Source organism: Gordionus sp. m RMFG-2023, chromosome 1 (genome assembly GCF_954871325.1).
Source record: "Gordionus sp. m RMFG-2023 chromosome 1, tfGorSpeb1-WG-v2, whole genome shotgun sequence".
Taxonomy (NCBI): Eukaryota; Metazoa; Nematomorpha; class Gordioida; order Chordodea; family Parachordodidae; genus Gordionus; species Gordionus sp. m RMFG-2023.
Window position 1 is genome coordinate 53,720,102 of NC_088775.1, and position 64,314 is coordinate 53,784,415.

At 27.3% G+C, this 64,314-nt stretch overlaps 1 protein-coding gene across 4 annotated transcripts; it reads left to right on the plus strand.

Moving 5' to 3' along the window:
- The first annotated feature begins 8,326 nt into the window (after positions 1 to 8,326).
- Positions 8,327 to 60,081, plus strand: LOC135931297 (derlin-2-like). 4 transcript variants are annotated; one of them, XM_065468301.1, is made up of 6 exons: positions 8,327 to 8,505; positions 8,548 to 8,613; positions 8,658 to 8,825; positions 8,884 to 9,079; positions 9,238 to 9,328; positions 41,160 to 41,396. In XM_065468301.1, the coding sequence occupies exons 1-6, from the start codon at positions 8,413 to 8,415 to the stop codon at positions 41,161 to 41,163; spliced, it is 618 nt and encodes a 205-aa protein (XP_065324373.1). In that variant the 5' UTR covers positions 8,327 to 8,412; the 3' UTR covers positions 41,164 to 41,396. The 4 variants fall into 4 exon arrangements, with proteins under 4 accessions (XP_065324373.1, XP_065324372.1, XP_065324369.1 ...); XM_065468300.1 differs by lacking the exon at positions 41,160 to 41,396 and adding an exon at positions 30,540 to 30,718; XM_065468297.1 differs by lacking the exon at positions 41,160 to 41,396 and adding an exon at positions 59,753 to 60,081 and having other exon boundaries at positions 8,336 to 8,505.
- The last annotated feature ends 4,233 nt before the right edge of the window (positions 60,082 to 64,314 follow it).

Genomic DNA, 64,314 nt, shown 5'->3' on the forward strand with positions numbered 1-64,314 from the left:
ACATTCAAGTTTGAACACGCAAAACGATATTTCTGTCAATGTCAGCATTGGTATCCCCTTCTAAAATAGAATCATGAACGACAATGTTAACTCAACCATAAAACGGTCGTAAGTATTGTTATAAAGGCCACGACAGAAATACTGCATATTTTTCCATTAATAAAGTTGATGAAATTGACCGTACTGTACATTCAAGTTTGAACATTCCTCTAAATATTCATGAATGTTTCTCAGAGAATCGGATAAAGTAATATTTCAATTAACTCTTAGTGAAGTGAATGATAGTACAGAATAAATGTTTATATTTGTTAAGAAATAGGTGGAGGCATAGGGATTGTGGTAGTGGTGATAGAAATATCATTAAGAGAACTGGGTGAAAATAAAATAAACATAGATATAAAACATAAGATAAAAAAAATAATAAACCTCCAGATGAGTTCATTTCAAGCGTAGTTCTTTATTATTTTGTCTACCAGTAACTCTAGAACGGGTAAGGCGTTTGTTTAATCGTCATTATTTTATTTGCTTATCTTTATTAATAGATTCATCATGTTTTGTAGTAATGTGAGGGATTAGGGTTAGCCTAGACAAATAAAGAAATCAGGCAAAAATATAAATAAACTATTGTTGAAATCAAACAAACATTAAAATAATGTAAAACCGGTAGATGGGTCAATATTAGATGCATATTTCTAGTAGTTGGAGGGCTATCATCAAAAAAAATTCTTGGGGGACTTATCAAGCCTATTATGATATTCATCATGTTAAAAAATAACATATGTTATTAAAATTAAGGTTAATTAATTGTAAGGTAATTAAAAAATAAGATTAATAAAGGGTGGAGAAAAGAAGGTATAAATTATTATATTATAAAAATAATAAAAATTAAATTAAAGGAATTGATTAGGTTTTGAGAAATAGTGGTTAATAGATAATAGATAGAAAGAAAAGAATGAGATAATAAAATTTAATGATAAATAAATTCATTAAGGGAGGGGAAAAAAATAAAGAAAGAGTTATTTATAAGTATTGGAGATTATAAATAGGTTAGGATAAGAATATTTAAATATTTGAATATTCTTGGTTATCTTCTTAATTATTGGTTATGAAAGAAAAATATGAGTATAAAAAATTGTAATGTAAGTACTGACAAAAATTGTATGTTCAAAATAAATATACAAGTTGAGTATCTTGTAGAGATTTCTTTAATGCTTAATTGATAATATGAGATGAAAATTGATAAGGTAATCTAAAAAATAAAGAAAGGATTAAGTGAAATAAAAAGTTTCATTCATATTTAGAAAGTTGAGGGAATATTGTTTACATCAATTCAAAGACGATCAAATCTCTCAATCCATGTTAGGTATGTGTACACCATCAATTCTCGAAATTCCATTCATCTGTTTGTATAAAATAAATAAATAAAATCAACAAATAAGAAAAATAAAGATAAATACGTACCGAATACATGACGTAGCGATGACATGACGTCACGATGACGTAGTGAGGACATCGGAAAATTATAATATAGATTAACAGCATGTAGTAGATTTCCTACATGTGAAATCATTCCTAAATATACCTCTGCCATTCATTATTGAAAAAAATTTTAAAAATGTTAGGACAGCTTTTATAATTTTTAAAGAAATATTTTTTTAAAGGTTTATAAAATTTTAAAATTTTATCGATGGCGGGTATTAGGAACATATCGCAACCAACATTGTGCTGACTCAATTCTGCAAATACACTCTGTTTTTACAAAATTCACTGAGGCATTATCAGATCAGAAAGCTGCAGAGTTGTTAAAAGATACTTTTTAAATGGATCTAGATACATATACAGATGCATAGAAAAGTTATCTAGATACAGATACAGCGTCTAAAAAGTTATCAAGATACAGATACATTTTTTATTATGCTCTTATAGGTTTGCATAAACTTAAATTAATATTATATTGTGAAAATTCATGAAATAAGCTAAAAAATTTATTGACGCGATATAACATTTATCAGAATATAACTAAAATAATGATTTTAATATAATATATGAAAATATATGATTAAATAATTATAAATAATTATTGATTTCAGTAATAAAATATTTTCAAAATTTTGATCATTTAGGCATCCTCGTTTATCTGTAAAGACATTTTTAGCAACACTAAATAGTCTTTCCACAGGGGCGCTTGAAGGAATTGTAGTGTTATATTTAATAAATAACAATTTTATATCAGGGTATTCTTTAAAAATGCTAAAATCTCTACATTCATTTTTGAAAAAATTATTTAAAATTTGTTGATTATCAAAATTTAAATCATTATTAGAAATTATATCTGCTGTAGGGTACTGAAAAAAATCTGAAATTAAATTATTTGTTTTTTTAGCGGGTTATTTGCTTGCAGTCAGTTGATGACTTTGATAATTCACCAGCTAATCTTTGTATCAATTGTTTTCTTTATTAAGATTTTCTTCCATTTGCAACCATGTCCAATCAAGTTTAAAAAAAGGGTGGAGCATGGTTGCTATAATATTATCATCTTCAAATAAGGTCACAATAAACCTAGAATTATTAAAGATTTTTAATTTATTATATTTATTTACCTATCCTCAATTCCTTTAAGTAAGGCATCTAAGAGTGGTAAACAGAATCTCAGGTTCATTTCCTTAAAATTCTTTAATTTGATAATAAGTTGTGAAATAGTTGCACAGTAATAAGCTGTGTACATATACTTATCTCCCTGCAAAATTTCAAGGGAATTAGCTATTGGCTTCATTAGCCAATTTAAAATAATGCTATATATATAAATATTATTTATAACTTACTAAACAATATTCATGAATAAAATCACATTCATTAGGTAAAAACCTAGGTAGTTTTATTCCATCACATATCTTGTCCACTTTGTCAGATTTAGCTTTTATAATTTCTGACATTAATTGTAAGGCATTATAGGTGGAGTTCCATCTAGTTATATTAGGACATATAAAATAACGACCAATATATTCCTTAATAATCTCAGATGATATAGGAGACTTATTTTGCCTATTCCATATATTTTTGCATTTATGTAGTGTTGTGCTATATATCTAATGAAGAAAATATTACTTATTTAATTAAAATTAGTTTTACCCTCTGATATTGTTTACACTGCATGGCTCTATTGGCATCCACAGTGGCTATAAGATTCAATGTGTGACTGGCAGAACATTGGTGATGAGGTAAATTAAATGATTCTGATAATTCAGAATCAGTATTATAAAGATTTGATATAGAAATTGGCACAACTGATTCATTTTCCAGATCATCAATTGATTCACTTGTATTAATTTCAATTGGCTTAAAACTCTTTAATAAATTAAGTAATCAATCATATATTATGTTTATATTTATTTATAATAAAATAAACCTAAAACATTTTATAAAATTTTTGGCATTATCTGTAATGGTCTTTGAAATTTTATTTTGAATGCAATAATCCTTAGCTATATCTTGTCAATTTTTTCCTATTTTATCATATGTATGACTACCAGTCATTCTTTTACAAGCCAACGCTATATTATTTCTTTCCAAACTTATTGGATTTATATAGTGAGCGGTTACTCCTATGAACTAAAAATTAAAATTTCTTAAAATTTGAAATAATTTATTCTTAATTAATTATTATACAAATTTAAATGTTAGCTATAGGCACTCCAACAATCTGCTGTTGTGCATATTAATGATGGTTCTATAAAACTTTTAATTATTTCTTTCTTTTCATTTTCCCATCTTTGGGAAATTCTACCAACAACTGTCTGTCGGCAAATTATATTTTTGTGTGGAGCCAAAGTGTTGATCATTTTTTTAAAAGAAGGATTTTCAACAATTGAAAATGGCTGCATGCCATCTATAATAAAAGCAATAATTAAATCATCTAAAGTGCCTTGAGTTAAAGTCAAAGGTCTTTTAGCAAAAATATTATTGGAGGATGAGTCTTGTCCAATATTTTATTTGGTAGTTTTATTTTCCTTCCCCTTTTTTATTTTTGTTAACAAGGTTGGATGTTTTCTCTTAAAATTTAAATTAGAATTTTAAATATATAATATCTATACACTTATGTGTTTCACGATATTGCACGTTGAAGTCATACTGACGGATATTTTTGTATTTTTAGGTAGACATGGCAAACATTTTACCATCAGAGAATTGTTTTCTTTGTTTTGAGATATTATTTTAAAATATGCTCTATAAATTGGCCATGGTAAAGAACTTGTTGTTGCTTCCTCTTCTTCATCGATATAGATCTAAATAAATATATAAACTTAAAAATTTAGTTATAAAATAAAATTTACCATTTCCATATTGTAATATTAAAATTTGTATGGTTTATTGATAAACTCGGACATAATATTTAAATTAATGAATATTTATATATATTTTTTATATATAAGTTTTAATATTTTATGTATATATAAGTTTTAATATTTTATGTATATATAAGTTTTAATATTTTATGTATATATAAGTTTTAATATTTTATGTATATATAATTCTTTATTATAGTATTAATAAATATTAATATATAATATATATTTATTTATTTCATAAGCTCATATGAAATAAAATAAATTTTACAGTCAAATATTTTTATTTATAAAAAAAAGGGGTATATAAAATGTATCTTAAAAAGTATTTAAAAACAGATACAGATACCTCTAAAAAATATCTAGATACAGATACCTTTCTAAAAAATCTAGATACAGATACTACATTTTTATATCTAGATACTTTAACAACTCTGGAATGCTGACATGCAATTTATTGATAATCTCGAATCTGCTATATTTACCATTATATGGTTAGCTATATCTTTGTATTTTTGGCGAAACAACCTTAATTTTGTTGAAATAGCGTAGGACTTATTAGATGCATCTGTTAGAATTGCATATGTATGCTCACCTTTCAAATCGTCAAGAATTGAACTCCTGGATTTAGGTCCTAAAACATTGATGATAGCCTTGCTCATTTTTGTTCTACAAGTATAGTTTTCATTTATATTAGAGTAGTTAAATATTATGGGAAAAAGATTCTACCAACATTGTGATGATAATTTCTGTGAATGTTGTACTACAAGATAAGTGATTAAAATTGCCGCAACTGTAGTTGCATCTGTATTATTTCTTATTTTTGGAGTACCTAATGATAAGTGATAATTAAGCGCCTATCCCTATAATGTTATACACACACACGGTAGATTTACAAGCGGTCGTTTTGCGTGACATTCACATAAAAAATATTTAATTGTAAAAATAAAATCGTTTTTTTTAAAAATAAAATTATGTCTATTTTAAAAAGATCGTTAGCTTTTTTTTATAAATTAATATACAGTGTTGTGATGATTTAATAAAACAATAGCATCGCTAGGGGGGGGGGCGCAGGGGCTTGAGCCCCCTGAAAAATTTGAATAGCCCCCTGAATCAAAAAATATTTTTTAATGGCTCCTTAATATCCCCTTGAACTAAAAATAAATTTTTTTGACTGTCCACTGAATGATTTCTTCTATAATTCCATAAAGTAATATATAAATATAATTTTATTATTTAGAAATTAATAAGACTTAAATTTTTATTAAATGAATATTATTTTAATTATTAGATTAAATTACTACATATAAATTATCTTTTCACTATGTCAGCTTACAATCAAATTCTGTATTAAAAATATAATATCAATAACTAACTAAATATTAATTTAGCAGTTTAATTGACTTTTATTATTTAAATTATTATTTAACCCTAATTAAATAAATATAATCATATATTATTTGAAAATTAACAAATTTAATATTGTAATTAGCCGAGTTCAAAATGACTAATCAACTGTATATTTATTTTGAAATTTTATTATCACACCTTAAAAATATTTTCAAGGTCCAAATAAGTATAAGAGATTTCTTTATAAAAAGTAAGTAGACATATAGTTTATAATCCTCTACTATATACACTTGTTTATAAAATATCAGATATAATGCTACTTTTATAGACGTATTTGTCAGTTATATAATATATTACAGTTAATATTATAATAAATTTTACTAATAAATGGTTTTGATAACAAATATAATAACAAATTGCATTCAAGTATTTAACGCCATCTATTTAGTTATATTTAAAATTAAACATTTTATTATTCATCCTGCAATAGATGTAATAAATTTGATATCTTTTCTTCTCTTTTTTTACGTGTTTTTAGGAAAGCTATTTTTTTCATTTTCGAAAAACAGTCATGAGTTAAATTTTTAATACAAGAATATTTTTGATATTATTACAAACTACTATTATTTTAAATTATAATATACCAAGGTTGTGCGACAATATATAAAATCTTAATTGTTTTATCATATCATTCTGGTCCTTATTTTATAGTTACAAAATGTTTCATTTCTAATATGGCATTGCCGTGTAAATAACTCCAAGCTTCAATATATTTGCATAATTATTTCTTCCAAAGATTTTTAGTGTTTTTATTTTATCAATTTATCCAACATAATAAATTCTGAGATTAGTTTACATCGTGAGTGTCATGGCTATTACTGCAAATTAACCAGCATCTATTATTTGTGTTGCTATGTAATTTAAGATTATTACTATAACGGCTGAGAGCATATAATAGCATATTTTAGATAAACAATAATGGTCAACTGTGTAGTCGTTTATATATCATTTAAAATGGAAGATAATCTTTTAGAAATTTAATATCTCACAATAATTTTCTCGATTACTTATCTAGCTTCCATAATGTCATCTAAGAGGAAGCTCTAACCACCATATAGTTTTATGATTTGGATTGGTCGTTTATATTCTCTCCTACAAAAATTGTTGATTTGGTTTAGGCCTATACATTTTTCCTTATTAGTCCATTCTATAAAACATTGTCTAAAATAGTTACAGAGATTTATACTAGTTTGATAACCTTTTGTCAATATAAGTTGCTAAGAATTATATTATTGCATTATGTGATTTTTTATATACCAGTTTATTTTGTATGCATCATATAATAAGTGACAAAATTTGAAAATCAGAAGAATTTTCAGAGTTAACAAATTTTAAAAAAGTATAATATATATATATAAAACCTGGCCGAAGGCCGGTTAAAAGCGGCGCGAAGACCCGCAAATTGTGGGGTATGGGGACGAAGCCCCCATATATATTTTTTAGTTGAGCCCCCTGAGAGTGTGAAGGCTATTGACACCCCTGTAATGAAACATATTGACGATTTAATTTAAAGACATGCATATATAATTATAATCTTTACAAATGTACAACAAAAAAAATAATAAAAGAAATTTCAATAATGCTTTGTCTATATTTTAATTATTTTTGCAAATATTATCATTTTATATGAATGGGTTTAAATTTAATCGTCAATATGTTTCATTAAATCATCACAACACTGTATTTTAATAAATCAAGATGTTATTTTATTTTGAAAAATAGTTACCGACTTTGTATTTATATAAACTAATTATAAAAAATAATAGGCGGATAATTAAGTCAATTCAAAATTCCGGAAGGCCGGCACTTTTATTTTTAGCACTTTTTATATTTCTACCGCAATTTTCATATTTCTTCCGCATAATACCAAATTTCTCCCGTATAATACCAAATTTTTCCCGCAATTTGAAAATTTTGACCAGGCAACCCTGGTCTTGAATAATTTAACTTTATTAAATAATTTATTTTATTTTTATTTTTCAAACAAGAACACACGGAAAAAATTTTTTTTAATTTTACAAAATTTTTTCCCAAAATATATATATAAAAACTGACTCAATATGAGTCACAATCCAAAAAACAAATCAATACACTAAGGTTAACAAATCGGATTATTGCGTGTGATAAAAATACACATAATTAATTTACAAAAAAAATTAAAAAAAAAACTTACTAATTGAATATTTCAATTTAAAACCTACATAATAAAAAACGTTAATTAGAATGATATATATATATTATATGACAAATGGCATAAAATATTTATTAAATATAACTAAATAATATTTTATATTATTAAATAAATTAATGTATCGGACATTTTAACAGTGTTATAACTATATATTGATTATTTTACAAATATTAATTATTAATTTCTTTTAATATTGTATCAAATTTTTTATATATTAATTTTAATATAGTGAAACGAAATTAAAATATTATATTAAATTATTTTAAGATATAATACAAAAATTCAATATAAAATCTATAAGTATTATTTTATTTTTATAATTTTCGATAAAATTACATTTGATCAAATTGAAAAATATGGTTAATTAATAAAAATCGCAGTTTTTATCGTGAGATTTTATGTGAATTTTAACCCAACCATCAACTTTAACCACGTTATAATAAAAATGCTAAGCTGTACAATATTGCAATGATTCCTCAGGCTCTATATAGAGAATATTTCGAAGTTCCTATTATATCTAGAACTTATACAACTGCTTGTTTTCTTACAACTTTAGCTGTGGTAAATATTTATATAATTTTTTTCATCTATTCAAATTCTTAGCATTTAGATCTCATTACACCTTTTCAGTTGTATTTTAACCCTGCACTTATTTTTAAAGAATTTGAGGTAGATGCTATTTTGGCAGCTTGATACAATTATATTATTTTTAGATATGGCGGTTAATTACAAATTTTTTATTTTTTGGGATATTTGGGTTTAATTTCTTATTCAACATCATATTCACATACCGATATTGTCGTATGTTGGAGGAAGGATCTTTTAGGGGGAGAACTGGTGATTTTGTTATTATGTTTTTATTTGGAGGAGCCCTTATGACAGTAAATAGCTCAATATAGTTTATTCTATAATTAATATATTTTTTATATTTAAAAAAAGACTATAGCTTTGTTTATTAATATATTGTTTTTGGGGCAAGCTTTTACCATAATGCTAGTTTATATATGGAGTCGTAGAAATCCTTATATAAGAATGAATTTTTTTGGACTGCTAACATTTCAAGCTCCTTACTTACCTTGGGTTATTTTAGCCTTTTCACTTCTACTTGGAAATTCTATTTTGATAGATCTTGTTGGTAAAGACAAAATTTTTATCAAGATGATACATAAACATTTTAAAATGATAATTAACACTAAAAATTATAAATACATATTTTTAAAAATTAGAAAAAAATAAAAAAAATATATATTGATAGAGTGATTATTTATTTTGAGAATTAATTTACATATATAGGTATATCAGTGGGCCATATATATTATTTCCTAGAAGACATATTTCCTAACCAAACTAATGGTTTCAAAATACTCAAAACACCTAAATTTATGTAAGTATTTTCTTAAATTACAGAGAAATTATAATAGGATAAAATAATCTAAGATAATATTTTGGAGCAATGATATTATATATATATTTTTTACTAAAAATTATTTATCATAACACTAGGCTTGCCAAGTTCAAGATTATTAATCAAAATCTAAATCAATGCAATTTTTCTTTAAAATTTTTTTCTGAAACTAATTTCCTAGACAAAATTATGGTTGGGTTAATTAAATAGTTTGAGATATTTGCTAGGATTTTTTTATATTTAAAAATTACTTTACAATTAGGATTATTGCTACAAGTACATATAGATTAAGGATATTTGTAACAATATATTTACAGCACTGGCATATATAATGAAATACATTTACACACCACACAATAAATAAATGCCCTCTAAGCAGGGTTACCAGGTCAAAATTTTCAAATTGTAAGTAAAATTGTCAAAAAGATTGAAAATTATGGAAATTTTTTTGTAATTATTACTTTATCATATTTAACAAAGGCAGTATCCTTTTATTATATAAATAATAGTTTAAATATATTCCTCCTTGTAGTGGATTTGCTTTATTTATTATAAAAAAGTAAATCCTTTCATCTTCTTAATAGTGCACACAAATTGAGCATTACCAAGGATCCAAACCGAACCATTAAACTTCTTAAAACCAGTATTTTTTATCGAATCTAAACTGCTAAAAAAATTTCTAGCCAAACCTGAGCCGAACCACTAAAATGCTTGAACTGGTTCGAGCCTCATAATTTTATGCTTATAAATTAATGTAAGTTATTACTAGTATATTGCAAAAATTTCATATTTATTCGAATTGTTTTAAAATGTATTATTAATTACATTTGATTGATAAGTGTCAGTCATGATTTTTTTACAACATTTTTTAAATATTTTAACCTTATAAATTATAATAGAGAAAAATTAAATCCAATATATAAATTATTTGCATATAATATTATAAATGACACATCAAATCTGATCATACTGGCAATGCCAACTACCCAAGTTAGTGTAAAGATTCAACAATTAAATTTATATTATCTCCTTATAGATGTAATTTGAGTGAGACAAATTTTGAAAATATATTAATGCAACTAATAAAAAAAATTTAAGTAATTGTTCATATTAAAATTAATCATTGATATTTATTTTTTATATTTATAAATTAAATATTATTTTACAATGTGCAATTAATAAAAATGAAGGTTTATGTATGTGTTTTTATCTTAATTATGAAATTAAAAAAAAATTTTTTTTATACATAATTCTAGTAGGTTGGAATACAAAATTGTTCACCGGGTTTTAGAGGTTTGAACCAAACCAAGATTTTTTTTTTGCAAACCGAGCCTTAACCTTGAACCGTTATTTTTATTCGAATCTGAGTCGAACCGATATTCGTTTCGGGTTGGATTCGTGAGTTACTAATTCTGCATTACAAATGCATTGGCGTTAGAATGCAAGTAGGGTTGCCTTTTTCAATATTATTTTATTTATCATTTTGTAGTAGTATATAAAATGTTAAAAAAATTAACTTATTTATATCTCAATATAAAAAGTTAGACGATAATGTAATTTTCAAAGACAAATACCTTTTTAAGGCTTAGTTAAAATTTTAAATAGACTATATTAATTAAAAGGCAGCGTCATTTTAAACAAGGGATGCGTAGTTGCTGCTAAGCACAAACATTCAAATTGTGCACATTATAATGGGACCAAATTTTATAAAGTAAGATTATTAGGGTTGGCAAATAAAAATCAATTTAATTTAAATCAAGATTTAAATATAATTTTTTAAAAAAAATTAGTGATTTAAAATTAATATTTTTAATAAAATGCAATTTACTAAATTTCATAATACTTAATATAAGGAAAGACAAAGATTTAGTTTATTTTAAAATTAATAATTTTTTTATTAAAAATACTAAATTGTTGTTAGTAATCATTACTTATTAGATAAAAAAAATACTTGATTTATTTTGTATTTTATTGGTTTAATTTTTCACATTATTAATTATATAATACTAATCTCAATGTAGTGAGGAATTATTTAATAAAAAATAATGTAAATTCAGGGCAGACAAGGGCTGATTTAGTGAAATATCTCTGAACCCAGTTTGGGTTCAGGGTTTGCAATCCAGAAAAATAGACTTATTAATTTAGTAAAGATATATATTCATTTTACTATATTTAGCATTTCCCATAAAAATAATTTTATCATTATAATTGGAATAATGTAATAAATTGTTATTTATTATATGTTTATAAAAAAGAATGGAACATTCTAATTTAATTAAATGTGCTGTGATAATTTTAAAATCATGGTAATTTTCTAAATTTTTCTCAATAGGAATCCAGTTTTCGGATAAAAAACGTAAGCCCTACTTGAATGTCAATATAAAGATATATTTTTAACATTTTTTTGGCAATGAGAATATTGAGTTGATGGCATTCTTGTTATCCTGATTCGATTGAAACTTTATCTTTTAAGGAAATTAAGTCAATATGTTTTAAAATTATTTAAACCGACACATATTTTGCTTCTAGATTTGATTTCGCTAGACTAGGGAACAACTGAAATCATAACTGAATTTGCATATAAAATTAGAACAATTGGCAAGCGTTGTCAATATCTTAATGATATTGACGAGAGCTTACGTGATCAGTTTATGGTTGGCATAGAAATGTCGGGATTGGAAAGAGATCTTAGGGCTCTATTTCCCGACGGTCTTGATATAGATAATAATGTGTTGACTTTCCAATTTATTCTTGATCTGGCAATAGCTTCTGAGCGAGCAAACAAAGAAATGGCAAAATATGCCGATTGTCAATAAGATGAATGATAATAATTATTATAAACATACATTTAAAACGAATACGTTTGACAAAGGCTATAATAAAGCCAAGTATAATAATACATTTGATAAAGTAAGTAATAAAGACAAATATAATAATACCTTTGATAAATATTATAATAAACTTAAATGTTATAAATGTGAGTTTATTCATAACCGAGAAGTGAGAAGTCAATGCAGCATGTAACATATGTAAAAGAATTGGTCATTTTGCAGTTTGTTGTAAATCAAAGAATTTAAATTATATAAGATGGTCATCAAGTGATTCTATTCATAATATATGGAAGATTCAACACAATCGAGAGAATCGAGCAATACTAACTTCAAAGATAAATAGACTAGATGTTGAATTTGATTTTGACACTGGTGCACAGCGTATTGATTGGAATTGATATATGGACAAGTATTGGACGACCAAAAATTAGGTCAACCAATCCATTCACTGCACATGGTGATCATCCTTTAGACGTTAAGGGGTCATTCCATGTCAAATCAATCAATTTTCGGCCGACCCCTTTCGATTTCGATAAAAAACTGTAGACTGGTTATATATGTTCACATTAGATGACAAACAAAATTTTAGCGCATTAGCAACTATGTTATTGAGATAATCGGGGTTAAAGGTCTAAAAAACGTCTTTTTTTGCTTTTTACTGATGTTAAATAACTAGTTTTTAATTTAAAACTAAATATGATCAAATATTGAATCTAATATCAATAGCTAAGTTAATAATTGATAATTATGGCGAAAACATTAAAATTAATTTTTTTTTAAAATATAGGTCATCTCATGATCAGTTGAAAATTTGAAATTAATATTTCGAAATGATTAAATTTTTTTAAGAAATATTCGTTTATAATTTTTAAATAATATCTTCAACAATTAGCGTGGCTGGATATTTATTTTTAAAATTATTGCAAATTTATACTTTTAAGAAAATAGATGGCGCTATATATAATAGTTTTAATATGTAATTTATTTTTTTTATTGATTAAAAATATTTTAATGTATATATATCATACTAAATCGATTACAATGTGCATTATATATATTTATTTGTAATTCATATCATGAAATTTTTAAAATCTTCACAAATTTTGCCTAATTAAGATAGTTTATAAATTAATTATATCTTACTTCATCTAAAGGAATACAAAGCCTGGCTAGATTGTGAGATTTCTTTAGGAGATAATATATATGTTCGACCGATGGAAGTAGAAGGATTGATCAGCGAGAGAATATGAGATTTGGGCAACACGAAAATATCATCTTTCAGAGGAAATTTAAATAAGGCTGAAGGTCCACAAGGGTATAAAAATCGGATTTTTTTACTTCTTCATTTGTATTATTTTTATTGATTATAAATCCTAATTACCATTTATCATCATATACACATGTTAAATATCCATTAATATTTTTAAATATATCTCATTTAAAAACGAAACTTATTTTATATTATATTTTTTGGAATTTGAATATATTTTGGTTTTTAGTCTATTTTGATCAATGGGAATAACCCCGTGAATTTTTTGGGTCCCATGTATGGGCAGTGCAGAATTAAATCTTTTACGATGGGCTAATTCCCCTTCGATATATTTTTGATTGGATACATATTCAAATTGAATTCCATTAATATTTTCTTTAGCATAATTATATAATTCTAATGGGGTTAGGATTTGATTTTTATTTGACCTTTGAAGACTAGCTCTGGCAACTAATCTTTTGACAGTTCCACCGATACCGTCACATGCATTTTTGCCGTGAGCAGTGGCAAAGAAATGCCATTCGGCAGGAATATTAAAATCGTATTTATGGAGGCATATGTTCAGAAAATTTTTGCGATTCTTGTATTGAGACACGGAACCATCTGAAAAATATATTATTTTTTCTGGTTTAGAATTAAATTTGGCTGTTAAGAAATTAATAAAATTTTTTTGTTATAGGTGGACTGTACTAGTATTATGGTTTAATGATTCGGATATAATAACAAAATTTATATTTTTTAAATCTTCTTCAGATTTATAATAAGCTACAAATGGATGTATAGTAGTGGCCTGCACGTTGTTCCAATGAAATCCCTTTGTAAAATTAAGGAATAATTTTCAGAATAATCTAGAATTGTTAAAAATTCTCCATCTTTTAAATTTTCTTTGGAATTCTTCAAAAATAAAGTTTGTTGTTTAGCTATAAACGAGTGACGCAGTAAAATTTGAACTTTTTCTAATAGATAATCGATGAAATCATCAACGGACTTTATAATTGTTTCAAGATTTGTTATATCCACCGTGATCCATTGTTTAAACGTGACATATTCTATGCGATTTCTCTGAAACAATTGGTATAATTGGCCCTTAAGAGATTCTATACCAGGGCATCACAATTTAATTAACATTTTGTCTGAGATGGATTACAAATAATTTGCCCAAAAGATAGTTATAAGAATTTATACAGTAATCTTCTGCTGTAATTTCAGCTATTACATCATTAATTTCACATTCTGATGGCTCCAACTAAAATACAGTTTTTTGGCCTAAGTTCGGTAAATTTAAAGCCAATTGATATATTTGGGTATTCTTCCTTAAACATCTTGAATATTTCTTTAAGGTTATTTAATATTAATCTTTTTTGGACTGGTTCTTTCTCGCCTCTAACAGATACACTATCTTTTATTCTAGGCATGAGTCGGCTTATTTCATCAGAACTATAAAAATCCTTAACGAGTTTAATTTTTTTTTCGTTTATTGTCTTTTCTGCATTATGTTTTGGGAATGAAAGAATTTCACTTTTTTTTACCACCATTTTGGATTTTGCCATGTATGATGTTACGTTGAATTTTATTTACACTCCATCTTTGAAGCAAAATTGTAAAAATTTGATATTGTTGATTTTTTGATAAGTTATCAAAGTTATCCTTTAATATAATAAGAATTTCCTCTTTCATTGGACTATCATTCTAGGAATCAGATATTTCTAAAACCTTACTCTTTATTGCCTTTTCAATCTTTTGAATTTTATTTTCAGGATATTTTTTCTCCATTAAACGTTTTCTTTTAATTGGTGATTCTCCAATATTGTGTAATGTTTCATTAATCGATTCAAAGGCATCCTGATTATGGGTTATTCTCAAAATTCAAAGACTTTAAAAAAGATTTTATAGAGAATGCTCAAATTCATTTGATACCCAAAATTTTATAAAGTTAATTTTTTGTTATTTTTATTGCTTAAAAAATTTTTCAAAATCTTAGAAAATTTTCTTTATCTCTGGTTATTTCAATAATTTAAGATAATGACAATTCCATAAAAGAATCTTAGGCCTGGTAATTAATGTGATTTTCGCTTTTTCCCTTAATAAATTTCTCGCACTCCTTTAATCCTGCTTTTTTATTCGTGCTAGTCGGATTTTTTAAATATTTTTAATTTACATTGAAATATTAAAAATATTATTAAAATTTTTTATCCTGCGAATATCTCAGGGGAATGACGTTTACAAAATTATATAACCGAATTTTATGATATATTATACTTCTTGAGAATATTTTTAAGCAATAAAAATTTTTTTTTTAAAGTATAAAATCGTAATAATTTTTAAAATAAATATCCAGCCATGCTAATTGTTGAAGATATTATTAAAAAAATAGTAAACGAATAATATTTTTTAAAAAAAATTAAAATTGGAGATCATATTCATTTCGAAATATTAATTTCAAATTTTCAACTGACCATAAGATGATCCATATTTAAAAATTTTTTTTTTTAATGTTTTCGCCATAATTATCAATTATTAACTTAGCTATTGATATTAGATTCAATATTTGATCATATTTAGTTATAAAATTAAAAACTAATAATTTAACATCAGTAAAAAGCAAAAAAAGACGTTTTTCAGCTTAAATAGTTGCTATGCGCTAAAATTTTGTTTATGATCTAATGTGAACATATATTACCAGTCTACAATTTTTTATCGAAATTGAAAGGAGTTGGCCGAAATTCTTAATTTTTTTGTTCATTTGACATGGAATGACCCTAAGGGGGAGACCCTAGTCAATATTATGATTGAATCACGGACAAGGACCCTACCAGTGGTAATAATGAACACAACTAACGTGCTTCTTTTCGGATTACCATGGATAATATCATTCAATTTAGGAATGTCTCGTCATGTTATGATTAAACAAGTGCGCAGTTCGGCTAAAAAAATGTTTAAACATCAAGAAATTTTTGATGATAAGATGGCCGGGCGAATATATTTAAAGGATACTGCTGTACCAAGATCGTTTCCAGTCCGTAGGGTACCATTTCCACTTCGCAAAGCAATTGAAATGGAATTAGATGGATTAGTGATTGCGGGAATTATCGAAAAGATTGATTCGACTATAACTAGGGTACAATTGTCAACGCCAACCGTAAATGTACGCAAAAGTAATGGCGATATTCGAATTTGCGTGGTTTCAAAGTTACGATTATATTCCTACTTTAGACGATTTGTTAGAGAAAATCCAACGTGATGATAAATTTATCGTGATAGATCTGAAAGATGCATATTTACAGATGGAAGTAGACTTGGAATCAGCAATTCTTAATCCGTTACCGACGATTGCCTTTTGGATTGGCAAAGAGATATATGGATGAGAAAAATTGTTAAATGACTGGTGTGTGGTGTCTACTTAGATGACGTAATTATTTCTGGTCGAAACGATGAGGAGCACATAAAAAATTTGCGAATCGTGTTAGACAGATTACAGACAGTTGGTCTTGAGGCAAAATTGACGAAAGTTAGATTTTCAAAAATCGGTATCATTTTTAGGGGTGATTATTGATAATTCGGTATACATCCTAATCCAGAAAAGGTAAGGCTATCTGATATGCAGTAAAACCTAAGAATATACAACAACTTAGATCTTTTCTAGGACTCGTGAATTATCATGAACGTTTTATTCGTAATCTACATACAAAAATGGCGCTATTAGATTAATGAACGTGAAAGTACCATGGCGATGGACAAAAGATGAACAAAATTTCTTCGATGAGGTTAAAAAAATTATTGTTTTCCGAGGAAACGTTAATTCCTTATAAGGAGCAGTTGCCTATAATTTTGGAATTTAGCGTATCTGATTCAGGATAAGGAGCTGTGTTGTTATATCAATTAGTAGACGGAAGGACAAAGCCTATTTCGCTCGCGTCACGTACTTTATTAGAATCAAAGAAACGATACGTTCCGATTGATAAAGAAGCTCGAGCTGGTATTGAAAAATTTCATTCATTTATTTATGGTAGAAAATTTTTACTTTGAACTTATCACAAATTATTAGAGCAATTATTTGTGAAGAAACATAATATACCTAAAATTTCTAATAATCGTTTGACACGCTGGACATGGAAGATGGCTTCTTATTTTTTTACAATAGAATATAGACCTGGTAGTAAAAATGTAATCGCCGACACATTATCAAGACTTCCGATATTATACATGGAAAAGATTTAAGATTCTAAACATGCTTTGGAGAGTCTAAGTAAATTTGGATGAGTCGAAGCAAGATTTAATATTTTTAAAAAAATAGCAATGTACATTCAGCAAAGTTGGCGAAACTTTGATAGTCATAAATAGAGAGGTTAAGGTAGGTAAATTTCCCGAATTTTCTCTTAATATAAATATAATATTTTATTTCAAAAATAATTTATATTTTACTCGTGACTTTTTAAACTATTTTTTTTATTAGTGCAACCATTGAGTGTAACTCTTCAAATCTATCATTTTAAAAGTATAAAAACAAAGGTAAAATGTTAAACATTATATTCTCATACATAATATTAATATGATATATTATAGAATTATTAATAATTAATGATATATTTAGATTTGAGACAGGCGCATACACAGGAATTTGCTGTGGGGAGGGGGAGGGGGTAATTCAAAAATTGTTATTTAAAAATATCAAGCATAAATTAGGACTAATAACTATTTCTAATACACAATTTTAAATTAATGTAAATTATAAAAAATTAAATATATGAACCGACATATAAAAACTATAAAATAAATGTGAAAGAAAAGCAAATATCGAAAGGATATAGATCTTCCTTAAAAATTCCAAGTCTGACAAGATGGGGAGGTTTTGTTATAATGTTGCAAAGTGTTGTGAAAAATAAGTGAGCTTTGCAAGAAAGTGCAATTTCAATATTTATAGTCAAACAAAGAAGGCGTATTATATTGGGAAAAGAAGGCGTATTATATTGGGAAAAGAAGGCGTATTATATTGGACAAAGAAGGCTACTAGGATAAATTAGAGTCTGTATTGGCTATTTTGGAATTTATTTATAATTATAATTGTAGGATCGGATACAGCAGTATTATCTGACGTACCAGAAATATTTTGGGATATAAAAGATAAACTCAATTCATCAACTTTTATTTTTAATGAAAATGATTTGAAAAGTGATAAGATGCATATTAATAAACGAAAGAAATTTTGTTGCCGAGAATATCATTATGCAACAAATCTTCTGGAATCCTAGATATCGTGGTGTGAAATTAACAGACCGTGAATTAACAGTAGCCTTAAATTTAATAAATATTATTTCAGGCCAAATTTGGAAAAATTATGGATAATTTAGCAGAATATCATTCAAAACAAGGTTTCTATAAATGAGCTGTCTTATGGGAGAGTTCAATCCATACCAAACCACTCATATGGTGGAAAGGGTTGTGTACAAATCAACTCCTTTGTCAAGTGACAGTAAAATGTCTTTCGATACCAACATCAAGTACCTCGTCAGAAAGAGTCTGGTCAGCAAAAACAAGAAATAGAATAAAGAATGAAAGAGTCGAAAAATTAATATCAATCAGGCATAACATACATTTAGAGAATCATACAAAATGCATCATGTTCGGGATATCATCAAAAGAGTTCAGATTCCGATTTATCAATATCAAGTGATAATGTTATGATATTTCAATTACATCCCTTGAAGATGTTGATGCTATTTCATTAGCATCTCATGAATTTTAAATGTAATTTATAATACATGCTTCTTGTAACTAATAAAATTATTCAAAAAAAAATGAAATGTTTATTGTATTTTTGTCTTTATTGTTTAATTATTTTATTTTCCCTTAGTTCCTCAAATTTAATAGTTATTCAATAAAAAAAATTGAAAGGTTTAAAGGGTATTTTGTGGTTATTTTTTAATTTTCCCTTTTTTCCCGGGGAATATTCCCCTGAACCAATTTTCTCGGGAAATTTGCATCTAGTCATAAAGATAAAGAAATTGTTAATTTCTATAATCGACGGAAATAGCTTTCTGTCGATCGCGATGTTATAGAATGGAATGGTAGAATGGTTATTCCTAATAAATTAAGAAATACAGTGTTAGGAATGATTCACCGTGGACATCCTGGGGAAAATATAATGAAATCTATTTTTAGATTGTATTGTTGGTGGTTTAGATGTGATATTGATATAGAAATTTTATCAAAAATACTCTGGATGCTAGAAAAATAGACCTGGAATTCAAGAAGTACCTCTGTTCTTGGACTGTAGGTAAGGAATTTTGGTAGCGAATCCAAATTGATTTTGCTGGACCAGTGGATTCGCGATATTGGCTAATTGGTGTCGTTTCCTACTCCAAATGGCTAGAGATCTAATGCAGAATACCTCTGCTGAGGCTATTATTAACGATTAAAAAAATGGTTTGCTAGGTTTGGAATACCCAAGTACATTGTCAGACAATGGATCACAATTCATATCTGGGGAATTTCCTCGATACTGTGAACTAAATAACATAAGTCATATATGTTGAACACCCTATCATCCGAAAACTAATGTATTAGCTGAGCATACAATACGAACTTTGAAAGGTCGATATTACATAATGAGAAAGTCAATTTCTGATCCAGAAGAAGTAAAGGTTTTAACAACCTATTAATTGGGGGAGCATAGTTTTACAGGGAGATCTCCTTCCAAGATTAATATTGGAAGACAATTGTAAACTAGTTTGGACTGAATAAGACCAAATGTAGGACATGAAATTGAAAAGGCAAATGAAAGTCAAAATCAAAGGGAGAGAATTCGATTCACAACTTGATTGGTTAAACCACGAGAACACCAAAGGTTGGAGAAAGGGAATGATTAAAGAAAGGACAGGGTTATATTCTTATATAGTTTAAACTTCAGAAAGAACATTGCGGAAACATGCAGATCATCTAAGAGATCTTTCAATTATTCCGACTCATGAAATTTCTTGTGCCAATAAATGAAGCAAGTACAAATATTGCATTATTTTGTTCTTCAAGAAACCTTAAACTCATAAAGAGATTTATTGAGGAGATCTAACTAAAAATGTTTGGAGGAAATGTAATAAATTTGTATTATTATTTAAATGTAATAAATTGTTATTTATTATATATTTATAAAAAAGAATGGAACATTCTAATTTAAATAAATGTGATGTGATAATTTTAAAATATAATAAAACGATATAATTTAATTCATGGTAATTTTCTAAATAGCTAATTATTATTCGTTTATTAAATAGATGTCAAAATTAAAAGGTAGATTTTTTATGCCTAACTTTGACAGTGCATTGCAACTTTTCATGTACTCTAAATAGATAAATTTAATTGTTAAAAGAAAATTAATTTTCCTAAACTATTCCTAAGTTTGGAATACAATGAAAATACTCTCTACTGAAGCCGTAGATTATTTTACTATGAATTAAATAGGTCACATATAGCTTGGAATTTTACCATGATTGAAAGTATTATAATAATTTTAATTTTCAAAATGATGGGTTATATAAACAACTATATAGTTGTAATTAAATAATAAACTAATCTAATTTATTATAATTAATCTTTATATAAATTTTGTTAGAAAATCAAACATTTTAAAAATAATTAGATTGCATATTTGATTGGTTTAATATTTTGTTATAAAAAATTGATTTATCCTCAAAAAAAGTTAAATTAAACCTTATTCATCATAATATAATTTAAAAACTAGCCACTGTCAAAAAAGGGGAGGAGAGGGAAAGTTTTAAAAATGTTAATTTTTTGGACATACTAAATAAATTGTCACAAAATTAATAATCAAGATTATTTTAAATTAAGAGTATAATATTTCTATTTTATTTGCATCAGGGCACCCAATTAGGATATAATAATAGCTCAAATTAAAAATAAAACAGTTATATTTGAGGATATTCATATTTGTATTCGTTTTAGAATATGAATATTTTCCTTCTGACTAACTGATATCGATAAGTTAAATTTTTTTAAAACAGTTTGCATATTTTGATTTTTATTTATAGTCAACTTTTCATTTCAATATTTTTTAAATAATTTCCTGACTGGATCTTCTGAAGCATTAACTAGTAAAAAAAATTATGATGTATATTTTCAATTTAATTTCTCTAATGAAATATTAATTTGGTTTAAATCGCCATTTAAATAAAAAATGGAATAATTTTTTTTATAAAAATCACAAATTTTAAACAATTGATATTTATTATCCAATATAAAAAATTAATGTAAAAATAGATAATTTTATATGAGTAATAAATAACGTTTAATATAATATTATAAATATTAAAGAAAAATATAGAAAATTCTAGTAATTAATAGTTTGTATTAATAATTAATATTTCATTTTTTAAATTTTTGAGTACCATTGTTGTTGAGAAATTTAAAAATTGGTGGCAAGACATATTATAATTTTCTTTAATTATTAATTCGTCTTTTAATATTGTCTGAGTAAACATATTTCTCTCCTTTCTCTAAACAGTCCTCATCAGGCTAAATCCATAAATTAAGATTAAATATGCACAATTTGAAATCACATTTTTAGTAATATAGACTAGAGGTCTGCAATGGGCAAATTTTTAGCCCACAAGCCCGCCCGCCCAATATTTTAGAAAAAATTAAACCTGCCCATAGTTTTTTAAAAAAATAACCCGCCCGCCCATGAGTCTAAATTTTTTTACCCACTCCCGCCCGCCTATTAGTCTAAAATTTTTTACCCGTCCACTCATATAAAAAAATTTAATCCATGCCGCCCATAAAATTCATTCAATTTTTTTTATATCTATTTTAAAAAAATGATTCAGTTTCAGCGCTACACCCCTACAAAATAGTTTTATAATTTAGGTAATTGCTATATTAAGCAAAAAAATATTATATTTAAATTACGGATAAGGAATTTATTTGATTTGATGAAATATTTATGTAAAAAATATAAAATTAATATTTATTGATATTATTTCTAATTATAATGCTAATAATGAATCCACACTTTCTGGATTCACGCACGTTCCTTTTTGTTCTATAAACCTTCCAACAATGTTTATTGCTCGTTCAGAAGAAGCAATGGTTAATTTTGATAGCTTCGATAAATCTTTTTCTTGTCGTTTCCACCAAAGTAGGATTTGCGTTTGTATATCCTCTTCGTAAGTGAGATATTTAAGTGAAACCATTATTAATAAATAACAAAATGGACGAAAAGAGTTTTACCATTATTTTGTTTATATTTATTAATAACGAATCTTCAGATGGCAACTACATATTGACAGCATATAATAATTTCCTACATAACCAATTCATTTTCGAAATTTTTTTAAAAAATAATAAGTCAATTTTTATAATTTATTTAAAAAATATTTTTTAGAGGATGATTTAATTTTTAAATTTTATCAATCATTGGTATTAGTATTAGCCATCTAATAGGAACATGGCATATAAACTCACACCATTTCAGATCATACCACTCGACCAACTCTTTTAATTCAATCACTTGTTTAGTAGATGAATTGGATTCATTTAAACATTCATAACCAATATTTCAACATAAAAGAATGGCCTTTTTTACAAGAATTTTATAAAATATGACATAATCAATTGTTATTAAACCAACAAACATTGATTTTTGCATTTTCAGCACATTAAGCTGATATGTTTCTTTATTGTTTAGTAGCCTTTTTTTTAGGTTTACCCGGGCAGGCTATTTTCCCTTCTAATCGCCTTTCTTCATTTTAAGCGGTCCTGATCAAACCTAACTTTTTCATGTCATTATTTAACACTTTCACCCATCATGTCTTTGGTCGTCATCTAGAACTTGTTCCCTCCACTTGCAACTAATGGCATCTTTTTAACCTATCATCCTTTGCCTTCCATTTAACATATCCGCATCTCAATCTATTCTCAAGACATCGCCTATTGTTTCTATCCCAATTCTTCTCAATTCCTCCCTTGTTTTTCTTTCTCGTAGAAATACTCCACATATCCATCTCATCATTCTCATTTCTATTCTTTCTAATTTGGCTTCGTGAGTCGCCTTAACTACCCATATGCAACTTCATACACAGCTTGCGTAAACTTTTCCCTTCAAAGCTAAAGAGACATTTTGTCAGTTAAAATTGAACACATTTCTCTAAATTTCTTCCAAACATATCTTATCATTGCCACTGTCAGGTCAACACCTTCTACGCTAAGAATATCTCCTAGGTAATAGAGACTTTTCCAATATAAATCAGTCATATTACAATCACCTTTCACACTCTTTCTATATACAAACGACTTGCTTGCCTTCTGCAGGCTTCCCTTTACACCACTACACTTATTGTGAACCCATTCACGACATCAGGTACAATTGATGGAATTTTTAGCAACACCACATGGGTACATGCTTGCCTCCTTGATCTTTTTTAAACCTTCACTCCCAAACATTTTTTTGTTATTGATAATCTCGAACCTGATATATTCTCAATATATTCAATTTTAAGCTTAAAAATTAGATATTTTTTCGCTTTACCCCAAAATACAAATTATCGCGCTTATTTTATATTATTAGATAAAACATCAAATATTAAACCTCAAAGGAAGTGGGAAAGCTCTGAAATCACTTTATTTGACTGCAGGTAGTGTTTTAAATTGGTTGGTTATGTTAAATTTAGACCCAGGGTTTGGGTTTAAAAATCGACCAAAATAACTGAGCACACCTTAAGCACAGACCCGGGGTCATCTTTTCTCTTGTTTCTAAAGTTATATTTAAAATCAATTTACACTTTTTATAATTTACTGTAGTCAACTCAGCTTAGGGTTAAAAATTTTTTAATCAAGACCTCCTAGGGCTTAGAATTACTAAAAGAATAGGATTAAGATGAGTTATTAAGTTGGTTAGCCGAGCGATTATTTTTGGCTACCATCCTAGTTCAGAATTAGATACGAACTTTCAGGCCTGATTTGTTTAATTTCAGCACTATTTTTTAAACACGTTATGTTTTTTTTCTAATTTTAGAAATGTATCTTAGACAAGTTCCTAAATTCGGCAAGATTGAGTTTAAATGGGATATTTAGAATACTTTTGGATCGTTGGGGGGAAGGTTGTTATAAACAAGCGACTTTTTGTCCTGCCTATTCTGAAGTAAAATATATAAAATCTTCAATTCAAACGTTTGTATAAGTGGGTAATGGCTAAATATAAGTTAACTCGGCTCAATCTTCATGCGCTTGCCTAAGAAAATTCTTTAACATTGAGACGTTTTAATTATATCAATTTCTTTAAAATTTGAGCCATTATTTATTATTTCAAAGATTATGTTTTTTATAATATGTTAAGGATCAAGTTGCTAATTAATAAATCCGAACAGAGTGATAGTTTTAGGCTAAACCATTTTTTAGACTAAAAATATATTTGGTTTGAAAAAATTTAATATTGAAATTATTGTAAAAATAAAATTTTTAAAAAAATTAATGATTTTATTTTCTTTAATGTTTTTAAAAATAATGGTATTTTAATTATTTTTGTAGACAAAATATTTTTATCTGAATGGATTTTATTCATTCACAATCACAACACTGAAAAATAATAATTGATAAACTTAACTTCAAAAGTATTAAAAAAACGGAAAATTATTTTTTAAAAAATTTCTATATAAATAATAATTAATAAACAACTTCAAAATATAAAAAAACCTATGTTACGCCATAATTATTTGATTGTTGACGATAGTTATGGCAGTAACATACGTTTTTTTTATATTTTTGAAGTTGTTTATTAATTATTATTTTTTAAGTTATTATTCAGTGAAACGAGTGTTAATAATCAACTTACAATAAAAGGGGGTAAACATAATATTATTTTATTTAATACATATTGAAATTAAATATGGACAAGCAATTAATTAACAATATTAATCGTTAAAAAGAAATGTGAAAGTAATTTAATTAAAAATAAAAAAATATTTGTAGTAAAATATTTATTTTTTTTTTATAATTTTTCTTAAATAAAAAAAAATGAATGATGAATCTATTATCCAATACTAATACTAATTTTTCCAATTTAAATGAAAACCCTCAATCTTCGTTGAGAATCAAAGACCAAAAATACACAAATATTGGAATAAAGAAAAAATAGATATAATTATTAAAATACTATCAATGCCTGAAAAACAACATAAAAATTAAATACATCAAAATATGTCGAAATGTCTACAGCACCGGTCCATAAATTTAGATGGGATACATTCCAAGATATAAATGGAGATACTTTAATAGAATACTATATTCAAAAAAGAGGAAGTAAGAAAAAAGATACTTCCGTAATTGAAAGACGTATCATAAGTTTATTAATGGAAAACAATACTCTTACTATCCAGGAGATAATAGAATTACCCCGTGGTAGTCTAAAAACAAAAACAACAATTAGTAAATATATCAAAAATAAAGGTTGGTCGAAAAAAAGAGCTGGTAAGGAGCCTGATAGAAGAAATACTAGGGCAATTAATATTCGTCAAATCTATTGTGTAAACATCTTAAATACCCCAAGAGAAATAAGATATTTCTTAGATGAAACTGGAATAAACTTGCATGTTGTACCAATCTACGCCTGGGCACCATATGATGTCCATCCAATAATAAAAATCGTATCCTCTAAGGGTAAAAATGTAAGCATACTTTATGGCTTAAATTTGAAAGAAATTAATATAAATTAAAACTCCTCAATGTTAACGGATTTTCTTAGGCATGCCCCTGAAGATTGAGCCGAGTTAGCTTGTATTTAGCCATTACACATTTATAGTAATTATACACACTTTATAAAAAGTATAAATTGAAGATTTAATTTATTTTGACTTCAAAATAGGCAAGATAAAAAAACGCATGCTTATACCCCCCCCCCCCCCCCAAATAAAATCTATCCAAAAGTATTCTACCATTCAAGCACAATCTCACCGAATTTAGGAACTAATGTTATCAAAATGTACTTTTTTAAAAATAGAGAAAAATTAAATACGTTTTTAAAAAATGGCCATGAAATTAAACAAATCCGGCCAAAAAGTTCCATCTAATTCTGAACTAAGATGGTATAGCCGAAAATAATCTTCGGGTAACCATAATAACTCATTTTAATCCTATTTTTATGGTATTTCTAAGCCCTATGTGGCTCCGATTAAAATTTTTATAACCCTAAGCTGAGTTGCCTGCAGGGCTTTACTATCTAACCTCAGAAAATGCCATTGAATTTTTATTTGAACTATTTGGAATAACATTATTCACCCGAAGCCCGAGTCTAAATTCCGGGTCTGGACCTTGGGTTCGTGCTCAGGCTTGCTCTGAGCACAAAATTAGGTCGTAAATTTTACGACCAAGCAAATTAACAACACTAATTGCAGAAAATGATATGCTTTTTTTTATTAAAATAAACTTGACATGTTTATTGAAAAATTTTTTAAAATTGATTTATAAAATAAAAAACCAAACATACATTTTCTAAAAATAATTATTCATAAATTCAAAACGTTAATAGAAATTTTAATGCAAAAGAACTTTAAATTTTTAGAAGGAAATTTGTGCATGTTGAGGAAAAAATTGTGAGAAACCCTTGCCACGATGTAAATATGTTTCATTATATATGCACAACTAATCCATATCTGTCAATATATATATCCCAACTAGTTTGCCTAAGATATAAGTGCGGAATAAAATAAAAAAAATTTTGGCTGGAAAAATTGATAAATAATATTAAACTGAGTTAAATCTGACTTAATACTAGACTAACAAGCAGGATTGAAAAAATTTGATGTAAATTTATATATTTTTAAATTCCTTATCAAATCAACTGAAAATCCAATCCGACCTCCTATTTTTTAAAATTTATATGATGTCATTTAGTGTTGTTAAACGGCTCGATTTGAACCGATTTTTAAAAACGGCTAACTCAATATTTTATCCAAAATAATATTACGCAAGTCTGAAGATTTTGCATAGATGGCACAAAGGTCTAGACATCAATTAGCGAAATTTCGAGGTTTAGGTAATATTTTTCTAGCTAAAATATGGATTTAGCCGTTTTTAAAAATCGGCTCAAAATGAGCCGTTAACAACACTACGATATAATAACCAATAAAATTTTAGTTTACAACTCAACTTACTTAAGATACCACCTATAATAACGCAAAAAATCCAAAAGTACTTATTTAATTTTAAATATCTCAAAAAGAATGTAGCTTAAACAGTAATTTCTATTAAATAGCTCTATAATAGCTATTTAATAAGACAGAATTTTATATACCAAAAGTCGGCTTTTAACCTGAAAATGGCCATCGAAAGAAAATGAATATTTTTTTTCTTTTAATTTTTTTTCATAGGTAGATAACTATCACTGATTCAAGAGTTGTGGCTAAAATCATCATAAATATAATTTACATTTAAAATAATAATAATTTTTCTCTTTATGTCTAAATCAATAGTAAGCTAAAATTAAAACATTTTGCCCGGGCCTGGTAATTAAAAAAAAATTAGAACAGGTTGACCAGGGAAATTAAAAAACTACTAGCTGATAGCCCATCAAGAATGACGGGGACTCAGAATTTTCTTATTTATTTAATGATGGATGAATAATAAATTTTCCTATTTTTACACAAAACTCATCTAGCAAGAATATATTTTTTATATTATAAATTACAAATACAAATGAATAAAAATTTAGTTTAAAAGATTTTTTATTGTGCACATAAATTAAAATACTAACCATATACTTCATAAACATAATTTATAAAAAAATAATGGAAAATTTTAGAATAACTCCTCATCTAAATAAATATAAATTTCTAAATCACATTTCATAAGATAGGAAAATATCTGAATCATTCATTAACAAATAAAGGAAAATGTATTGTTAATCTATCATTGAATAAAGAAGAAAATCTGATTCCCCATCATTTTTGATAGGCAATCAGCTAGTAACTTATATTTTTGATAACGGGTTCTTAGAAAATCCATAAAATATATGTAAAAGGAAAGGTCACAATAGGCATTAGTTTTTTTTTTGTTATTTGTGTTAAAATAAAAAAGGATTAATATTTCTTCCATATACACACATGGCTTTCTTTATTTCCTTGTGTACAACAATTTTTTGAATCCAGCAATTATCATAAATTTCTTGCAAATGATTTAAATTCCTTTAAGTTCAAATAAAATCAGATGGAAAATGAAATAATTCAGTTTTTGAAATTAGAGACCTTCACGGGACGGGACTTGATTTTCATCAGCCTCCAGCCCAGGTTAGCAGTAACAATAATTTGCAGGCCCAGTCCATATTAAATAAAATATTCAAACCCAAGCTCATCATAAGTTTCAAAAATTTTGCCCAAGCTTATATTCAAAAATTTAATTTGTTGTTTTAAATGAATAAATAAACAATATTTAAGTGTATTTAGGTAATCACTTTGTTTGCAATCTGACATTTATTATTGTGAAAATTTATCTTTACCATCAAATATTTTGTTACAATTATGGATTTATAATCATTCAAAAATTCACTAATCTATTGAAACAAATACTGAGCACGCTATTTATTAATTATATATTTTCTTATTTTTCTATTCTTACCAATGTCGGACCCTGACAGTAGGGTAAATTACTGTCAATTAGTGGATCAGATATGATCAACCTTCTTTGATTAAATGGGCCCTGATAGTAGGGTAAATTTAACTGCTAAACAGTGGATGCAAATTCACTGCATTGATGATTAGATGCAATGATATACCTAATTAAATTTTTTCATTAATGTTATTTCTAAATTTACCATCAAATATTTTGTTACAATTATGGATTCATATAATCATTCAAAAATTTACTAATCTATTGAAACAAATACTCTAAAAAGATAAGCACTATTTATTAATTATATATTTTCTTATTTTTCAATTTTTACCAATGTAAATTACTGTTGGGTCCTGACAGTAGGGTAAATTACTGTCAATTAGTGTATCAGTTACCCTCATCCTTCCTTAATTAAATGGGCCCTCACAGTAGGGTAAATTTTACTGCCAAACAGTGGATGAAAACTCACTTCACTGGATATGCCCCCTTTTGGGTGATGGAAGGAAGCCACTTAATTGAGTTTATTAAATGCAATGACATACCTTAAATTTTTATATTAAATATTAACAGTTGAGTCTTTAAATCACCATCTTTAAATCTTCCATCAGTATCATAATAATATTTTCAGAGTTTCCATATGATTTATAAATAGTACTGACTAAATGAATGTTTAGTTTGTAAGGTGATATATATTTGATCGATTATGCTATAATCATTTTTATTGGACAAATATATTTTAAAAGAACACTGTTGGCTTAATTTGATTGACGGTTTATGAGGATTATTATAATAGATGCCCGGCCTTGCTAAATACCGACCAATATTTATTAAAATTTAATAAGACCCCTGTATTATTTATCTAACAGAGTCTTCTTTAAATTTAATCTGACATCGATCATTTAAAAATAAATAACCATTATATGGTTAATAAATGATAATAATAAATTCATGAAGGAACCAAAATTTGTTTTTTTTCTTATATCTACCAAGAAATGGGTTTTAAAATAAGACACATTAAGCAAATGTTGTTAAACGGCGTATTTTAATCTATTTTTAAAACGGCTAACTCAAAATTTTAGTCAAACTTAAGTTATCCAAGATCGGAGATTTGCCCACAGTTGGCAAAAAGTTGTCGAAATTTCGAGGCTTGCATAAAAATATTTTGGCTAAAATCTTGATAGCTGTTTTTAAAAATTCGTCGAAATCGAATCATTTAACAACACTACAATTTGCAATAATTGTTGCCTATATTTTAATGAGATAATTAAATTTTTGAGAATTATAAAAAAACAAAACACTTAATAATTCTTGAAAGTTTGTTTGCTTTTTTGAATAGAAAATATAATTTTTTTTATGACATTGAATCTAAGATGTAAGATAGGTGGTAAATAAAATCCGTATCAGGTCAATTCAGCGAAGCAATACACTTTTTCGCGAAACTTTTTTCGCGAATGTCGTTTATCACAAAAATTTTTTATAGCGAAGGTAATATCGCGAAACTAATTCCGCGAACATTTATAGCGAAGACAATTTCGGAAAGCCATTATCGAGAATTTATTTCCGCAAAACCATAATCGCGAATTCATTAGAGCGAGCGCATTACCGCGAAACAATAAATATATTTTGAATTCATTTACTTAAAGGAAAACAACATATTGTTATTTGATGTTTTTTTAATAAAAAAAAATGTTATGCTACAATTGTATTATTATTTTTGTTACAATTTATTAATAATTTTCACGCCCAAAATTTTAAGCAAAAAATATTTTTTAACATATTTTGATTTATAAAATATTTAAATCTTTGTAAATAAATTTTTTTTGAGGAATTCTTTTGTGAACTTTATTATAAATAAACAATCTTTTAGGTGAATCTTTAAATTTTTTAAAATCATTTTTGTAAAATTATTTATTTTTTAAGCATATTAAAAGAGGTGGTTTTTCTAAAAAAAAATTTTTTAAATATTTATATTAAACTTTTTTATGTTATTTTATATAATCTTTTTAAGGATAATATTTTAATGTGACAATTGTCATTCGTTATTTTTTAAGATTTTTGAAATTTTTTGACACATGGGTAAAAATATCATTTATATTGTAAAGTAGTTAAATTATAAATTCAATGAAGATGTACACCATATAAAATTAGCAATTGTCATAATCGTTATTTTTAAAGTTTTTTGACGCAAATGGGCAAAAATAAGTATTGCTATCATGTTCTTAGATAAGGACCATTATCATATTTTTAAAGTGTTTTTAATTTTTTTGACGTAAATGGCCTAAAATAAGTATTGCTAACTGTCGTAATTATATAATATTTTATTTTAATAAATTTTATTTCAATAATGTCTTTATCTGTTTTTTATTTTATACATTAATTTAATACAATATATATCATTTTATCTTTTTATTATGCCTTGAAGGTATTCTATTACATCTATCCTATCCTTTTTTTTTGGCTCTCGATTTGGAACGGTATTAATTGTTTTCTTATTCGTATTGGATAACGGCTACTTGTACTTTCGTTCTCTAACACGGTTTGATCAGGCGTGTCGATGTCACTCATATCATTTATGATGGCATCTTTGGTTATTGAGTCTGGTATCGTATCAATATCTTTTGTCATCAAGTCTTGTATCGGCTCAATGTCTTTTTCTATAGAGTTTTGTATAGGATCACTTTCATTCATTCTAGGTGTTATTTGTATCGGTTCTCTTTCTCTTCTTTCCTCTCTATTTTTAATATCGGAATCATTGAACCTATGTTTTAACTGATTAATATGTCTTCTCCATAATCCTAATCTAGTCTCAGCTAAAAACGTCATTGGACCTGTTCTTTTAACGATGATACTTGGTATCCAAATATCTTTCTTAAAATCTTTTGCATATATTTTCTGATTTATATTAAAAAAAACCTGGTAGCTGAGGTATGTATGGATTTGGATAAATTGGTTTTATTAATTGTAAAAGTCCTATGGGTTGAAATTTTAGCATTATTGAACTTGGTGATTGCTAAGTGGTTATTTGTGGCGTATTTCGATAATTAAATAAAAAATCTTGTATATCATAATCATGTTTTTTTAAAAGTTTGTACTAGCCGCTCTGCTTCTCCGTTGGTTATAGGGTGGTACGGCGCATTATATACATTTCTAATTGATAATTGTTTGCAAAATAAACTGAATTCTCTACTTTGAAAGGGGGGCCCATTATCCGTAACAATCGTATTGGGGTAACCAAAAATAGCAAAAAGTCTTAACAATAATTTTCTTACTTCAGTAAAATTATTAGTCGATAGTTTTTGTATTTTAGGCCATTTACTAAAACTATCTATTATTACTAGATATATATCCGTTAATGGGTCCGGCAAAATCTAAATGAATTCTTACCCATGGTTTATTTGCGGAAAGCCATTTCCCTATGATCCAGGATTATTTGTCTGACATAATTCACAATACCTACCGTGTAATTCGATATCTTCGTTAATATTTGGCCACCAAACATTCTCTTGTGCCATTAATTTTGTTTTAGTATACCCCTGATGCCCCATATGTAAAAAAGACAAAGTATTTACTTGTATTTTTTTTGTAATTATGTTTCTTAAACCCCATAATATACATCTTGCTTCCATCGTGAGTTCATTTCGGCGCTGGAAAAACGGTTTTAGATTTTCCTCTATTATCTTCGGCCACCCAGTTGCAATGTAACGTGACACCTTTGATAATACCGGGTCATTTCTTGTGTGTGCTTTTATATCTAACGCTGAAATAAATTGTGGAGAATCCGATACTATTAAATTAATATCTAACTCTTCCCAAGTAGATGGTTCACCGTCAATTGGGAACCGGGATAACATATCCGCATTACTATTTTTTTTGTCCCTTTCAGTTGCAATTCATAATCATAATTGGCTAGTAATAATGACCATCGTACTAATCTTGAGGACATATCTGTTATTCTTTTATGTGGATTGAGTAACGATATCAGTGGTTTATGATCTGTAATAATAATAAAATGTTTGCCAATTAAATATTGTTTAAATTTAATTAGTCCAAATATAATTGCTAAAGCTTCACGCTCTATCTGACTATAATTTCGTTCGGCTGCATTTATTGTTCGAGACACGAATTCAATTGGTTTTTCCTCGTTGTTAATTATATGAGATATAACGGATCCTATTCCTTGTTGCGACGCATCCGCAGATAGAATTATCGGTTTTCACGGATTATATTGAGTTAAAATTGGTGCTTCTGATATTATATTTTTAAAATTATTAATTACTATTGTTTCATTATTATTCCATATCCATGGCACGTTTTTTCGTAACAGTCGATATAATGGCGCGGCCATCGTTGAACAGTTCTTTATAAATTTTTGATAATAGTTAATTATAACGATAAAAGCTTGTAATTCTTTAACGTTTTTCCGTAACGGTGCATCTAAAATTGCATTGACGTTTTTATTTGTTGTTGCGATTTCCTCTTCGCTAATGGTATGACCTTAGAATTCAATCTTTTCTATAAAAAAATTACATTTTTTTAAATTTAATTTCATACCGTTTGTTTCTAACGTCTTTAGCACATTTATCAAATTTTTTTTATGATTCTCAATTGATTCCCCAGTAATTATTATATCGTCCAAATATACCGCTACCCCGGGTAGTCCTTTTAATAAAGAATCCATTGCTTGTTGGAAAATGGCTGGCGCTGAGGCTACCCCGAACGGAAGTCGTGTGAAGCGATACATCCACTTGGCATGTTGATCACTAACAGCTTTTTTGCCTCGTCATCTAGCTCTATTTGAAAATATTAGGATAAATTTAATACTGTATATTTGGATCCATTACCTAGTGTGGCTAATAATTTAATTCTGGATAAAGGATACTTATCAATCAAAATATTAGCATTAACCGTTTGTCGGAAATCACCACAGATTCGTAAGGATCCATCTTTTTTCAGTATCGGCACAATCGGAGAAACGATATTCGAATATTTTAGTCTTTCTATAACTCCCATAGATTCCAGTCGTTGCAATTCCGTTTCTAGTTTTTCCTTCCACGCAAATGGAATCGGTCTGCTTTTAAGACATTGATAGTTGGGGTTGGGTTTTACCGATAGCTTTGCTTTAAACTCTTTCAGTAAACCTAACTTCTTAGTAAATAATGATGAAAATTTATGTTCAATTTAATCCTCCCAAACCTCATTAACTGTATTACATTTATTTATTTTTATTAAATTTCTACCTATCAAATTAATACCATTGTTTACAATTATAAATTCATGCTATATAATTTTATTCGTATAATTAACGGGTAATATACATTTACCTTGAATCTCGATTAATACATTATTATAAGATATTAAAATGGTATCCGTTTTTGTTACTGGTCTTTTTAAACGGTCAACGTTTTATATTTAAAATGGAGACTGCTGATCCTGTGTCAATTAAAAAGTTAATATAAATTTTATCTATCAATAATTTCACCTTAAATCTTGCTCGTGACTCCTCTGAAGAATCCCAATCTTCAATGTTTTCTCGCTCCTTTTCTGGAATATCTATCGTTCGAATATATTCTTTCTTAACATGCTTCCTTCTGTATACTTTCTGTAAATGCCCTTTTATTTCACAATTATGACAGATGGTATTTAGAATAGGCACTGCGGTTTTATGTGATTTTCTAATCCACAACAATAACAAATAATTTTTGAAACTGGTTTATACTTATTATACTGTTCCCTCCCTTGTTAATGTTGATATTTTATTTATTTCCTTTCCTGCAGATAATTTTTCATATTAAATCATTTCTGTTGTGTTGTCTCCATTGAAGTATCGATTTGTACAGCCTTTTCTTATGTCAAGTCCAGCGTGTTGATGAATTTCATTAATATTTTTTCATTAGTAATTCCCGACACTAATTTATCCCGTAATACTGTATTATCCATCTCTTTGAATTCACACGTCTTTGCTTTTATCTTTAATTTATTTATATATTCTATAAATTTTCTCCTCTTTCTTGTTCCGTTTTATAAAAATAATATCTCTCCAGCATAAAATTCGTTTTCTTCGCATAATAAGTTTAATTATATCATCATATGATATTTCCTCTAATGTCTTTGGCAAACACAACGCAAATAATTTTGAATAAACCTCAAAGTCCAATATTTGTTAATATAAATGACTTTTTGTCTTCTATTTTGGCTTTTAAAAATGAATTCCATCTTTGATAAATAAACTTCCATCTCACACTCCTTTATATTAAATTTCTCTATTTGAAACTGCGCCATGTCGTAATTATATATTATTTTATTTCAATAATATCTTTATCTGTTTTTTATGTCCTTCTATATAAAATACATTTTTTTAAATACATTAATTTAATTGAATACAATATATCATTTTATCTTTTTATTATGCCTTGAATGGGATCTATTACACTAACATGTTTAAATATTACTTTAGTGAAGATGTACCATAGATAAGTGACAATTGTCATAATCGTTGTTTTTGAAGTTTTTTGATGCAAATGGGTAAAAAAAAATAGATTGTAAACATGTTAAATTAAAATTTCATGAAGTTGTACCATGGAAAAGTGATGTCATAATCGTTATTTTTAAAGTTTTTTGAATTTTTTGACGCAATTAGGTTAAAATACATATAGATTGTAATTCATTTTTACCATATGTTTATAAAATTTAAAATCTTAACATTAATTTTATAGGATGTTGATTGTATCATATTGATAAATAATATTCATATGGTTTTAAGTTCTTTTCATAAAAATCTTGCCCTAAATTCAGACTCAGCACGATACACAAATATTTTCTAACTGTGAATGCAGGGTTATACATTTTAACATGTAGAATTAAAATTTATTAATTAAAGGAATAAGCCATATCTTAAAAGTTTAGAATTTAACACGAGTTAGTAGAACCCGCTTTAATAATAATTTTTCATATTTTAATAAGCAGGATAAAAGGACAACGAGATTATGAGGATGGAAATTTCTATATGTTTTTTTGTTTCGACAAATGGTACCAACACATTTCTCAAAAAATATAAGAAGTTAAAGAGGAAGATTGTTATAATTGGCACTTTTTTGAATTATTTTAATAAAATTTAAAACAAAATATCTTTTTTAAAATGATTTCTCAAAAAAATATTGGAAAACTTTAAAAATAATGATTATGACAATTGTCACTTATCTAGGATACATCTTCACTGAAGTTCTATATTAACAGGTTAACAATACTTATTTTAGCCTATGTCAAAAAAACTTAAAAATAACGATTATGACAATTGTCGTTTTATATGGTATATCATTGAAATTTTAATTTTAATATGTTAAAAATACATATTTGCCAATTAGCGTCAAAAAATCTAATGTTTAAAAATACCGATTATGATAATTGCCATTTTCCCAAGGAACATTTATATTGAATTTATAATTTAATATCTTTTCTATATAAATAATATTTTTACCCTTTTGTGTCAAAATTTTTTAAAAAATAACGAATATGACAATTGTCACATTAAAATATTATCCTTATAAAGATTATATAAAATAACATAAAAAAGTTTTTAAAAAAAATTATTTAGAAAAACCACCTCTCTATACACTTAAAGAATAGATAATTTTACAAAAAAGATTTTAAAAAAACTATAAAAGATTTCACCTAAAAGATTGTTTATTTATAATAAAATTTCGCAAAAGAAATGTTTTCAAAAAATCTTTAAAATTTTAAAATTTTCGCAAATTAATAACAAAACACTTTGGACACATTTAAGTTTTAAAAAAATTAAAATATTCAATTTATTTATTAAAAGATATGTAAATATTTAATTTATTTATTATTTTATATTACCTTTCAGTTATTAAACTTTGTATGAACCTATTATTTGATAATGGTTATATCAAAACTTTATTTATATTTAATAAATACATATATGTTGTAAATATCAATATTTAATAAACAGTAGGAAACCCAACAATAACTTTTATTTTGAAAGATAATTTTTCCATAAATTTATATAGGGGAGACCGGGGTAAAGCGATTGACGGGGTAACAATGTTAACGCGAATAACTTTTTAACCATTGAGTATAAAGACCTTAAATTTGGTGTGAAGATGTATTTTTATATCTAATTTCTTACCTATGTTCATCTTTTAAAAAACTTACCTGATTTTATTTATTTAGTCAAAAAACTGTTTTTTACCCAAAAAATATAAAAATCATTCTCTAGTATATTTTGCTTTTAGTAAAATTTACATATCCTCAGGATTCAAAATTTGGCACACATGTTCCTTAATGTATTAGCTATAAAATAAAATTTATCTGACATCTTTAGCTATATTAGAAGTCACGCAATAACGATATTTATAATATATGTCACCTAGGGGTAAAGCTGTTATGGGTAAAACGGTTAAAATATAAAATTATTCACATTAATTTTTCATTAATTCATTTATTATAATTTTTATTGTATCAATCAAATAATGAGAAATTATATATAACCATATACAGAGATGTAAATATAATAAATGAAGCCATAAAATATAAAATAATAAATAATACTTCATTAAATTTGTCTGCTAAAAATTTAACATACCTTATACAACGTTGAGAAGGAGATGTAAAATTGGTATTAAAAGTTCAGATCATCATAAACAAATATTTACAAATGAAGAAGAATCTAGATTGTGTGACTATTGTTTGTATTATATTGTATTTCATAATTTTAATAACTCAATTTAAATATCAATATTAATTTGGTAACTTTAATAAAAATGCTCAATTGAAATTATATTGTATTTCATAATTTTAATAATGCTCAATCTAAAAATCATGTGGGGCAACAATTTCAGATTTATGATCTTCCAGGAGTGTTAAAAAATGAAATACCAAGGGCAGTGACATCAAATAATATATTAAATGGATTCTTAGCATGTGGCATATTTCCTTTAAACCCAAATATATTTATAGAACAAGATTATATCTGCTGCAATAATTCAAATGCTAACTAAAATATTGAATTTGAAAATAATGATGAAAATATTACAGTGACTCAAAATCTTACAGTGACTCAAAATAATGATAGTGGTTTATCTATATTATTGAACGAAAATGTTCCAGATGATATTGATGAACCTTATCATGATATGTTACCATCATGCTCAAAAAATTATAATAAAGTATTCAATCCTTCATCTATAATACCTATTTCAAAATTATTCAATATTTCATCGGATAAAATATCTAAAAAAAAGAATTCAGAAATATTAACATCTACACCTTATAAAAAAAAATTATTAATTCAGAGAAAAAAAAATATCAAAAAATAATTGTTTATGTGTTATTTGTAATAAAAACTATAAAAATAGTCGCGAGGGCGATGAATGGCTAAAATGTACAATGTGCCTTGAATGGGCACATTCTAAATGTGCTAATTATGATAATTATTTTACATGTCCTTATTGTATCGATTAGTTTTTAAATAAAAATCAATAATAAATCTTAAATTTGTAATATTTGTTAAATAAAACAATAAATATGTGTCAAATATTATTTTAACCACTTTGCTTATCCATTTTACCCTGTACCCAGGGTAAAATGGCGAAAATGAGTAGTTTTACATAACTAATCATAGCTCCTAAAATATTATAGATAGAGGGCTACACTTTTTTTTATCTTGTAGAAGAGAGATGGGGCTACACATTGATTTATAATTTGTTGTGTTTGACTCTTATTTAAAATTTTTATTATAAATATGCAAAATGCCTATCGTTTTACCCCGGTCTCCCCTATAAATTATTATATTTTAGTTATATAAATAAAAATGTAATAGAAATAATATAATATCTTTTAAAAGTAGGAATAGGAATATTTTTATTAATAACTTTAGGGTTTTCATTTTCCTTGTTGGCATTATCTTGATCTAGCTATTATTCAATAATAAATATCAAATAATAGTAATATATTGCACAAAAATTATAGTATCATCAAAAGAATCAATAGACATATTTTGCCCAATATTTATATCATTAAGTGGGTTAGGAATTTCATTAAGGTATGATGCAGCCTAATTAAATATATTTGATAATATCATCAATATTTTCTAAATTATAATATAATATAATTTTTTTTACCAGATTTTTGTTGGGTGAGAGAATATAATTTATTAAATTAAGCCTTTACAGCTAAAAATTTTTTCTTCACTTAATCATAATTCAGATTATATGTTTTTCCTCCCAAATTTTCCTATTTTCTACAGAATCTCTGAATTTTAAGTCATTTTTGCACCACAGGTTCCTGTGCACTCTTATGATAAAATTATATTCTGACACTAAAAAATATATTAATATAAAAGGCTATAATCGTTTAGCTTACTAAATTTATAAAAATTAACAGCATTAAAAATTGTATTATTTTAAATTTTTATAAATACCGAAAAATGAAATTGGACATATTTTATTTTTAGATATTTTTTTCTTCAAAATTTATTATTTTATTTTTTTATGATTTTGGACGCAGCCTTACAAAAAGAAGATGTAAATTTTTTATCTAATCAAAATATGTTCAAAAAATATTTTTTGCTTAAAATTTTGGGCGTGAAAATCACTAATAAATAAATTGTAACAAAAATAATATTACAATAATATCTCATCACTTTTTAAAATTAAAATCAAATAAAAGAAATCCATTTTCATAATTTAATAGTCAGTCATATTATTTCATGTCATAATATAATAATATAAATAAAAAATATTAACATTAAATATAAATAAATAATAATTAATACTAATAAGCCCTAATATATTTCTCGAAATAATTTTCGCTATATTGTCTTAGCAATTTAAGTTTCGCGATAATGACTTCGCTATAAAATTCTCGCGATAAGAGTTTCACTATGTATTCACTTTAAAGGTTTCGCTATATAAAATTCGCGATATTATCTTCGCGAAAAAGTATTCGCATGTGGATTCACGATAAAAGTTTCGTTATAAAATTTATTCGCTATAAACGACATTCGCGATAAAAGTTTCGCTGAATTGGCATGGAACCAATAAAATCAATTGAAATATAAGTTATCGGATCGGTGAAAATTCTGGATCGGACTGCCTTATTCCTGTTATATATATTGTGAGCATTTCTAATAGTAAAATTGGCCAAATTTTTTCCATATAAGTTAGTCTGGCTAGAATGAAGGAATCCCGAAGATAATGTTCCGGACAAAATACCCCCATTTAGTTTTTTCAAATGTTTAGTAAAGGGAATTATAATTTTTTTAGTATTAATATATTCTATACTTGTTCAAATATTTAAAATGATAATTTTATATAAATCTTAGTTTATACACCCCCCTCATAGCATACATGACCAAAATTTGAGCCATTTTTTATTGACTATCTTATATCTGACAACCGTCTAAAAAGTCGTTTTCCTTAAAAAAAATGGAAAACAATATTTTTTTGTCGACTGATCATAAATTTATGCATATGATCAATTCTTCTATCCCGTACCATCCGGCATCTTTTTCTTTCTACATTCTCTCAGATTATTTTATTTAACTGCCTACTCTAGGGAAAAATATCTAAATGCGCGTAGCCAGGGGGGTGATTTTTTAAATATTGAAAGAGTTATTTGGAATATTAAAATTTTTATTGAACTAATCATTATATAAAATCTATTAGAACTAATCATTATATAAAATTTATTAGAACCAGTCAGATTTTAAAAAATGGCATTTCTTAATATAATATTGATAAAATAACTATCTACATAAACCGGTATGTAAATCACAAAATAATATAGAATCTAACACTATGGTCATAAAAAGCTAATCAAAATATCGGTCATTAATGGAAATTTAATTTTCTTAGCTATGCAAATTTTTCAATAAGTTGTTCTGCACTAGGGATTAATCTGTATTTTAAACATAGTTTGAAAAAAATTTTAACAAATGTTTTAAACATTTTAACAAATTTTTTAAACATTTTTGATTTCACTTAGAATGATATTTTATGCATAAAAATATATTTTAAAAAAGATTTTGACATTTTTTGAAATTTGATATATAGATTTTTTCAAAATTTGATTTTAAATAAAGCTAGTCCATCCAATCGATTTTCTGATGTCCGTACTTATGAGATAGTCCATAATAAAAAATATTCAAGCGCTTACACAGCAGGATGGCAGGTGAACAACCTCCTTCCCCTCCCACACAGCCTAAAAATGCAGATGTCGGCTAAATTTTCAAAAATAATTTTATGTACTTTATATTTTAATAATTATTCATATCTCCTACAGTATGTATATTTCAATTTATATTTATTTAACACATTCACAGCAGAAATAATATGCTAATAATGAATTCTATGTTGGCGTTATATTTATCTACTAGTGTTGATTTTAGCCAAAATAATAATATGTAAGCCTGGAGATTTTGCTTATAGATGGCAATGGTTTGGGTTTCAATTTACCAAATTTTGAGTTTTAGATAATATTATTGACTAAAATCTTAATTGGGTTTAACAACACCTTATCTACTTTTTTTTCTCACCAAATTATTTGAAACATTTTCATTGGACTTTTTTACTATTATTGATGAGAATCAAAATCCTAGTTATCTTGCAAAAAAATAAAAATGTTAGGTGACTATTCTTATAATATTTTATTTTTTTACTCTAATAATTAAGATCCCTCTCGTGATTAAACATAATGTAAGAATAGTTTATATAGATCAAAGGATATAAGGCCATCAATCTATCATCTATAAATATCTCAAGAGAAAAATATATTAAACGGAATTATAAATGAAATTCCTGGTCTAACATGTTGAAAAAATTATAAAAACTTGTTAAACAAGATGAACCTTCACCATCAAGCTGGCTCTTAATGAAATAACAATGGTTTAGAAAAGAAATTTCTTCAGAAGCAGACAGATTATAGGACACAATACTATAAACAAATTTTTTCCATTAGAATTTATTAACAAATTATTTAATTACACATGTATTTTATGTGATATATTTCAAAAAAATGTCAACGATTTGATTGAGAATGAGAATAGCTTAAAGCATTTTATTGGATAAGGTAATTAGGCAAATTTATATGACGAATTTTATATCATTTTTGAGTCAAAAGCAACGCTCTATGAATTTAATATTTGTCTACCTCGACTCGCCTCAAGGCAGGCTCATAGTTTCAATATTAATATAGGGTCAGTTGAAGATTACTATAAAATTAATCTCCTTATCCCCCTCTTGGATACTTTTATAACTCAAATGAAATATTCGATTAATCAGGCAGCACTTACAAATCTGCAAATTATTGCCGCAGTTCAAATCTATTTCAACTTGATATAGAAGAAATTAAATATTTGGTAGATACATGAATGTAAACTATCGTGTAAAAATTTAAATATGGTTGATGTTTAAAAAAAATTCTATAGATGCTTCGCATAATTTCAAACACATATTAGACTATGTACTTCTAAATGAAAGAATATTTTATTCTTTAAGAATAATGAAAACCTCCCCGAGAAGTACTATCTCTGAAAATAGGATGAATGGGTTATCCCTATAAATAAGATTCCCTGTGGTCCGGGTTAGAATATTATCACCATCTCCTCGGCTGTGTAAAACTCACCAAATGAGATTGCAGAAAGGGTGCCAGATTTAAAAAATCCCTAATGATTACAACCAAGCATGGGTGGGGTGCAGCTTAAAATACTCTGTGGCATCCTCTCACCTGCGTAAAAATGAAGTGGAAACATATTCTTGAAAACTAGTCATTAATTCCAATGTGGAGTAAGCAGTCTATCACTGACAGGGTAAAAACTGCTTTTAGGAATGCATGGCAAGACGAATGAAAGTATAAATTCCAATATTACCTAGGCATATGCTCTTCAGGTTGGTAGAAATGAAGAAGAGAAAGATACATATTTGGATAGTATTGGAGGCTACATCGAAACTGGAAAATGAAGAGAGGATTGTTCTTGCTGGTTATCTGAATGGACCTGAGAGAACAAGAACAAGTGGTGAGAGTTGTGAGGGAGTAATACACGGGGAATTTATTTTCAGCATGTGAAATCTGAAGGGAAAGAATCTTGGATTTTGGTGATGCTATGGATATGATAGTTTTTAATATAATATTTAAGTAGAGAATTGTGACTTATAAATCAGGTTATGCTAAAAGTGCGGTGCAGTATTTGTTAGTGAGAAGATGTTATAGGTCCGAGGGAGGAATATATTAAGCAGCAACGTTATAGGAGATATTACTTTTAAAGGCGTCAAGATCACTAAAAGAAAGTTTATGCAAGGCTGAAGGTTTGAAAATTGAAGAAAGAGAGGACTAGACGCCAATCAGAATATTAGCGATAAGAGAGGCGGAGGTTGCATAAGTATCTGGGTTAAATCTAAATAGGAAGTCGAAGAAAGCCTGGTTGAGGACAACATAGGACGTATGTGAATGGACAAGAAGGCCGCCTAGACACAAGAAGGCATGGTGGAATTTCGGAGGTAGCGAAAGCTGTGGACGATAAACGGAACAAAAAATGTATAATAAAGAGATATAAAAGGAGGCGAAGAGAAACTCCAATAAATTTAGCGAAAATGCAAGAAGATTAAAGGCAGGGGTTTGCTAAAGACGTGGTGTGTGTGGAAGGAAGGGGAAATATTCCAGATTGCAAAGCACATGGCAAAAAAGCAACAGGATGTAGTAGGCATTGAATGTCTGAAAAATATGGAAAGAAAAATATAATTGATAGTAGCGGAATTAAGAGCATCTGAAATATCTACATGGAAAAACTTTTGAATGAAGTGAATGAGATAATGAAGCTATTTGTGCAAAGGTAGAAGGTCCTGGCTGTAGGTTTGGCAAGGAAGTAATTACGAAAGCGTCGAAGTAGATGAAAAAAGGGAAGCAGCGGGATTAACAAGAGAGGTAACATAAATATTTAGGGGCTCTGAAGATTTGGGGATGGAATGGCTAACGAATTTATTCAATCTAAATGTCATACAAATAACAATTCCTGAGAATTGGTGAAAAGGTGTAATTATTTCAGTGTACAGAGGGAAAGGTGATCCTTTAGATTGAGAAAGCACTAGGAAAATAACAATGGATAAAATATCGTTATAATAAGTATTTATGTGAATAAATATAGTGGAGGCTCGCAGTTATTTTCTTTAATGCTTTTGCCCTTACGGGCGAAACATAATAAATATAACCGGACATTTTGGCCTTTATGGCTTCAATGTCCCAAGGGCCTTTATTGTTTATCAAAAATTTACGATATAAAAGCAATAAAAAAATAACAATGGATAAAATATCGTTATAATTAGTATTTATGTGAATAAATAAAGAGGATGAATCGTTCTGAGATATGATGTTATTTTCTTGTGAATTTTTGATTGACACTGGATCCTATCAATAGCTGGTTCCATTGATACGAAGTCGTTGATTTACTATCGGCGGGTACTGATAATCCGGATATCAGTGAGGGGGTACCCGGGTTTGTTTGCTCCCAAAATAGTGAATCTTCTTCTCGCTGAAATCATGGCCGCTTCTAGAACCGGCCCTTCGAAAAGATCAAGTTGTTCCCTGGCGGCCATCCAGGTTATAGAAGTAAGTCAGCAGGGTTATCCTCCGAGGGAATCCACTGAATGTTCTGAGATATGGCGGTAAAGTTTGCTAATCCTAGCTTAGAGAGGATCTGGGTTAGTACGATTTCTAACGAAGGGGACCTCGAACCCCCTTTTCTATACGTGTAGTAAGCGACCGAGGAATCTGTGAATATCATTGGATGTTCGTTATTTCTGTGTATGGCCATGATGGCGCCTATACCGACCACTAGGATCTCTTTTGCATTGATATGGTCAATGGCGTGGGTAGGGACATTGAATAATAGGCAGGCTTCACTATAAGCTACTGAAAGGTTGTCCACTTCCCTGAAATTAATTCCTATATGCGAATTAGAAGCATCGACTTATACAGGCGAATTAGCATAATAGTGTAGCGATAAAGGAGAGGCTAAGGCATCTATTATTAAGTTTGCTTTCCTAAAGGCTAAGTATGTGTCGACGATTGGGGCCAGATGTCCTTGATTCATGGTGACGTAGTATGGGGAGAATAGCCTAGACATACCAGTGATGGTATAGGCATAATGGTTAACGACGGCCCACCAGGAGGTGTTGGTAGGAATGTCGTCTGAAGACCTCCGGACATTTCTTTAACCTACGTCTTGTGTTGGTGTCAGCCGCTACGGTCTTGTTTGCGAGGTCAATGGGGACGCCTAGGTAAGTTATGTTGGGCGTTGAATCAAGAACTGACTTCTCCGGTGCTATCTGCAATCCCCAACCTTCAAGGGTATACCGAAGGGATCTTGTAGACCACTTGACGTCGTTCTCGTTGTTGCCGTAGATGAGGATATCATCCAGGTATACGTTGTAGCTCGCTTTTTTAGCTGTTTTTGCACAGGCATCCAGAATAATGGACTGGAGACAGTAGGGGCTGAAAGAAGCTCCCATAGGAAGTACCCGGTAACGATAATTATTATTGTTAAACTTAAATCCGAAGAATCTCCTGACCTGCGAGGCCAAAGGGATGGAGAAGAAGGCCGATCGTATGTCTATTTTGCATGCGAACGAGGCTTGGTCCAGCTTTGCCGAAATTAACGGGATGGATTTGAGCCTAAATGGGTAGTGAAGAAAATTCTTCGACACCTCGGAAAAGTCACTGATGACCCGAGTGCCTTTTGGGATAATAAAGAGGTGCGAACATATCTGGTCTTTGTCCGCTAATTCGATGACATTGGCGACGATGAGTTGTTTTACTATGTCATGATACTTGTTATGCACACCCGCGCGATTTGGATGTTTAAAGTATTGGTTATTGTGTTGTTGATTTTGATATGATCCAGGCGCGGAATCCCCTTGCGGCAACACGTTTGGTGAAAGGGGACATGAGTGGGCCGATTGACAGCCTGGTGGTGCTAATGTTGAGGCTCGGCAGGTCAGCTAGCTGCTCGTCCGTTAAGGTGCTCCTGGGCCCGTTAACCACGATTCCATTGAAGATGCCGGGGATATTGGGCGTTATCGAGGACCCCACCTGGGGCATACCAGGATCGCTATCGTCGCTATAGATTGAAGTCTGCAGCGCTGATACTATGGACTGTGCTTCGCTATTGCTGGCCGAGCTACTAGACGGGAGGGAGTCGGAAAGGGGACTACGAGTCTACCATTCGTGAATCCTAGAATCCTCCGAGAGGAAGGATGGAATATCCGACTCGGAAGGGTGGCTAGCGGGGGGTATTTGGCGCGCAGGGGTATGATTGTCTGCTATTGCACTATCGGGCGCGTCGCTGTCCCCATCAGCGTCATCTGGCGAAAACATTTGATGCCTCAACCAGAGTTGTACAAAAGATCTTCTTTGAAGATTTTTGAGCGAGATCTAGCTCAAAAATTTGAGTAAGATCTTTGAAGATCGTAAAATTTGAAGACCTTTTATTTTTTAAAAAATTTGTGTAACGATCTTCAAAGATCTTCATGATATTTATTTTTTTTACCCCTTTATTAAAAGCCCAGATGTTTTTCAATTTTCATCAAGGCAGGAGGAGAGGTATAAAACATAAAAGAAATATTATATTAATAAAATTGAAAAACATCTGGGCTTTTAATAAAGGGGTAAAAAAATAAATATGAAAATCGTTAATCGCAGCGATCTTCAAAGATCTAAATCTTTGAAGATCGTTACACAAAATTTTTAAAAAATAAAAGATCTTCAAATTACGGATCTTTGAAGATCTTTTTATTTTGAGCAAATGTAAAACTCTGGCCTCAACTCCCTAAGGTTATGTTTACGGTAGCTAGCCAATTAAGGAGTTGCACTGTTCTCGTCCTTAGAGCCGATGGGCCGTTGCTCGGGCAGGTAACCCCTGCTGGTACCGGTGGATTAGAAGAAGAAGGGTTAGTGTTAGCGAAGAGGAGGGAGATGATAGAATAGGTGAGGGAAGGATGGCAAGGACTTCACTTCCTTTTCTTGTCCCTGGCGGGGGCCGTTTCCTTCCTTTCGGGGTGTCTACGATAGGTTGTGGTTGAAGGGCCCGACCAACCCCTATTCCGAAAGGGCGCCGGGTCTTGGTAAATTGTTATATTTTTCCCACATAGGAATTTCTCTTGATATGACGCGTCATTGTCTTCCAATTCCAATGGATTGCGAGGGCTAGGACACGAATTCTCTTGGTCATAATCTTCAACATCCTAATGTCTGATTCAGGCGAAAGGATTTCGATTATCTCCGCAATGTGTTTGATTTCATGTCGATCGTGGTCATTAGCCTTACATTTGGGCTCCAAAAGGTCCTGTTGTAGGCCAGCCCAAACCTTAGTCAGCCTATCATGAGCTTCGGCGGACGTTGCTGGAGGTTCTAACGGCGGGGGTCTGGGAGACCTTCTCCCTGTTCCTTGGCTTCGAAGTGTGCCTAGGTGAAGCTGACCTCTCGCTGTCGGTCTTGTCTATCGACGCGAGTAGACACGAAATTGCTTGCATAGCTGAGATGATTGCCATGGAGCTCGGATCGGCAGGTGCGGTATCCACAGAGTTGTTCGGCGGGAGTTCGAAAAGGGTGCCGTCTAACGCTGGCGCTCGCTGGCCCGTAACCTGATTAGCTACATCTAAAAGGGGTCTGTTCCCAACAAAAGTGCCTTGGGCAAGTCTTGGTCGTACCATAGTGACTAAAAATTTACGATATAAAAGCAATAGAAAAATAACAATGAAACTTTTGAAACTTGCCATGAGTTATTTGAAAGGGTGCTAGAGAAACGGATAAGGGATTAAACAAAAAATGACTTAATGATTTCCTTTTATATACCGGGGAAAGGCACAATTTTTTGTGGTGAGACATACAGAAGAAATATCATGCAAAGGGAAGAAATTATATTATGCGTTTATTGACTTGAAGATGTTTGACAGAGTGCAGCTTTAGGTTAATACTGGGCTTTGAGAAAATCAGGTGTGAAAAAATAGTTGGTTCAGTAATGGCAATGTATGTGGGAGCACAAACTGCGGTTCAGAAGGATGATGAAGATATTGAAATCTTTAAAGTGAAGATAGAAATTCATTAAGGAAATTTACTGACTTATTATTTATCTTAGTAATAAATGTTGAACTTCCATGAGTGTCCTTATATATGGATGATCTTGTATTGATGGCAAACAACGAAAAAGAATTGAGGGATAAAATTATTGGATGGAAGCAAAGAGTCTGAAAATGAATGCAGAAAAACAAAGGGTAGAGGAATCCAGCTGTATATAGAAAAAGAGGTGCTAGAAATTATCCAATGCACCAAATGTCAGAAATGAGTGCATAAAGGATGTGATGGGAAAAAGTAAGCCTGATGATATCAAGTGTGACTTTTATTTGTAGAATATGCGTGAATGTATTACATAATACTGATAACGTGGAAAATGGTAGTTTGATTATTGGCAATGGATCACCCCTGGGAAAACTGGAAAAATTTTGTTATTTGGGTTGCTAAATGCAGACGGAAGTGTAGATTCTGCTGTTGCTGCAAGGGATTAGATCAGTGTAAAAGATGTTCAGAGAGATATCTTCTATTCTAACAAATAAAAACGTCTCTGAAGTTAAGGGGAAAAGTTTGCCTAAGCTGTATGAGGAGTTGCAATTTCACTTAAATTTATAATGTGCTTCTTAATTATATTTTTTTCGTGCAATTCCATTTTTTATGAGCCATAGTATTTTCCATGAATACTTTATAAGTTTATATACATTCAATAATTCTGATGAATATTTTGCGCATTAATTTATATTTCTAACATTTAAATTTTTTAATATAATTTAAATTTGTATATCTATTGATACGTAAAGATTTATATTTTTTTACAAATTTCTTTTTCGGGGTATTTATTTTATAGTGATTCATACTCCGGTTATATACATTTTATATTTTATCATTAATTTGAATTTGTGTATTAGGAATTGCCAATATTTTATAGTGACTACTAATAATAAATTTTTGAAAATACTTATAAATAACACCAGGAAATTATTAAAATTTTTCACATAGCAAATTTTTGAGTACATGCCTCAGAAAAGGTTCTCTTATTTGTGTTTGTATTAATTATGAATATTACAAAAAAGTACAGTAATTTTAATAGATATGGTGAAAATTCTAAAATATATTTAAGCGTTCTAGATTACTATTTACTAAGACCAAGATTTAAATTTTATAATTAATTGGTTTCAAATAGTTTAAATCTTCTGAGTGAAATTGAGCAAAATATTTAATTTTTTCAATATCAAAAGTTAATATATCTTAAAAGGATTCTTAGGTATTAGTTTGTAAAATGGATAGAACCATTTGATGAATCACAAATCTTTAATTAATTTGAGTCAAAAATGCAATAAAAACAGTTATTTCATAATAATCCTCAATTGAGTTCACATTTATATTGGAACGATTTGTTTGTCTAATCAGTGTTTAAGGTTTAAAAAAATGTAGGATAAATATACTTTACAAAATAACTTTTCGCTGAAAATTCAAATAGAATGTAGCTTATTTGAGATATACATTTCTTTAAAATAATTTATAATCTGCATTTTTTTGCTATGGGGAGGCAATTTGTCCCCCTTTCCTCTTCCCACTGCTGCGCGCATGATCTAAAAAGAAAATATAAAATGGCTTTAGGAAGGAATGATAGAAATAAATTTATAGTATAAACTCAAATATTAGATAATTTTATTATTACTATAATGATCAATACTGTTTTAGCGCTACTTTATAAAAGTACCTAACAACTACTTTCCAATAAATTAGTTTCGCGACTAATTAGTTACTTTCTCAAATAGTGCATTACAGCTATTACATTTTAAATTATTTTACAGTGTTTTTATAGCGGAGCTTTCTACTAATTTTGAGTTTAATTTTATATAATAAATACTAGAGACCTTGCAGAGGTACCATTTGTACGACCCGGATTTTTTTAAAAGAAAAATTTTCGGCCTTGCACTGGTTTTTCAGACCCAAGCGGGATTCGCTCCGACCTGGGTTTTATAAAATAATAATTACATTTATTTTTTAATTTTTATAGCTAATAATGATGAGTTAAAATATTATACGGCCTGGGTATTTTTTAAAAAAAATTTAGGCCCCCGGGTACTAAAAAAATTAAAATACGGTGCAGGTATCTGAAATTTACTCTTTCCTGTTCATTCCAAACTTCCTTAATCTACATATTTAGCTCTAAGATCAAATTATTCATAAAAATTTGTATAGAAAAAATTACCTTTATAATTATATAAAATATAAATCATTTTAAAATTATATTTTTTTAAAAAAATTTACCTTCATAAATGTATTTCAAAATAATTAACATTTGTGTTTAATAATTATAAAATAAATAATTAATCTTCTGATCATATTTATTAAGTTTTAATCTGGCAATGTGCACATTGACATTGCCGAAATAACGGTTCCCACACTAAATCGCCAAGTTCAAAATAGCCAAATATTTTTGTACGTAATTTAAAACACCACAAGTTATATAATATTTTATATAAAATACAACCCTAATATATCATGATACTATTATAATGTAATAAAAGGAATTATAATACAAATATAATATAATACTAATATAATTAAAATATAATGATATTATAATATAATAAAACACTAACATATAACATAGTGTAATACAATATAAAAAAATAATAATATAATACAAATATAATATAATATGATACTAATATTATAATATAATAAAATACTAACATAATATAGTCGTATACAATATAAAATATATATATATTAATAATATAATACTAATATAATATAATTTGCTACTAATAATGTAATACACTATAATAAATATATAATACTAATATAATTAAAATATAATGATATTACAATAATATATATAATTATAATATGAAAAAATACTAATATATAATATTATGTAATATAATATAAAATATATAATTATAATATAATACTAAAATGTAATACAGTATAATATTAATATAACGTTATATTATAATATAATAAAAATCCTAATATAAGTCTAATATAATATAAAATATATAATAATATAATATAAAATGTATAATAATAATATAATATAAAATATATAATAATAGTATAATGTAATATAAAATATGTAATAATAAAATTATAATTAAAAATAAAATTTTGTTTAATCAGGCGTTCTAGATTTTGACATCTTAATAGTTTATTTTTTAGGTTTATATTGATTCATAAATATATGGAACTCACTTTTCTTACTATAAGCTTCATGAATAAATTTTTTTATCTTAGTTAATTTAACTTTTACTCCTATAAATATCTGATATCTTAATATTTTATTTTTTTTAAGGTTTATATTGATTCATAAGTATAAGAAACTCACTTGTCTTATTGGAAACTTTATGAATAAATTTTTTTGTCGTAGTTATTTTAACTTTTACTCCTATAAATATCTGATATCTTAATATTTTATTTTTTTTAAGGTTTATATTGATTCATAAGTATATGGAACTCACTTTTCTTACTATAAGCTTCATGAATAAAATTTTTTTATCTTAGTTAATTTAACTTTTACTCCTATAAATATCTGATATCTTAATATTTTATTTTTTTTAAGGTTTATATTGATTTATAAGTATAAGAAACTCACTTGTCTTATTGGAAACTTTATGAATAAATTTTTTGTCGTAGTTAATTTAACTTTTACTCTTATAAATATCTGATATCTTAATATTTTATTTTTTTTAAGGTTTATATTGATTCATAAGTATATGAAACTCACTTTTCTTACTGGAAACTTTATGAATAAATTTTTTATCGTAGTTAATTTAACTTTTACTCCTATAAATATCTGATATCTTAATATTTTATTTTTTTTAAGGTTTATATTGATTCATAAGTATATGAAACTCGCTTGTCTTACTGGAAACTTTATGAATAAATTTTTTATCTTAGTTAATTTAACTTTTACTCCTATAAATATCTGATATCTTATATTTTATTTTTTTTAAGGTTTTGTATACTTAGGTCTTTGTAAAATAAGTACTAATATTTATTATAATATCGGATTAAATAAATATAATAAAAAACAAAAGTAATAATATACAATTTAATATATACGTATATTTTTGTAAAATATAAAAAAGTAGTAATATTTAAAATACAATTTAATGTAAACGTATATTTTTGTAAAATATAAAAAAGTAGTAATATTTTAAAATACAATTTAATATATACGTATATTTTTGTAAAATATAAAAAAGTAAGTAATATTTTAAAATACAATTTAAAATATACGTATAATTTTATAAAATATAAAAAGGTAGTAATATTTTAATGTACAATTTAATATATATTTATATTTTTGTAAAATATAAAAAGGTAGTAATATTTATTATATTATCGGATTAAATAAATATAATAAGAAAACAAAAGTAATAATGTACAATTTAATAAGTATAATTTTGTAAAAATATAAGAAAGTACTAATATTTGTTATATATAATTTATTTAAAGCGTAATATAAAATGTATGATATAATAACGATCAATATAATAGTAAATTTCATTAATGTGTCAATTTAAAATATAATCACATTTGTTAATATATCTTTTAAGGATAAATAATAATATATTTAAATAATATAAATAAATATATAGTAAAATAAATATAATAAATTGAGCATATGATTTAAAAGAATTATGAGTTTTCATAGTTTGCCCTTCAGTTTTTCTTCTTCCATCTGAATATTCCTCTCTTGTTCTTAATTGCTTTTCTCATCGCCGATTCTGTGATTAGGGTTTGGTTCTTTTGTTGACTTTCATCTGAATATCCCTCTCTTGTTCTTAATTTAAATATAATTAAAAAACAAAATTAATAATGTCAATTAAATATATAAGTAAAATTTAATCAGAATAACTTGAATATATATTATTTGATTGAAAATTTACCAAAAATGATATATTGTCTAAAAAGGAAAACAAATTTAAGATTACTCTATCATACATAGACGTTAGATTATCTATTTTATGATTTAATCTTTCATAAGTTAGATTTGCTCGCCGAACAATCGATCCATTATGAATTTGTAAGAGTTTAATATCGTTCGAATTTTGATTTTCGATCAATATTTTTTTAAGAACGTACACATTCGGATGTGCACTGCTGGTTTTCCTTTTTAGAGCATGATGAAACCCCTCGAGGTGGTTATTTGTGCGGGGCCCATCTACATGATACCTAAAATAAATATTGAAAAATATTAGAATAATTGAATACAATTATTTTAAGTTTTTGTACCTTGTCCATATAGTATGGGGGAATAAGGCAGTTTCACCAAGCCACGTATGATCCATATACTCTATAAAACGAAGTAGGGATGGATTGTTAGTTGCCATTGAGTAGCAAGATAACAGAACCTCGGCCAAATTCTCCTTGCAAAATGGTAAAGTTGTCATCCGCCTAACAACTATATGGACATGGGAGTCGATCAGGTAGTCCCTAACTAAACCCAAAGCTTGACATTTCCGCCATAAAGCTTGAGAATAATGGAAGAAACATCCTAAATATTTTAAATTATAATTTACATATATTTTAATTTAACCTTTGATCACTATATTCGGAAATACAAATCGAAGAGCAGATATAGCCGCTGCCTCAAAATCTGTTTGACCATTTGGAGGATTGAAATTGATGCCTTTCAGGGTACAAAAATTTATGACTATATGAAATAGTTGAATATATGTTTCCCTTGATTTATCTGGAAGGAGAGCATATATAACTGGTATCATGACGTTTTCATACATCACGTGTATGGTATAGAGCTGACAATATAATCTCGGAACTATGTAGAAAATTCCGTCCATATATATTGTCGTAGCAGCTCCCAACAATTTTAACATATCCATAGTCCCAAAGACCAATATCCTATTAGATTCAGTAGGGATGTGAAATCTTTGAGATCTGGTAGAGATTGCATATACAGGCGTTAATATTATATCCTCAATTAAATGAGGCATGGAAGGCCTATATTTCTTTAGAAGTCTGTCAATATGACCCCTAAATGATATGAAAGGGGGGATTGCCTCTGGATAATTTTCGATGTGAGTAGTCTCTAAACATCTAATATCGATAGTTTTTTGATAAATCCTCATCCTTGTTTCGGTAGGATCTTGGGCAATCGTTCTTTCAAGAACCTCATTTGTTTTGAGAAGCTCAAAATACCCGACATCAGGTTGGTGTTCATGTACACCTGATGAAATGTAAATATGGTCATATTTTCATTTTGCAGAACAGCCTGGTTTCCTGCGAACTACACCCCCCCCCCCCTTTCATAGTGAAAACGATAGAGATATTCTCGGTAAAAGAGGAATGGTTTTCCTTTTTGACCATTAACAAATTGACCTTTAATAATATATATTATTATATTTTTACCATAAATGTTTTGATTTATGTCAAGCATAGCATATGCCACATATTTTATTTCAAAATCATCTATAGTTTATTTAATTTTATTCAATAAAAATATTTAATTACCATCTAAATTAGGCAATAAATTTAATGGTGGGCTTGAAGAAGAATGCAATTGTAAATGTGTTACTGTAGCATCCTTAAAAATAAATAATATAAAATAAAATATTGTAATAATATACCTCCTGTTATCCTAATTTGAGGTATTTAGGGGATAAGATTATTATTTGCTAAAAAAATATTAAGTTTAATAAAAATTTTAAAATACATTGCAAAGGAATAGGGAGCCTTGATACTGTTGCATCTTTAAAAATAAATAATATAATAATTTGTTACAATAAATGAAGAAGATATATTCTTACATTTACAAGTGTCAATATGTTGTTTTGTAACAACATCTACTAATGAAAGCTTAGCTCGACCCCCACATTTACGTCTGCATATTAGGTAAATGTAATTTTGACCATTGCCCTTGATTAAATATTCATAGCCCAAATAGACAATTACATCATTGTTTTTTGGGTTTTTTAATAAAAATATATAATGTAATAATAATGGTAATTTACTTTAAATTGAATATTTTGTATCCTGGAATAATCTTGTAAATTCATATTGATGCAAAAAGGTTTCAGTTAAATATTATAAATAAAATAATCCTTTCTAAACAACTTTGGCTTATTTTTTAAATTTTAGCGGCCATTTTTTGAAGCTCTTTTTGGGGATGTTTTGAGGATGTTATTGGACGTTTTGGCGATTTTGAACATGGCGATTTAGTGGTTATACGGAAATTTGGCTTATTTTTTAAATTTTAGCAGCCATTTTTTGAAGCTCTTTTTGGGGATGTTTTGAGGATGTTATTGGACGTTTTGGCGATTTTGAACATGGCGATTTAGTGGTTATACGGAAATAACAATCCCTGCCCGGTTTGACTAAACTACAAATGCCAAGGTTAACTTAGGTTAAAAATTTTTCATATATTATCACTTAATTGGAGTGAGGTTCATTTTCTTAATCTATAAATAACTTATAAAAAATTAAATTCTTAGATATATTCAATGATAAACATTAATAGTTGTATTTCCTTTTATCTCATAATAAAGAGTTTAAATCTTAATTAAATTAAATATAATTATATTTTAAATTTCATTATTATTAAATCCGCAAGTTGGCGTATTATTGCATAAAAAATAATACGCCAACTGGCGGATTTTATATTATTATAATTTAAAATGTTATTATAATACTTTTTTTAAGATAATCGGCCCGAATTCGGCCCGGCCCGAACGAGCTTCGGGACGGGCCTAATATTTTTTAAGAAAATTCGGGTTGGGTCGAGCCTAAAAATTTTTTAAATATATCTAAATTTATCAATTTTATGTTGAATTTTTTATGTAAAATAAAAATATGTGATTTTATTTGTAGAAAGTAGACGTCATATAACATATATAGTTTATTTTGAGTAATTATAAGAATTAATTTCTATATTTAAATGGCCCGATGCAGTTCACTACATCTAATCTAATAATATAATTTTTATAAGTTATTCATATAAGAAAATGAATCTCACTCAATAGAGAATATGCCAAAATTTTTTACCTAAGCATTTGCAATTTGGCATTTGCAGTTTAGTCAAACACGTCAAACATCTTTTTAAATAATAATATAATATGATTTTAAAATATACTAAAATAAATTTTTTTTTAGTTCATATAATAATAATACGCCAACTTGCGGATTTAATATTAATGAAATTTAAAATGTAATTTTAATTATTTTAATTTAAATATATTAAAGGATTTAAACTATTTATTATGAGATAAAAGGCAATACATCTATTGATTATATCTAATAATATAAATTTTATAAGTTATTCATATCATAAGAAAATGAATCTCACTCCAATTAATAGAAAATATATCAAAAAATTTTACGTAAGCATTTGCAGTTTAGTCAAACCCATGCTCACCTAGTAACACATTTCATAAATAGCACATTGACGCGCTAAATATTTTATTAGATATACAAAAATATTTGAAAAAAAATTTCGGCTTTAATACGCGTACTATTTATTTGATAAAAATATGGGTTCCGTTTAGGTTTTAGGAAGAAAATTTATAAAGGTCAAGGCACAATTTTATAATGGTTTTGGTTCCTAAAACCTTTAAATAAAGGTTCAGTAATTATTTTTTATACAGGATATCCAGCTCTATAAATATTTTTAATCTTATTTTATGATAAATATAGAGTAATAAAACAGTTTAAAGCAGGGTTGTGCCTTTGACCGGTCAAATAAAATTCTGTCAATTGGACGATATTTGACCGGTCAAATTCAAATATATGTTTTTTAATATAATTATAGTAAAAAATAAATCTTTAATATTAAATTATCTTTTTTTAAATTCCATAATTAATGTTTCGCTCTCCATGCCAGAGCCTTGTTCTGATTTATATACAATATTATCATTATTTTAAATATTTCTAATCAATCTTAGTTTATGATATACTCTTATCATTCTAATTGTCGAGATCTTCAATCGATTTCTTTTCTTCTTTTGAATATAACCCCAAACCGACTAATTCTTTCTGAAAATAAGTTAACTAGATTGTTTGTAAAATAGATACATGTTCAAGGTGGGCAAAGCCCATTCCAACAACTTGGAATACTGATTGTTTTTTATAAAAGTTACAACACATATTTTGGCTATTAAATATACCGTCGCTTTTACTTCTGAAATTTATTATATCACTTAAAATATTTTGATTATCATCACCTTTAAAAATTTGTAATTGCTCTTACATTCTTTTGACGCTGCCCATCTGTTTGGATAATTGTACATAATGTATGTTTTAGCAAAATTTTTATATTTATTTATATTTTGAGATCCAATTAAATTATTAATGAGAAAAATTCCTTTATATTTTAAAATGAAATTCTAATATTATAATAAAAATCTTATATATAAAATTATAACTAAAACAATGCCTTGATGATACAAATATATTTAAATAAATTGTAACCATAAATATGGTTTAAATACATATTAGTTAATTAAATCAATAAATTTATTCATTAATAATATATTGATTATTTGATCAGGTCAAATGCTCCTTCGGTCAATTGTCTGAATTTGACCTACTTGCCAACCTTGGTTTAGAGTTAACCCATTATTATTTGTATATAAAATTATAACTAATCTCAATGATAATAAAATATATTTCAAAATCCTGAAAATGTTTTTTCGATCGAAACCTGTATAGCTGGAACGCAAATGGCTATTACCGCTAATACATACCTAGGGTTGCTTTAATTCTTTTTTTCCAATTTACAACCGTTCTATGCCGTTAAAAGAATTTATAATAGTAACTATTCATCGCTTTTGATTTAAGTTGACGTTTGTTATTTTCTTTTATTTGCAATAAGGATTCAAAATCATCTACAAGGTTGGGATAATTATTTTAACTCGAACTAATTTGGGAACTTTAATCATTATACCATGGCCAAGTTCCTCAATTACATTCCAAGTTTATATAAATGTTTTCTAGCCTTATTTTCTTCATCTGATAATAGTATTTCACATTGAGGATATAGACACAGAATGCGTCATTTAGCTTTAAGTATTATTTATTTAAATCGTACATTTTAAGAAAGAAAAAACTCTAAAAAAACACTACTTTTTATAATCATATTAATATATAGTAGATAACATTTTCACAACTAGTCCATATTGCATGCTAGTTTGGAAAACACAAATTACATAATGTACATATACAGTGTTGTGCAGATTTGGTGGAAAACATTCATATTGTAAATAAATTAAAAAATATGGAAATGTTTTCCATCAAATTACATAACTTTATAATGATAAAGAAAATATAATACCTAGATTTATAGTTTAACACATCAGTCAATTTTTAAGCTTCAATTAAAAAAATTTTAAATACTCTCATCGTACCATCCATTGGAATATATTTAACTATTACAGAATGCCAATTTTACCAGTTTTAGGAATGGTTGGAAACATTAATAAGCCGTAACCTCTTATCAGTATCATAGGCCATTGAATTGGATGTAATCATTCAACCACATACATCCGTATAATGTCGTTGATTCCAAAGTAAGACATGGTTTTAATTTTATATACAAACAACACGTGCAGCGATTAATTCTATTATTACCTTACCCTTACGAGGGCACGAATACTGAACATCAGCTAAATTATCATCAAATGATGATTTGAAGGCAGGTTGTTTAACTTTAGTACCTTGTCTTTAAGTAAATCCTTAATTTGAAACTTCACATGGGTCTCTTTCTTTCCAAAAAATGTATTCTAAATTTACAAATTATTATTTTTTGCCAAATATCTCTTCCCTTGGACATATTTTAAGCGCTTTAATAAATACTTTATAATAGACGAATATATGAGATAAGTATTACATATCAGGAATTCTCATGTGAGGATTTAGAATCTCAATTCAAATCATATATGAGGGCGATTTCTCTTGCCATTGTTAATTATCATTTTTTTCTTAAATTTAAAAAATATCAAAAAATCTATTGCGAAATTATCTGAAATTAAATTGGTACTGATATTCTGAAATACATTTCAGGAATCAGAATTTAAAAATCGCACTCTTAGATGATTTGGATATATGCGATATATTCCAGGGAAACTAATCAGAAATACATTTTAAAAATTTAATATGAGAAAATTACATGATGTAAAAAAATCGGATCTTTTGATTATTATACAGGAAATAATTAAATTATTGAAACTCGTTAAAAAGTAGAATAAATCATAATACTGAGTTATTTAAATGCAAATATGTTAAACCTTGTTTATTACCATTTGCTATTTTATGAAAAGAATACGATAACAAATGTAGATAAATTCATGGGTATGGGCTGTGTTTATTTTGGCCACTCCCTTTTAATCAGACCACAGACGTTTGAGCAGTAGTCCTAGGACTATTGCGCAACGTGCGGTTTGTCCACAAACGTAAGGGCTCCTCATTTTTTCCCCACCTTAATTAAATATCTATTTTGATGGGTTTGAGGAAAACCTAGCGTAGCTCTGTTGTATTCACAACCAGAAGGCGAAAACGTTTTTTATCACGTATCACGTAATTCTTCCTTTATATTTATTTCTACTTTTTTTTATTTTTTGCAATTACTTATATCGTACGATTGTAAAGAATATACCTATTTGATTTTGCTGGGCGCGATACCGATGAAGCAAATGATGAATACGAATTATTACCAGAAGGAAGAAGGGCTGAAGCTCATCCTTGGGGACAAGAAGGTGAAGATGATCCGCCTCCTAATTAATATTTTATATCCATTTGGGGAAAATAAATTTGCTCATACACAGACTACGATTGTATATTTCGAAGAGCTTGTATTAATCAAAACGTTATATAAATAATCTATAAATTATGCCTTTTTAGGTAATTATAAAGATTTGGTGTAAATAAAATATAGATATAATATAAATTTATTATCTACATAGTTAATTGATATTTGAATTGGGTAGGATATAATATTAAATTTAATAAAATATGATTGGCAAAATTCGCGATTTTTTTCGATTAAAATCGAACGCCAATATTTTATCAAGATAATTACAGATCTAGATTAAAAATACCATTTATCATAATTTTTTTACCACAGTATAATTTACGCTTCCGGTATGATAAATATATTTTTTATCGCGAAAACATTCAGAAGGAAAAGGCTAACAATCTAAACGTAATTTTAAGTATTTTTTTATCATTAAACTCAGATTTAAATTTCCTATCCAAATATGCTTAGATGTATTATTTTACGCTTCCCGATATGATAAATATATTTTATTGTCGCGAAAATTTTCAGAAGGAAAAGGCTAACATTTTAAACGTAATTTTAAATATTTTTATATCATTAAACTCAGAATTAAATTTCATATCCAAAAATGCTTGGATGTATTATTTTACGCTTCCGGTATGATAAATATATTTTTTGTCGCGAAAACTTTCAGAAGGAAAAGGCTAACATTCTAAACGTAATTTTAAGTATTTTTATATCATTAAACTCAGAATTAAATTTACTATCCAAATATGCTTAGATGTATAATTTTACGCTTCCGGTATGATAAATATATTTTTTATCGCGAAAACATTCAGAAGGAAAAGGCTAACAATCTAAACGTAATTTTAAGTATTTTTATATCATTAAACTCAGATTTAAATTTCCTATCCAAATATGCTTAGATGTATTATTTTACGCTTCCCGATATGATAAATATATTTTATTGTCGCGAAAATTTTCAGAAGGAAAAGGCTAACATTTTAAACGTAATTTTAAATATTTTTATATCATTAAACTCAGAATTAAATTTCATATCCAAAAATGCTTGGATGTATTATTTTACGCTTCCGGTATGATAAATATATTTTTTTGTCGCGAAAACTTTCAGAAGGAAAAGGCTAACATTCTAAACGTAATTTTAAGTATTTTTGTATCATTAAACTCAGAATTAAATTTCTTATATAAAAATGCTTGGATGTATTATTTTACGCTTCTGGTATGATAAATATATTTTTTGTCGCGAAAACTTTCAGAAGGAAAAGACTAACAATCTAAACGTAATTTTAAGTATTTTTATATCATTAAACTCAGATTTAAATTCCTATCCAAATATGCTTAGATGTATTATTTTACGCTTGCCGATATGATAAATATATTTTTTGTCGCGAAAACTTTCAGAAGGAAAAGGCTAACATTCTAAACGTAATTTTAAGTATTTTTATATCATTAAACTCAGAATTAAATTTACTATCCAAATTTCTTAGATGTATTATTTTACGCTTCCGGTATGATAAATATATTTTTTATCGCGAAAATATTCAGAAGGAAAAGGCTAACATTTAAACGTAATTTTAAATATTTATATATCATTAAACTCAGAATTAAATTTCCTATCCAAATATGCTTAGATGTATTATTTTACGCTTCCCGATATGATAAATATATTTTATTGTCGCGAAAATTTTCAGAAGGAAAAGGCTAACATTTAAACGTAATTTTAAATATTTATATATCATTAAACTCAGATTTAAATTCCAATCCAAATATGCTTAGATGTATTATTTTACGCTTGCCGATATGATAAATATATTTTTTGTCGCGAAAACATTCAGAAGGAAAAGGCTAACAATCTAAACGTAATTTTAAGTATTTTTATATCATTAAACTCAGATTTAAATTCCTATCCAAATATGCTTAGATGTATTATTTTACGCTTGCCGATATGATAAATATATTTTTTGTCGCGAAAACTTTCAGAAGGAAAAGGCTAACATTCTAAACGTAATTTATTTATATATCATTAAACTCAGAATTAAATTTACTATCCAAAAATGCTTGGATGTATTATTTTACGCTTCTGGTATGATAAATATATTTTTTGTCGCGAAAACTTTCAGAAGGAAAAGGCTAACATCATTCTAAACGTAATTTTAAGTATTTTTGTATCATTAAACTCAGAATTAAATTTCTTATATAAAAATGCTTGGATGTATTATTTTACGCTTCTGGTATGATAAATATATTTTTTGTCGCGAAAACTTTCAGAAGGAAAAGGCTAACATCATTCTAAACGTAATTTTAAGTATTTTTGTATCATTAAACTCAGAATTAAATTTCTTATATAAAAATGCTTGGATGTATTATTTTACGCTTCTGGTATGATAAATATATTTTTTGTCGCGAAAACTTTCAGAAGGAAAAGACTAACATTTTAAACGTAATTTTAAATATTTTTATATCATTAAACTCAGAATTAAATTTCTTATCCAAAAATGCTTGGATGTATTATTTTACGCTTCCGGTATGATAAATATATTTTTTTGTCGCGAAAACTTTCAGAAGGAAAAGGCTAACATTCTAAACGTAATTTTAAGTATTTTTGTATCATTAAACTCAGAATTAAATTTCTTATATAAAAATGCTTGGGTGTATTATTTTACGCTTCCCGATATGATAAATATATTTTATTGTCGCGAAAATTTTCAGAAGGAAAAGGCTAACATTTTAAACGTAATTTTAAATATTTTTATATCATTTAACTCAGAATTAAATTTCATATCCAAAAATGCTTGGATGTATTATTTTACGCTTCCGGTATAATATATTTTTTGTCGCGAAAACTTTCAGAAGGAAAAGGCTAACATTCTAAACGTAATTTTAAGTATTTTTGTATCATTAAACTCAGAATTAAATTTCTTATATAAAAATGCTTGGATGTATTATTTTACGCTTCCCGATATGATAAATATATTTTATTGTCGCGAAAATTTTCAGAAGGAAAAGGCTAACATTTTAAACGTAATTTTAAATATTTTTATATCATTAAACTCAGAATTAAATTTCTTATCCAAAAATGCTTGGATGTATTATTTTACGCTTCCGGTATGATAAATATATTTTTTGTCGCGAAAACTTTCAGAAGGAAAAGGCTAACATTCTAAACGTAATTTATTTATATATCATTAAACTCAGAATTAAATTTCTTATCCAAAAATGCTTGGATGTATTATTTTACGCTTCTGGTATGATAAATATATTTTTTGTCGCGAAAACTTTCAGAAGGAAAAGACTAACAATCTAAACGTAATTTTAAGTTGTTTTATATCATTTAACTCAGATTTAAATTTCCTATCCAAATATGCTTAGATGTATTATTTTACGCTTGCCGATATGATAAATATATTTTTTGTCGCGAAAACTTTCAGAAGGAAAAGGCTAACATTCTAAACGTAATTTTAAGTATTTTTATATCATTAAACTCAGAATTAAATTTACTATCTAAATATGCTTAGATGTATTATTTTACGCTTCCGGTATGATAAATATATTTTTTATCGCTAAAACATTCAGAAGGAAAAGGCTAACATTTAAACGTAATTCTAAATATTTATATATCATTAAACTCAGAATTAAATTTCTTATCCAAAAATGCTTGGATGTATTATTTTACGCTTCCGGTATGATAAATATATTTTTGGTCGCGAAAACTTTCAGAAGGAAAAGGCTAACATTCTAAACGTAATTTATTTATATATCATTAAACTCAGAATTAAATTTCTTATCCAAAAATGCTTGGATGTATTATTTTACGCTTCTGGTATGATAAATATATTTTTTGTCGCGAAAACTTTCAGAAGGAAAAGGCTAACAATCTAAACGTAATTTTAAGTATTTTTATATCATTAAACTCAGATTTAAATTTCCTATCCAAATATGCTTAGATGTATTATTTTACGCTTCCCGATATGATAAATATATTTTATTGTCGCGAAAACTTTCAGAAGGAAAAGGCTAACATTTTAAACGTAATTTTAAATATTTTTATATCATTAAACTCAGAATTAAATTTCTTATATAAAAATGATTGGCAGTATTATTTTACGCTTCTGGTATGATAAATATATTTTTTGTCGCTAAAACATTCAGAAGGAAAAGGCTAACATTTTAAACGTAATTTTAAATATTTTTATATCATTAAACTCAGAATTAAATTTCCTATCCAATGCTTAGATGTATTATTTTACGCTTCCCGATATGATAAATATATTTTATTGTCGCGAAAACTTTCAGAAGGAAAAGGCTAACATTTTAAACGTAATTTTAAATATTTTTATATCATTAAACTCAGAATTAAATTTACTATCCAAATATGCTTAGATGTATTTCTTTACGCTTCCGGTATGATAAATAT

Bases quoted from the DNA above. Each gene is read 5' to 3' on its own strand.
- LOC135931297 (XM_065468297.1), top strand. From the start codon at position 8,413: ATGATTCCTCAGGCTCTATATAGAGAATATTTCGAAGTTCCTATTATA. The intron at 8,826-8,883 runs GTAAATAGCTCA...ATTTAAAAAAAG, and splicing joins TTGGAGGAGCCCTTATGACA to ACTATAGCTTTGTTTATTAA. The intron at 9,329-59,752 runs GTAAGTATTTTC...ACGATTGTAAAG, and splicing joins CTCAAAACACCTAAATTTAT to AATATACCTATTTGATTTTG.